Below are 69,093 nucleotides of genomic sequence, written 5' to 3'. Positions count from 1 at the left end.
CCCCCCCCGCCCCCCCAGTGAGGCTCCTGCTGGGCGGGTCCCGGAGCCGCTCAGGTTTCTGGAAGCGAAGGTCTGGACCCTCCTGCGCCCAGGTTCACCCCATCTCCACCTCGGTTACACTGCGCGTCCGCGGGGTCGGGGAGAGGGGGGGCAGAGAGAGGGAAGGAGGGGTCACGGAGCTTTTTCAGGTCCGGGTCCCCTGAGGTGTATACCAGGCCTACTATGCGCCCCGAGCTGCTCCGGGAGGAGGCGCAGGAGGAGGCGGCCAGGAGAACCTGCCCATGTGGCCCACAGCCCCCTGGGCCCCGGCACACCCCGAGGGGCCAGCCCAGGGGAGCAGGGTGACCGCCTGCCCAGCCCCTACCAGCTGCCCGGCCTCCTGACTGGTTCCCTCCCTCCACCCTCCTCTCGGGAGAGATCCGCCCAAACAGCCCCACACAGCCGGTCCCGCCGCTGGGTCTCTCCTTGGAGCCCCGTGACGCCCCCACGTTCACACAGCGTCACTCACAGCAGCCACACATGTCGCAGATGAGCACAGGGACTCTGTGTGAGTGTGAGTGTGAGTGTGTGTGTGTGTGTGTGTGAATGAGTATGTATATGTGTGAGTGTATGTGAGTGTGTGTATGTGTGTGTGTGTGCAAGCATGTGCAAGTGAGTGTGAATGAGTGTGTATGTGTGTATGTATGTGTGAGCGTGTATATGCGTGTGTATGTGTGTGTGTATGTGCATGTACAAGTGTGCATATGGCACTGCAGAATGCTGCAAAGGCAATTTGGTTTCCAAGGAAACAGTGTGAGGTGCGTGGCAGCTGCCCCCTGAGCGGGTGAGAAATGCCCGTCATGGAGCCCAGCCCCCGGGAGCCCAGCCTGTCACCGCCCACTTGCCCGAGGGCAACGCCAGTGCCGCCTGCACCTGGCTGGGAGCGCCCCCTGAGGCCCAGGGCCGCAGGACAGCGACACCCCCACCCTCTCCCCCTCCCCCCTGCTCCCGGGAAAGCCAGAAGCTCACCCTCTGAGCCCACCCTCTCCCGCCCTCCCCGCAGGGAGCCGCCGCCCCAGGCCCACTCCACCGCTAATTACTTTCCACGCGAACATGTTATTACGTCTCCCACTCGAAATAATCAATTTGGAATCACCGCTCTGATGAGCTAATGGGCACTTGGTGGGAGCCATTTGAGACTCTGTAAGGACGGGTCTATTTTTAACAGCGGCTGCTACATCGGGTACACAAAGGACAGCTCTCCCCTCCTCTCCCCTCCTCTCCCCTCCTCTCCCCCTCCCCCCACCACCAGCTCTGCTCCTCGGCGCTGTGGCCCATGGACTGTGCTAGCCAGTGAACCAGCCAATGCTTTTCCAGAACCTTCCCTAACGTCCTCAGCCTGGCTGCCATCAGATCAACTGCAGATCTTGGAAAAGGCAGGGCCTAGACCCCACCCCTAGAACAGCCGGGGGTGGGGGTGGGGGTGCAGCGCCCAAGGCAGATTCTCAGCGAGCGGAGCCCTGGTCAGCCCACCTACGCCTGACACTGGCCGCGTCTCATTCCCGCAGGGGCTCCAGGCCCCACACGCCGAGGAGAGGGCAGGGAGGGAGGGGCCGACGGAGGAGGCGCTGGGGTGACAGGTCCGGGAAAGCTCGGGGTGCGTTCCCGGTGGCGGTGAGCGGGGGATGAGCACGCTGACGGAGACCTGAGGGCGGACAGGTGCGCAGCCTGGGGCTCCCAGGTGCAGGGGCAGCCAGGAGGGAGGAGAGGCTGCAGGGGAACCTGCCAGGTAGGCAGGGCCGGGAGACCCTGATAGCTCCGCCTGGGCTCCCGGCCCCCAGCGTCAGGCACTGGGTCAGCCTTGCAGGCCAGGCCGGGAGGTACCAGCCACCAGGTTCTGCTGGCGGGCGGGGGGGTGTGGGGGCAGGCACGGACCCCGCATTGTGTCTGGTGCAGCATCACAGCGAAACGCTCACCAGGAAACTCACCTGGACCAGGTGCAGGGGGCACCCTCTAGCACAGCCCCCCACAGTGCCCTCCGTGCCCTGGCCTCCAGGCGAGCCGGCTCCGCCCCCACCCCCCTCCAGCACATGCGCCCCTAACCCTGAAACTAGTTGTGGGAAAACTGACAGAAACAGAGACAGGACTAGGAGGAAGTGTCCTCTGAAAACCCAGGTTTCAGGTGCCAAGTCCTCACAGCCGTGGGGGGCGGGGGCTCATAGGGACACCTGTGGAGGGTCAGGGCCAGGGCCACTCAACCGCACATCTTTGAAAAAGGCAGGGCTTGGACCCCACCCACAGAACCACCCTGAGGGGGTGGGTGCGGGACCGTTCCGAGCCCTTGATTGGCTGACGCAGTTGTCCATCACCAACCCAGGAGCCAAGGGAACGGCCTGTGGCCTGGTGTGGCTGCCTGGGCTGATGGCTACCCCAGAAAGTGCCCAGGACTCCGTCGCAGACGGTGCCCACACACCTAGATGGTCATCGTGACCATGCTTCCTGGGAGGGGCGAGCGCAGGAAGTCCCCTGGCCCAGCTCCCAGAGGTCCTCAGAGTTGCTGGGGGGATGCACGGGCGTCTCAGTGACATCTACACTTTCCCGGCCAAGGCCGGGGAGGCAGGTGGGGACCGCAGGCCGCCCTTGGGTGTGGCCACCTCGGCTCCGTTGGCACGGGCGGGGGGGGGGGGTAGCCCCTGGGACAGACAGCAGGCCCCACGCGGCCTATCACAGCAGCTTCTGCCGTGGGACGGAGTTTCCATTTCAGAACTCGGGGAGGCCTGTCCTGGAAACTTCACTGACCGGACCTGGGTCAGGCGGGACATGCCTCTGCCTGGGAGGCCTGTGACCTGGGCAGATCCCGGGCCTGGGGTTAGGCGAGGCGGTTGGCATGGTCTCTCCCGGCCCCGAGCTCCAAGCTCCGTCACTCACTCTCTGTACCTTCTCCCTGAGTCCCACCTGCACGAGATCAAGCCACTGCCCATCAAATGCCCGTGCTTCCGAAGGGCATCCTGTAGTCTATCATTTCTATCTGAATCTCACGGCTCCCGGGAAAGAACTGTTTAGCTCAGCCAGTGGCTCGGTGGCTGAGCGTCGACCTATGAACCAGGAGGTCAGGGTTCGATTCCCGGTCAGGGCACAGGCCCGGGTTGTGGGCTCCATCCCCAGTGTGGGGCGTGCAGGAGGCAGCCGGTCCATGATTCTCTCTCATCATTGATGCTTCTATCTCATGCTCCCTCTTCCTTCCTCTCTGAAATCAATAAAAATACCTTTAAATAAATTATTGTTTAACCTCATTGTACAGCAGGTGATTATTGGCTGTGCTTGGCTGTGGAAGAAATTCCAGCTGTAAGTAATAAGGTGGATTATCCTATATAATAAAGAGCTAACGTGCTACTTAGACCAAACAGCAGAGCGGCCGTCCGGACGAAGCCGGGGCTGCGAGGGCTGAGCCCCTTGCACTGGGGCCTCTAGTAAAAATTATAACAGGCACCGGCCCTCCCGTGGCATAGCACTGGTCGCGGCCTCTTCGTGTTTTTTTAAATGCCACTCTGTGCCAAAAGCCTTCAGAGAAGGAGTTAATTAATATCCCTTGCTGTGGACTAATTCTCGTTTCAACATGTGGCTGTCATTTCCCTGTCATCAGAGCTGATTTACAACAGGGTTTAATTAAATTCTCCGCACATGATTCCGCACTCTCCAAAGACACCAAATGTCACCTGCTGAGACGTATCACCTCTTCTTAAACAAATATGACAGTGATCAAACTTTGACTAATTACAGTGACTTAGTCATTTGTTTGTATGTTTTAATATTTAATTGCTTTCGTGTTCATCCAATTAGCGAGCAACAGCAACTAGAAATTAACTTTTTATCAGCGTGTTCCCAGCCCAGCGAATAGGCGCCCGGAAGACTCCGTGCACCGGGAGCTGCCCAGCCCGAGACCAACGCAGACACGTGCGCGGCTGGTGCTGACAGGTGGATTCAATTAAGGGGGGACCCTCCTGGCTCCCGCCCCAGCTCCCAGCCTGCACCGGGCCTCAGGGGCATCTAACGTAGGGATGTGGGGTCCACACTGCCACCCCGTGGCCACTCGGCGCAACTGCCCCAGTTCCTTTGGGGCTTTGGATTCCCTGGGAGGAGGTGAGAGTTTGGGGACAGGTAAGCTGTGACTTCAGGTTCCCAGGCGGGCCGGCTGCGTTCTCCTCCTCCCTGGAGGCTCTGTCTACATGCTCCTCCAGCTTGGGGGGGGGGGGGGGAGCCTCTGCTCCTCGTTCGACATTCACAGCCGTGGGCAAACTACGGCCCGCGGGCGGATCCGGCCCATTTGAAATGAATAAAACTAAAAAAAAAAAAAAAAAAAAAAAAAAGACCGTACCCTTTTATGTAATGATGTTTACTTTGAATTTATATTAGTTCACACAAACACTCCATCCATGCTTTTGTTCCGGCCCTCCGGTCCAGTTTAAGAACCCATTGTGGCCCTCGAGTCAAAAAGTGTGCCCGGCCCTGTAGCACCTTCTGTCAAGCTCCCTGGAACACAGGTAGCACCTGAGACCCTGTCACCTGTGTGCCACTTACGTCACGAATTCCGGCAGCTGGTCGCACCATCAGCCATGGAACGGGAGACAGACGGGCACGCGGCCTATCATGAACGTGTTCTGAGCAAACGCATTGCCCAGGCCCGGAGACACCCCGCCAGGGCCCCGAAAGCCAGCCCCTCTGGCGTGACCCGGAAAGGTCCCACCAACATGTCATCCGACATTTCAGCACGTGCTTTCCTCCAAACCCTAACCTCGGCGCCTCAGAACCTCTGCAGAATATTAACATACAAAAGGGGTGCCGAGCTAAGCCTTTCCTGGAACCCTTCAGCGACTCCGCAGGGAGGAGGCATGCTCCGCCCCCTGCCTAGCCCGCAGCCTCCTGGGATGCTGCTTGCCACGCTCAGCTTTCCAAAAATAAAAATAATCTTTCCTGTCTTGCATCCTCTCTCCCCAGCTCAGCTGTAAGCTCCTCAGGGGCGGGCCCAGACCCCAGCAGAGGGACGTAACCGGGGCAGAGCCACAGAAGCGGCCCTGGCCAGCCTTCTCCGGCATGGCCCCGAGCGCCCTCATCCACGGTCTGGCTCCCGGGGGGCAGCCTGGCGTCGTAAGGAAACGCCTTGGCCCCCTGAGCCAGCAGCGCCCACTGTGCACCAGGCACTGGCTGGACGACGGTGACAACACAATGCGGAGCCCCTGTCCTTGGTGCTGGAGCTGGGGAGGAAGCCATGAGGGGTGGGGGTGCCAGGTGGTGCGGGGAGGGCAGCGCCCCAGGAGGGCGGCCACGCGGGGCCTGGCTGGGCCCGGCAGCAGCTTGCCCGGCCGCCGCAGGAGCTGACCTGACCGCTCGGGCGAGAACGGGGACCGTTTCATCCAGCAGAGAACAGGCGGCCTTTGGGACCGATTTCCTGGGGACCGAGTTTATGCAAATGCGCCCGGCCCCCAGCACGGGCGGCTAATGGGTCCCGCGGGTGCTTCCCGGGTCAGGGGTCAGCGCGCAGCTCAGCGCCCCGTTCAGGGCTCCACCGGGGTCCCCGAGGCCTCACGGGCTGTCACACACGCTCTCCAGACCCGAGATTTTTACCTTAAAGTCACATGAGTCCTCAGCCCCGTCCTCGCAAACCAGTTCCCCTTGGCAGGCGCGGCCGCAGAGAAAGCGGCAGCTTTACCGCCCGAGGCTGAAAGCTGCCGGAGACCAGGAGGGGGAGGCGGGGCTCCCACCTCCTCCAGCCCCCGACCCACCCAGGTGACCCGCCCACCCTCCACGCGACCCAGCCCCCTCCACGTGACCCAGCCCCCTCCACGTGACCCACCCTCCCTCCATGTGACCCAGCCCCCTCCACGTGACCCACCCTCCCTCCACGTGACCCAGCCCCCTCCACGTGACCCATCCAGCCTCCACGTGACCAGCCACCTCCACGTGACCCAACCCCCTCCACGTGACCCACCCACCCTCCACGTGACCCACCCACCCTCCACGTGACCCAGCCCCCTCCACGTGACCCACCCAGCCTCCACGTGACCAGCCCCCTCCACGTGACCAGCCACCTCCACGTGACACACCCAGCCTCCACGTGACTTAGCCCCTCCACGTGACCCGCCCACCTTCCACGTGACCCACCCTCCACGTGACCCACCCCCCTCCAGGAGGCCCAGCCTTCCTGCGACCCAAAGACCCAGTGCCCCTGGGCTCTGTTCCACCCTCAGGAGGAAGCAGCTCGTCCCCCACGCGGACCCCCACAGCTGCACTGCATCGCGGGGAATTGCTGGTTGGAGCTCAAGGTCACATAAGGGTTCCGGGAGCCTAGAGATCGGGAACGGGCCTTCCGAGGCTGCCCCGCTTTTTTCTGGAAGCCAGTAGAGTGTGGCCTACCGGGTCAGTGGCTCCATAGCCTGGGCTTTGTGAGCTCGGGCACTTGAAAGGAACCTCAGTTTCCCTATCTGCAAAATGGGAACAATCCTGGGACTCTACAGGGTTGCGGGGGGATCGGCTGAGGTAAGCAGGCGGTGCCCGCTGCCGCATGGAAGTCGCCCCGTATCAGCTCCCTGAGTCACCCCCACAGCCAGGGTGGCCTCCGCCGCTTCTCAGTTCACGCCGGCTGCTCTGGCTCGGGGCTGGCGTCCTTCCGAACGTCTGCGGGGCTTCCTCGGAGGAAAACAGATGTCCACCCACGGGGGGCGGGGACACCGCGTCTTCCAGACCAGTGCGGGTGGCCCCGGACCCGCCTCCTCCCGAGACATGTCGGAGTCCTCGGCCCCCGGTGTTCTCTCCAGAGAACTGTCCCCACGCGTACCCGGCACTTAGGAAGGAAAAGGCAACGCCGGGAGCAAAATGGCCGCTCAGGAAGAGGGCAAGTGCCCTGGCCGACTGGCTCAGTGGTTAGAGCGCCGGCCAGCGGAACCACGGGGGTCGGTGGGTCCTCACCCTTTCCCGCTCCGCAGCTGGCTGGGGCTGGGGGTGGGGGTGGGGTAAGTGCCAGCCTTCGAGCATTCAGACAAAGCTCGTGACGCTGCGTCGCTTTTAAGAGAGAGAGAGAGAGAGCGAAGAACTCCGAGAACCTCCCTAAATTACAAGTGTGGGTTACAGTAATTGCTAAATTGCAGAGCTCCGACTTTATCAGACGCACGCCCCCTCCGCTCCCCCGTTCTCAGAGGCTGTGCTGAGCTGACAAGAGCCCGCAAGCTCCGTGGAAAGCCTGGCCCGGAGCTGAGTGGGGCCAAGGGAGCCCTCCCCTCCTTGCAGGTGAGGCTGGGAGCCGAGATCTGGCGAATTCCTTCCCCTCCCTCCCCGAGAACCAAAGCGCAGGTGATTGGGGAGCCGGGATGGTAGCATTTCCCGAACGTGCGGAAGCGCAGTGGGCTGTGCCAGTCACTGGACTCGTGGAGAGGGCCTTCGCCAGGCTACCGTTCCTCCTTATTTGCACCTGCAGCTCCGAGAGCACGTGCCTCGTCCGTGAGAATTACCTCCCACCTCTGCACACCGGTGGTCCCTGTCCGGTAGCTCCCGCCCTCCACACACACGCCCCGGTTCACACCTCCGTGCCTCCGACAGGCCAGCTACGCGCAGGCGTGTGCCACCTGCCTTTTGCGTAGACACACACATCACGTTTCTCACGCTGGCCTCTGCTCGCCGAGCACCTGACCCCGGGACCCCGCCGGCTGTGGTGAAGTGAATCAAAGCCTGACCCAGCTCACCTGCATTTTAGAGCGACAGCCCCTCCCGTGAATGGCCCAAAGGAAGAGGGAGCATGTTGTTTTTCCAAGAGAAATGTATTTATTTTACACACCAGTTTTTCTATACACATTTGAGGTAAATAAAATCATTGTAAGACAGGCAAAGAAGCAGGAAAATGGGACCCTCAGTCAAGAGAAAAATCATCAATAGAAATAGACCCACAGACAGCTGAGACATTAAAGGCATTAAAGGACCTAGTGGGAAAGGCAGGCAGCGCGTGTGAACAGGCCCGGACAGCAGAGTGCAGCAGAAGGGGCTGCACAACGCTCAGCTGCTGCTTTATGTCAGCTCTGCCCGCAACCTTCTGGTTAGTGTTTGTTCCTTTTGGCTCCAGGGCCAAGGAGCAAGATGAGGCTAAAGCAGAATCTTTTTCTTTCTTTTAGCTTCAGGATGTTGGTGATGACGGTGGTGATGGGGATGAAGATGATGGTGATGGTGATGATGGTGGTGATGGGGATGGTGATGGTGATGATGGTCGTGATGGTGATGGTGATGGTGGTGATGGTGGTGATGGTGATGATGATGATGATGATGATGATGGTGGTGATGGTGATGACGGTGGTGATGGGGATGAAGATGATGGTGGTGATGGGGATAATGGTAGTGGTGATGATGGTGGTGATGGGGATGAAGATGATGGTGATGATGGTGCTGCTGCTGATGGTGGTGATGATGGTGATGATGACAGTGGTGGTGGTGATGATGGCTAACATCCGTGGAACTGTCTTACTCACCAGATGTGACTATATGTGCTTCACAGGAACCCAGTCATTTAATCACAACAGTCCCAGGTGTTAGGTAGTTTACCATCACTTTACATATGGAGAAACTGAGGCAGGGAACTACACACATCACCCAGTCACCCACCTGGTAAGTGGAAGGACCAGGACTCACTGCCCTTTGATGATCTTTGCAAATGAACCTGGTCCACGGACCTGCAAAACACTAAGGGCGAGGTGGTGGGAGGGGGGAAGCATGCACCTCCCAGAGCCTCAGCCTTTAGGAAAATCAAGGTCAGAGGGGAAGACTCAGGGAGCCTGGAGCTGAGTTCCTCTGCCCTCCTCGTGCCTCCTCAGGGCTGACTCGCCGAGCGGAGCGTAAGCAGAGTTTGCAGACGGTCCCGGGCTCTCCTCTGGCCATGCTGACGTGTTGGAAGGGCAGCTGTGCTTTTCATTACTGGGTTTTGCAATGCTGGGTGTCACAACACTGGCTGTGATCCTGCCAGCGTGGCAGCAGAGGGCACAGCTCACGGCCTGTCTCGGTACAGTTGCAATGTTGGCATCCTCTGCCCTCCTCCCCCAGGGCCCGTCCCCAAACCCAAGGCCCGCCCATGGCTGTGAGGGCCCTGTGCACCCCCACATCGTGTGCCTTGGGGTGATGCATGTGTATCGGAGTCTCACATGTGCACTTCCTGGGACAGACTCTGATGAAGCTACTTATGGGGAGGTGGAGAGGCTGGGGGGGGAGCAGGGGGGAGGCTGGGGGGAGGGGGGGAGATGGAGAGGCTGGGGGGAGGGGGGAGGCAATGTGCAGCAGCTCCCTCGCACGACAACTCTCCAGTATTTAGTTTTTGAATCCAGATGGTTGAGGCCCGCGTGCTGGGCAGCTGTAATTATTTATAGTCTTGATCCTCAGTCATTACAGCGTCTTCTCCAGCCAAGAGGGAAGACTCCTTTTCCGAGGGGCTCTGTTCCACGGCAGTTTCTCTGAGGCCCCGAGGGAGTCGCTGCTGGGCAGCTGGACAAGGCTCCCGACCCCAGGAGGGCAGCCCAGGGCCGGAGGCCTGGTGTCCCCTGAAACCAGCCTGACTGCTAACAAACAAGCCTGGCAGAGGGAAGGGAGACAGGCGTGGGCTGGCCGAGGGACCAGTGGAGGGAATGGGGCGCGGAGCCTGTGCTTCTATTTCTCTTGCTGTTTGGACCCTGCAGCCCAGCGGGGAGCCCCAGGCACAGGACCAGGTGTGCCCAGCGCAGGTGCAGAGAAAGGCAGTGGGGCGGCCCCTGGCCCCATCTCCGGGAGCCCAGTTCTCCCAGAACACGACATGGGCACCAAGTCACTGCAAACGCCGGCCAGTTCCTGGGCGTCAAATTTCAAGATCTTCTTTCCGAGGGCGAACACCCCCAGCTCCTCCCCACGGAGACCTCGCAAAGGCTCCTTTACCTTAAATAGGTTTGCTGTTCGCTTTTTTTTTTTAAATGTATTTTTTGTGATTTCAGAGAGGAAGAGAGGGAGAGAGAAACATCAATGGTGAGAGGATCATTGATCGGCTGCCCCACACGGACTGAGCCTGCAGGCTGGGCAGGCCCTGACCGAGTGAACCATGGCCTCCGGGCTCACGGGTGGACCCTGAACCGCTGGGCCCCCCGCCCGGCTGCTGTTCGCTCCTCAGTCATCCCCGCAAACGAGCGCTTCCAAGGCCCCGAAGGAGCAAAGAGCTCCCCGCACGCGCACTGCTCACCCTGCTCACCCTTCCGGGCCCGCGCCCCGCACCCCAGCCGTCCGGGAAGGACCCACCCGGAGCCTCCCAGGTTTGCATTTGGAACATTTATTTCAGGAAATACATTTCCAACACTTTGTTATTTATACAAAAAGAGGCGGATTCTCAGGAGGCACCTAGCGAAAGGCCACTGCGGACGCACCCCCGTGAGGGAGGGTTTCGGGCTGGGGCGGAGGCGGCGGCGGGCGCCCGGGAGGTGCCCCACCTCGCGCTGACGCTGGAAGCGGACATGTCCTTCAACATCGCGGTTTTGGCAAAAACACGGCAAGTCGGTAAGTAAACTGTTTCACCGAGGGGTCCTCCTCTGGTGACCGGGGAGCCAACGCCGGGTCTGTCTGCACCCCACATCTCCTGCTGCTCCCCTGGGGTCTGCAGGCGCCCCGCACCCATCCCAAGGCAGGAGGAAGCCCGCTGCGCACGCAAACGTGGTCCCTGCTGGTCCCCTTGTGGAGAGGGGCTGCGGGAGCATGGGGGTCCCTGGGCCGTGCTCGTGGGAAATCCTGGCCTGCCCCTCTTGGGGGTCCTGGGGTGCAGGCCCCAGGCACACTCAGGCCACAGAGTCAAGGTCTCCCACCTCCCAGCCAGCAAGGGCGTGGCCAGGGGGGCTGAGCGGGCACCTGGGGTGGCCTGGGCCTTCATTTAACCAGAGCACCAGGGCCAAATGGGTGTCCAGACAGACAGACCCGCACACTTGCTCGGCCCACAGACGGGGGGCGCAGGGACCAAAGCCCCTTGGGCCACTGAGCAGCCCAGCCATGGTCCAGAGGCCCCTTCCTGGGCACTGGCCATCACTTCCTCACTCAGCTCCCCACCAGGCTCACTTGCTTGACCTTCCTAAAATTTGGGGGGCGGGGGGTGCATCTTTTCCTCCTTTGAATCCTCAATCAAATCCCAGCCAGTGGGGACGACAGGGGCACCACAGGGCAACGAGGACACACCTTCCTCTCCAACCTGTCTCCACTCCCGTCCGAGGGGACCGCGGGAGTGTGGGCTCGAGGGGGCGGCTGGGTAAAGGCACTTCCTGCTCCAGGGCGGGTTCGCAGGTGGGTGGGCAGGCGGCAGCCGACGGGCTCGCCACGTCTAAGCAATTGGCAACTTGCGTCTCGTGGAATTAACTAGTCTCCCTGCGGGGGTACAGGGGTCAGGGGCTCTCTGAGTTATGTGGTCTGAGTTATGGCCACGCCATGTCAGGGGGTGGAGGCAGCAAGGGGCTCCAGGTCCCACAGCGGGCGCCACCCCTCCTGGGCACACCCCAGGCTCCCGGGGCTGAGACAGTGGGGGCACGGGGGTGGGGGGACCAAGAGCAAGAGCAGGAGGCCTGGGGTCCAGCGTCCCCGGACCTGAGGGGCAGCCAGAGTGCCGGCCTCCACGCCCGGCCCCCGTGGGTGGGCCAGTAACAATCATACTCGGGGGCACTCGGTGTCGGTCCTGGCATCGTGGGCAGGGGCGGAGAGCGATGCCGAATGGGGGGGAGGACATAAAATGAACGGGGCGAGGGGCGGGCTGGGGCTGGGAGAGGGGGTGGGGGGCTGGGGGCTGGGTCTAGGGGCGGCGTCTACATCTCCTGGGCCCCCGGCTCCTGGTCCTCCACGCCGTTGGCCATGTTGCTCTCGTGCAGGCGCTTCACGCGGTAGGCCTCGAAGTGGATGCTGCTGGTGATGTCCTTGATGTTCTGCATGTGCGTCCTGGCGCGGGGAGAGGCCAGTGGCAGGGCCGCCGGGCGCAGGGCGCAGACCCTTCCACGCTCCGCCCTCCCCGCGCCCCCCCCCACCGCCTGGGCCTGGCCTCCCGCTGCCGCCCTCCCCACCCCCACCCCACTGCTCGGCTGCCCGGCGGGGGATTAGCGCCCTCGCCCACCACCCACACCCCGATTTGGGTCCCCGCCCCCAGGTCTCACCTGATGAGGAGGTCCCGCAGGTAAGCGAACTCACAGTGCATGATGTTCTCAACTGAGGAGGGAAGAGGGGCTTTAGCGCCGCCCGAAGCCCCGCCCCCAGCCCTGCCCGCCCCGCCCCCAGCAGCTCGGGTGCCCAGAGGAACCCCGGGCAGGTGGGGGCAGGTGGGCGGGGAGAGGGAGTCGCTGCTCCACAGGTGAGCACTGGCACCTCACAGGCACCTGGCGCTGCGGATACCGGGTGACGGGCCTGGCTCGGCTCCTGCTCCCCAGAAGGTTCTGGAAGAGCAAGGAGATGGCACAGGAACCAGGCTAGGAAACAGCAAGAAAGAGCCTCTCTGACCCTCAGTTTCCGCCTCTGGAAAATGGGCATAAGGACGCCGCCCAGCTCTCGGGACGTGAGGATGGAGTGAGCTACCTGTGAGCCGTCACACCCGCCTGCCTCTGGACCACACGTGGGCGCTTTTCAAGGGTAAATGCCCGGATGGGGGGGGGAGGGGACAAAGGACAGTACGGGGGGCGCACCCGCTGGCCCAGGGCGAGCACAGCGGGCGGCTCTAAGCTGGGTCCTCCCAGAAGCTGTGGGGTGCAGGCGCTGCCACCTCACCACCACCCCATAGTCCCACGGACGGGGCTGCTTCCTGAGGACCCTCAGCGCGAGCTGGTGGCACCACCAACGCACAGCGGCTGGAACAGGGACATGGGAGCCCGGCAGGGAACCAGCCTCGCTCTCCACCCCAGCTGCCTGCAGGGCCGAGCCGGCCACCAGGGGGCAGCAGAGGATGTCAATCACCGCGCCGCCCTCCCGGCCCCTCCCATGTCCCCACTGCCCTGGTCTTATTTCAAAGGTCCCCCCCCCCCAGCCCCCAAACACGCCTCCATAAAAAGGTCCCTAAACAGCAAGATCTCAGGAAGAGAGGAGATGAAAGAGGAGGGGCCAGGACAGGGCAGGCCCAGGGCAAAGTCTGCCTGAGAGGGACAGGGAGGTGAGCGGCCCTCAGGACACCTCCAGGGTCAAGACCCCTGGACCAGGGAGGAGCTGAAGGCGAAGCAGCCTGCAGGGCAGACGTGGCAAACACCCAGCCTGCACCCACCGCCAGCACCTGCGTGGGCACCCAGAAAGGTCACGTGCCCCTGCACCCTTCTCCCAGCTCTCCCGGCAGCTGCCAGGGCGGGTGGCCCCGTGCATTCCAGGGCCGGGCAGGCTGTCGGCCTCTGTGAGGAGGGGCAGCCACGGCCACAGGGCGGGCGCTGTAGGGCTGAGTGATGACCCCGTACAGTGACCCCTGCACGCCTGGCCTTCCCTCCCCGTCTGGGGGGGGGGGTCCAGGAGGCCCGGCTCTATCAGCTCATGGCTGCTTGCCCCCCACTGCCCCCCGTTTCCCCAGTGAGCCCCTCCTGGTGGCCGGCTGGGGGGCAACGCAAGGGACGAGGTTCCGAGCGCCCAGCTCAGGCCTGGCTGGCAGCTGGGGGTGGGGGGCGGGGTGGGGGGCAGATGCGGCGTTGCCTTGCTGATCTGTCCGGTGCCCCGCACGCCAGCGGGCAGCTACCTTCGATGGTGCCCCATTTGGTTTTCCTGCCGAGGATCCTCTTCCCGTTCACTTGGTACTCGTGGTCACTGCCCACCACGGCGAACGGGATCATCTCCTGGGGGAGGGCAGGGCGTGGTCACACGTGGGCCTGGGAGGAGCCGCCTGAGCTGGGGCCACTGTGGACACTCGGGCTCCGACCCCCACCAGCCAGAGAGGGTGTTCTCGGGGCTCAAGGCCACCCCGCCCCTGTCTTCCTTAGACCTGGATGGGCAGGAGCCCGCCCACACCCCCCGCGGGCACAGCGTCCGGGGCCACCACTCACTCGGAACTTCTCGTTCACCAGCCGGTCCTCCGCGTCCTCGTCAAACTCCTTCTGGGGGTACACGTCGATGCCATTGGACAGCAGGTCGGCGGTGATCTGGGGGTTCAGGGGAGAGAGATGTGGGCACCATCCCCGTGGCAAGCGGGCCCTGCCCCAGTATCTGCCTTTGCCATGACGTCTGGGGGCTGGTGACCTCGATATTTTCCAGTTCTTTTGCCTCTGGAGTGGGGGGGGGGGCGGCTGCAGACCTGCCCGCCAGGAGACCTGTGGCTGCCGGGAGGGGGGGTGGGGGGCGGGGAGTGGAGCCCTACCCGCTGTTTGAAGTAGACCCTCTCCTCCAGGGTCAGCGTGTCGGCCTTGGCGATGACCGGCACGATGTTGACCACCTTGCTCAGGCGCTTCATGAACTCGATGTCCAGGGGCCTGAGGCTGGAACGGAACATGTGGGTGAGAGTGTGGTTGGTGGACCCGGGACGGGAGTGAGGGGGGGGTCACCCGCCTCCGGCTGCATGGAGCTCGGGGGGCATCCCAGGCCTGGCCCCCGCCCCAGGGCGCCACACGTACGAGTGGCCGGTGGCCGGGATGAAGTACAGGCAGCAGTGCACGCGCGTGTCGGGGATGCGCTTCTTCCGGTTGATGTTCACCTCCTCCTGCAGGTACTTCTCGTACTGGTCGTTGATGAACTTCATGATGGGCTGCCAGCTAAGCGGGGGGAGGGGGGGGGTCAGCCTCAGGCTCCTCCCGCCCCAGCTCAGGGCAGCGCCCCGGTCCCCACGGCAGGCCACCCATTCCCAGGGCCCAGCCTGGTCCCCGGCGCACGTGACTCTCTGAGCAGGGACCACAGCCTCAGCTTAGACGTGACCTCAGGGCGGGTGGGGGGGAAGGGCAGACCTGGGACCCCCGGGGCTGGCAGCAGCCTGGAGGAGCCCCACCCCGCAGGCCCTGCCCTCGCCCTCGCCCTCACCAGTTCTCGTTGTTGATGTGGTCCCCGAAGCCCGGCGTGTCGATGACCGTCAGCTTCATGCGGACGCCCTTCTCCTCGATGTCTGCGAGGACCACGGAGCTGAGCTCAGCGGGCGCCGGGACCTCACACCTGGTGCCCCCCTCTCGCCGCCCGCCTGGCCAGCCCCGGCCCAACATGGCCCACGTGGGGCGCCCCAGGGTGACCTGCGATGACACCCCAGCTACACCAGCGACACGGAGTCTGCACCAGCGGATGCCCAGCGGGGCCTGGCCTTCCCCTGGAGGCCCCGCCCAGGGTCTCTGGTAGGAACTGGACCTCTGAGCTGGGCCTGACTGGACCACGGGGTCCCGAGAGCCGACCCTCACCCCAACCCAGAGTGAACGAGATGGAGGAGCTGCCGCTGGTCCCCAGTGCAGGATCCGGGTCCTGGCCCCGCACCCCGCACCCCGCTTCAGGGGGGCGGGAGGCAGGACCGGCCCCGTCCCTCACCGTGCGTGATGGACTTGATCTCGATGGTCTTGGGGATGCGCTCCTCTGAGCTGGGCGGCTGCACTGACTTCCGGCTGATCTTGGATTTGAAGAGGGTGTTGATCAAGGTCGACTTCCCCAAGCCGCTCTGCCCTGGGGGGAGAAGGGGCCGTCGGCCGGCATCCGGTCAGGGGGTTCACAGACCAGCGACTCCGCAATGTCTGGGCATCACCCCCAGCACCCCTCTGTGGAGGGTCAGGGGGAGCCAGGCAGCGGTCACGCTCCCCCAGCGCATGGTTGGACCCCCACCTCTGAGCATAGGGGTCCAACCACCCCCTGCGGGTCCCATGGCTCCCTCCCGAGAAGGGCTGGACGCAGAGCACGTGAGGGTCAGAGGAAAAGCTCCCAGAGCCCCCACCCAGGACCCCAGAGAGAGGGCCCGCCTCCCCCACGGAGGGAGGTCTGTGAACCGGCCACAGGCCAGCCACGGCCGGCCGCCCATGCTGCTGGGCTCCGGTCCAACCGGGGGCCGGGCTCCCAGCCTCCGGGTTATCTAGGGAAAGGCTGCCAGGCCCAGCATGCAGCCCTGACCGCCAGCCTCGGCGAAAGGTCGCTGGGTCACTTCTTCCTGGTGCCAAAGGCCTGGGCCTGCTGGGCATGGAGGGCAGCCCCGTGGGACTGAAGGCCAGGGTTCGAGTGGGAGCCGGGGGACGCTGCGGCAGAAGCTAGACGGGGAGGCCGCGGGTCAGAGTCCCACTTTCCCGAGAGCCCGCCTGGCCAGCCCTCCCGGGGGCTCCAATGGGGGGCAGTGGCCGCTCTGAGGAGCTGGAACCCTCAGGCTGGCACACGGGTGCACATTACAGGGCCACCCGCACCCCATCCCCCAGGCCAGGCCGTGGCCCCGCGTTACAGAGAGAGGCCGGGCAGGCTGGCGTGAGAGCCGCCCCCGGAGCCGCCGGCCGGGGCTGAGCGGCGCCCTGCGGGCGGGACTCACCGACCACCATGATGTTGAACTCGAAGCCCTGCTTCATGGCCTTCCTGCGCATCTGCTCCAGGATGGAGTCGATGCCCACGTAGCCAAAGTCCACGGGGGCCTTCTCGTTCCGCGGCGCAGGCGCCGGCTTGAGCCCGGGGTCCCTGGGGGTGTCAGCCATGTCGCCAGCGCAGCCGGGAGCTGCCTCGGTGGCTGCGGAAAGAAGGGCAGAGGCGTTAGGGGTGACGGGCACCCGCAGGTGCCCCCAGGCCCCTACATCCTCCGGCAGCAACAACCATCGGCTCCATTTCTCAGACGGGGAGACTGAGGCTCACCTGCCCTGCGACCTCCGAGGAAAACCTGGCCCCGAAGCCCTCGCCACGGTGCCACGTAAAAGGCACCCACTGTTGGCAGCCACGCAGGTGGCCGGGCCCGCAGGGCGCCACCCGGGCCCTCAGACCTGTCTCCACGCCCGTCTCCTCTCCGCCCGCCGGCCCCGCCCACCTGCTCACCACCTGGGCTCACCCCGGAGGAACGGAACCGGAACCGGAGGAAGGAGAGGGCAGGCAGAGCCCAGCTGGGCTCCATCCCCTCCACCGGCCAGGAGCGGGCGGCCTCATGAACATGGAGGGAGGGACCACCATCCCCCTGCCACTCCTGGGGAGTCCTGCTCAGCCCCCAGGTGCCCCCCGACAGCCCGGGCGGGCTGAGTGCCCTTTGGAGGTAGAGCCACGGTCCCCCTGCCCCTGCCGCCTCTGGACCGGACCCCAGCGGCCACCTTCTCTCTGAGCCCAGCCCTGAGTGCCCCTGGCCTGCGGCCAGGAGGAGGTTCTGCTTCCGGGGCAGCGGCCAGGCGGGCAGGTGGGGCTGAGCTTCTCAAAATAACTCCGCTCTGCGGCCCGCCGGTCAGACCTCCTCCTTCCCACAGCCCCTCCCCTGCTGCCCCGCCACCTGCCCGGGTCAGAGGCTGGGGGAGGGTGCCCGGAAGGTGCCCAATGGGGACGTGAGGTACACCGTCTAGTTCCGGTTCCCACCACGGTCTGTGTCTCAGTGCCCCCCCCCCACTTCCCCTCAGCCAGCCACTGCCCCTGTGGCCGCTGCCCCCAGCCCTGCCCTCCGGCCACCCACTCCTCACCAGCCCCAGGAGCCCAGGACCGGTGCCAGGCCAGTGCCCAGTTTTCCGTAAACTGCGTTCCCACTTCCTGATGCAATAACCAACCCTACCCCCACGCTGTGCGCCCTCAGCGGCCCCCCCGCAGCGGATGCCCACGGCCCCACACGCTGTGACGGGGCACTGGGGAGCTGAGGTCAGGGCCGGGGCCCTCCCCCGCACCCGGGCTGCACGGGGCCACAGAGGCAGGAAGGTGACAGGGGCCACTGGCTGACGGATTCCAGAAACCGGCCGTGGGCGGTTTATCTCAGGAGCCAGGCACTCCCGTCCCTGCTTCACAAGAATCCCCACGTCAGGGGACTGAGGGATGAGAAAGTAACACCATGCAGATGAAAAGCCTGGGGCCCAGGGGTCCCCGCTGCCCACCCCAGCCCAGCCCCGGAAAGGCCACCCGGGCCCCAGGGTGAGGCTGAGGCCCAACCCTCGCCGGGGCCTCCCCCACCACCTGGCCGCCCCGCCCGGCAGGCACCGCTCCCTCTTCAGAAAAGCTCTCCCCGGCCCTGCACCTTTAAATAAACAAAGACAAGAGCAGCATCTGGGCCGCGTGTGGCTTTGGGGCCCTGTCTTATGGGGCGGCTGCCCCGCCCCGCCCACGTGACTGGAAATTGCTTCCATCTGTCTGTGGGTCTGGGAGCCATTCTCCACCCCACCCCCCAAGTCCCTCCGCCCCTCCCCCTCCCTGCAGGACTGGGGGGGTGGGGGCCTGAACCCTCGCTTCCCTGCATGTCCCCAGAAGCGGGGATCCAGCTGGCCCGCCCAAGGCACCGCCATCCAGGACAGAAACCTGAACCCAAGCACACATCCCGCCCCCCGGCCCTGCTGGAGAAATGAGAATACAGCCAGCCTTCTGCGCAGGTGGGGTCCACGCCTGCCTCCTCGGGGAGCCCCTGGCAGGCCCCTCGATTCTGCCCACCCTGATGGCCGGCGGGCACAGTGACAGGAGAGCTCCTCCCCCTGCCCCTCCCCTGCCCGCCATGGGGTCGGACCCCGGCCCGTGGGAAGAAGAGGAGCCCAGCAGGCAGACCCGCCCGGACCCGCTGTGCGGCCTTTCCTTCTACGATGAAAATCCCTCTGCCTCTCTGTCCAACATGGTGGCCACATGGGGCTTTAAAAAAAAGTTGTGTTAAACGACACTTAACAGTAACACGTACCCCCTTAACCGCGGTTACGCGCACTGCCCAGTGGCCTTGGGCACATTCACACTGTGGTGCAGCCGTCTCCACCGCCACCTCCTGAGCTTCTTCATCTTCCCAAACAGACCCTGTCCCCATTGCACACACACCCCGCCCCCCCATGGCAACCTCCCTCCTACTTTCCGGCCCCGTGAATCTGAGAGCTAGGTGCCTTCCACAAGCAGAACCCGGGTGTCCTTCCTGGCTCAGCCGAGTGACGGGCGGGTGGCTCAGCGCTCTGTCCGTCCACCCGCCGACGACGTGGGCTGCCACGCCGCCTCGAAGCCGCTCTCGCGGGGAGTGAGCCCAGAGTGGCCGGCCGGTCACACGGCCGCAGCACCTTCAATGTTTTGAGAAACCGACAACTGTCACCACAGGTGACTCCTGATCCGGGAACGGCCCGGGAATGTTTACCTCGTTCCATGAACATGTACGTCGCTACAGGCCGACGCGGCGACGCACCCAATTCCAGTCCGACTGCAACTCCTTTCGCAAACGGGCAACCGAGGCCCCCAGAGTGGTTTTTCCTGAAACGCCCCTGGAATGGGTCAGGCCGGCACGAGGCCTTCTTTGAGTGTAACCCTGTCATTTCATACTCGCTTCTGTGACATCTGATTAGTATCTGTCGGGGTCCCCTCTACAGACTGTGAGCTCCGGGGGGCGGCGACCCCCAGAGCCCTGTGGTGAGGGGGCACTTGGTCAAGACGCGTGGGATGATGGGGCCCTGAGAGTCTCCCCGGGGGGAGGGGTGGTGATGGGAAGGGGCGAGGGCTCTGCCTCCCCAGCTGGCCTGCAGCCCCCACCAGACCTGTGTTCCCACCCCCCGCCCCCTGTGACCCCTGCCTGGGACTGGGGCCCCCTCTTTCCCAAGGCCCTGCCACCTGACTGTTGTTGGTCACACCCACATTTCATCAAACGTTATTAATAGGAAAGGGAAGTTCTTAACAGAGAAATAAGAGGTTTCACATTCACGTCCGAGATCACTGCACCCTCATCAATAAACAGAGCAAGAAGCAGCCCCACTTTTTCTCAGGGGACACTCGTGCTCAGAGAAGTTAAGTCACTGATCCAAGCTCACACAGCATCTCCTGCCTCTTCTCACTGCTCCTGGCCGCTATGAATCCAGCGTGGGAAAGCCCTGGGGAAGGGGACCTGGAGAGGGCATAAACTGTGCCTGGGGGCCGGGCCCCCGTGGGAGCCTCACGCCTGCTCCCCGGGTCAGCCACCCCCTCCCGGGTGACGTGGACCGAAAGGAGCCCTCAATGCCCGAGTGTCGTGAGCCGCGGGCACAGCGGAGGCCCCGATGCCACACTCAGGGCTGCAGACCGGTGCCCAGGGCGGCCAGGCAGTGCCCAAGGGAACAGACCCTTCAGTGCCCACAGGCGGTTCTGGGGCCGCCAGACCAGCCAGTTTCTCTCCGCAGCTCCCATTCTGAGCCCTAGCCCATTCGCCTCTCCTGGCAGGGGAGCCCTCGCCACCTGCAGGCTGGGGGCAGCTGGTCCGGCTGGGGCTGCTCTAGCTCTGCCTGTCTTGGGGACCTGCCCCCTCCTCACCACAGGCATCTGCGGGGCCTTTTCTCAGGATTCGGGGTGAGGGAGGGGTTTCCAGAGTGAGGCGGGAAGCCGGGCGGGAAAGGACGGGGTGACCTTGCTGTTCTGGGTGCCTCCGCGGGGCTGTCATTCGCAGCCCAGCCAGCACCATCTGAGGGCGTCTGCACGAGGGACCCATTCTCCCCGCCCGGGCTGCCAAGGGTGACGGGATCGATCGCCGCCTGTGGACCGCTGGGCCTGGGGCTGTGGGATGCAGCCCCAGGAAGGAGCCAGCTATGGGGGGACGCCTCTCGGGGAGCTCACACTTCATCACGCAGCCCCGGGCAGCCGTGGGGAGGGCTCGGCGCAGGGCCGGGCTCGGAAGCCCACACCAGGTCACCCTCTCTGCCTGCCCTGGCCCTGCCCGTCTGACCGCAGAAACATCCCTGAAAGCCCATCCCTGCAAACATCGGACACGGCTCTGCCGGACTCGGCTCTAAGCCAGGGATGGGCAGCCAGGCAGGCCCTGCAGCACCAGAGAAAAGGCCGAAGGAAGCGCAGGGCCCCACCGCCAAGACCAGGAGGCACTGGACGCGGGTGCAGGGCTGGCTCCAGGGCCCCTCCTCTCAGGTGCTCTCAGGAGATGCGGCCCAGCCAGCGGGATAGGAACTGCAGGCCTGTGAAGGGACATTCACATTTTACACTCCATGACCTCTGAGGAAAGGCAGCTGAGACCAAGCCTGGCTGCAGCTCTTCCCCACCTCAGCGCGGGGTCCCGGATTCCAGGGCCCTCTCAGGGTCGGCTGCAGTTCTCCCAGGACACTGGTGCTGATGTGGGCAGATCCTGCCACACCCACTGCCCTGGCCAAAGCTCCTGGGCAGACTCAAGCGTAACAGATGATCCACATGCCCCTCCGCATCCTAACACCACCTCCAGGAGGCTGCCCGGTTGCGCTAACAACATCACCGGGGTCTCAAAGATGACACCCCACTTCTGGTATCAGTGGCTGGTGGAGGGAGAAGCTGGTGCTCACCAACTCTGCATGTGCAGGTGAAGGAAAGAGAGTGGAAGGCATTGGAGCTGGAAACCAAATGGGCATAGAGTTGAGAGGGAATTGCCCTGGAAAAAGATGTTAAAGAAATGGCTGCCGAAACCGGTTTGGCTCAGTGGATAGAGCGTCGGCTTGCGGACTGAAAGGTCCCAGGTTCGATTCCGGTCAAGGGCATGTACCTGGGTTGCGGACACATCCCCAGTAGGGGATGTGCAGGAGGCAGCTGATCGATGTTTCTCTCTCATCGATGTTTCTAGCTCTCTATCTCTCTCCCTTCCTCTCTGTAAAAAAATCAATAAAATATATTTAAAAAAAAAAAGAAAAAAAGAAATGGCTATACATAATAGTGATAGAAAAAGATCCTGGGGTCCTAGTGGACCAGGACCACAAGATCGATTCATTACACAAATATTCCTTGAGGGCCTACCACAAAGTAAGAAGAGAGAAGACACTACAGGTTTGAGATGAGTGTGAATGAAAACAGCGGTAGCACAGAGGAATGTGAAGTCCATTGACTCAAATACTCATTACCCAGCACTCCCAGAGTCACGGTAGCACCCATTCTGTAAGGAACTTAGTCGGTAAACAATCCAAGACTCCCGTGTGGGTGTCACAAACCTTTTTTAAAAGCTGTCAAAGGACTCCCTCCCTCAAAACAATATCCATCAAGGGAGACACCCACCAATAAATTTGGACAATTTGGGGGGAGGGGGGTGGCCATCTAAGAACCCCTAGGTCCGTAGATCTCAATGGAAAAAAAATAACTTAGTCTGACGGGACTTAGAGCTTATTTGCGTTGTCTCTTCACTGAACTTTTATCAACAGCATACAAAGAAGTTCAGGGCTCTGCGGCCAGAGAAGGTGAGGAAAAGTTTAAAATGATCAAATGTGGAAAATTCATCAGAGAAGCCGAGGGGAAGAGAAGGAAAGAGCGGAGGCTGTGAACAGTTGGCGTCCCTGAGCACAAGGGCTGAGTCCTGCTGCTGGGGGTGGGCGGGGCCGCTGGGGGCGGAGCTGCGGCGGTGGGCGGAGCTGCAGCAGTGGGCGGGGCCGCGCGGCACTGGTGGGTGGGCGAGGCTGCGGCGGTGGGCGGAGCCACGGAAGGTGGGCGGGGCTGCCGGGGGGCGGGGGAGTGGGCAGCAGAGACCGGCGGCAGGGCTTTGAACAGAGGCTCCTTTCCGGTGTCCCCATGAACCCACCCGAGCCTCTACAAACGCCTCGTAAATGTCACCGGGGAACTTCCTGTTCCTTCTAAAGATGCAAACATTGAGTATAAACGGCCAAATTTTGCAAATGGTGCAGTGGGATCAAGGGCTGAATTTTAAAGGCGCACAGGGCTCGTTTAATTCGATAAGTAATTCCAAATCGAATTACACTTCACACTTTGTCTGGGGCAGGAAACATCTCATCACAGCCTGGTCAGGAACGGGCTGCCAGAAATCTGAGCCCTGGGCCTCGGCCTGCAGCTCTCAGAGACCGGCACACAGGCAGCCTCTGCCCCTCAAAGGCTGCGCCCCTCTCCCCCTCCTCCTGCCCTTTCCGAGAGGAAACCCGACCCCAAACCGCAGTCGCATGGTCTCCGTGTGGGTGGAATGAATCCATCTCCCACGACCCGTGCCCTCTGCAGGACCTGGGAGGGGACAGGGCAGGACCAGCTCCATCCCTCCCCCCCACGCCTTCATTCATTCAGGGGGCGAGGCGCCCCGAAGTCGGAGGCCCCCCTTTGACTGCCCGCCCCCCTCCCCCTCAGCCTTTCTCTCACCAAACCCTTAAAGCGAGCCTCTCCGCCATTGTCCGGGCAGGAATTTCAAGAAGGTCTTCATTGCTGCCAACACGGTCTCAATGGCCCGTCGGGAGAGTCAGGTTTGGAGCCGGGCCAGCCCTCCCCGCCCCCTCTGCTCCTTCATTCGCAGCCGAGATCCTGGGCTCAGGGCCCATGGAGACATCAATCTCTGGGCAGAGCAGGCTCCAACCTGCCAGGTCCTCACTCGCTGCTCAACACGCTGCGCAGAATTCGCGTGGGGAGAAGGCCAGGGAGGGACCGCCGCCGCCTGGCTCCGGACTGACTTCGTATTTCGTGTCCCACGGCCCACTCCCCTCGCAGGATCGGGGACCACGCTCGAGGCTTCTCCCAGCCCAGGGAAGCTTCCAGCAAGACAGGCCCCTCACCCAGAGCCAACCCAGAACCCAGCCCCGGCCCAGCCAGGCCGCCCACGGAGTCCGAGTGGCCCGCCAACCACAGAGATTCCGTTAGTTCTTGGCAAATGCTTGCAAAGTTAAAAAGAGAAAGAAAAGGTCCTCCCCCGCCGATGGGTGGACGCTGGCCATTTGTCACTGGGTGGAAGTTCCTCTTATCGGGGATGTCCCCCTGAGGGGGGGCAGCCTCCGGCCCGGCCCCGGCCCCTCTCCTATCAGCAGGGCTGTCAGCAGATGCTCACCAGAGCTGTCCGAGGCTGGGCACACGGGCTCTGCCTCCCCCGACTGATGAAGTCATCTGAAATGACCAAGGAGACTGGTCCCGGGGAGCTGAGCAGAAAGGAGCTTTAAGCCAAGAATATAGAGCGATTTCCTTCTCTGTTCAGATCTCAGGCAGGGACGCTGCCTAAGGCTGGCTCCCCACTCCCAGAAAGGCGGGGGGGGGGGGCAGGAGCAGAGGGCACCTCCTATCTCAGTTGAGGGATGGGGAGCGGTCAGCACCACATGCAGCCAATGGGTGTCATGCACCCACTGGCCGCTCCACCTCTGGCCTGACGAGGCGGGGGAAGGGCGGGGGGTGGGGGGGGACGGCTCGGTCATCTCCTCTCCCCACCAGCGGTGCTCCCCCCTCAGGAGGGCAGGGGGTCTGGGGACCTGCCAGGCCCCTCACACCAGGCTCAGACCCTGCATGCCCGGAACGCCGTCTTCTCTCCGCTTCGGGGCAGCCTCTGCCCTGCGCTCTGGCTGACGCTCCCCCAGGAACTGCGCCCCTCCCCTGGGCCAGAATGCCAAGCTCCATCCAGGACTGGACACCAGTGCCAGGTGGACAGTCCCGAGGAGTCCACCCTGGCTCAGTCAAGACGCCCCGCTGTGCCAGGTCCTCTGCCCAGTCCTGGGTATCAGGTCCCTGCCTAGTGAGGTCTGGATGTCTCAGTCGGAACACGCCCCAATCTGAGCTCTGGACCCCCCACCGGCCCTCCCACCACACCCACGACCCAGTTCTGCCAGCTAGAAACCCAAGGCCCAGCCTTGCCCCCTCCCTTTCCAGCACCCCAAATCCAACCACCCACCCCAAGCCCTAGCCACTCTAACCCAGCATATCTGCAGGCATCACCCTGCCTCCCGCCTCCGCGGCCACACAGCCAGGCCACCGCCAGGACCTGCCCAGCCCTCACTCCATCCTCCTCGAGGCACCAGGATGGGCTGACAAAATGGGAATCACCCTCCTCATTGCCCGCCTGAGACCCCAAGCGGCTCCCACTGCGGCTGCGATAACAGAGTCCCGAGGCCCCAGAATCCCAGCGGGTCCCGTCCCCTTCCCCTCGCTGTGTGACCCCGGAGCAAGTACCTTCCCCTCTCTGCGCCTCCACTCCCTTATGGACAAGGGGGTGATAGCGGGGCTGAGGCCGAGCGGGGGAGGCAGAGCACACAGAACAGCGCCGGGCAGTCCTGCTGAGTGTTTGTTAATGAAGCGAAGGCCACCCAGGCTCCAGGCCAGTACCTGTCCGTCTGTCCCCCGCCTCCTAAAAGCTTCAAACGGGGCTCCTCACAGGTCTCCGGCCTGGAAGCTCTCTCCCTGCTGTCCCGGGAGCTGCCCAGTCCTCCCAGGTGCTACCCTGAAGCAGGCCCTCGATGCTTGTCCCAAACGGCCCTGATTACAGCTCGTACCTGCGGGGTCCGTCCCCCAAGTGGGAGCTGGGGTCTCTCATTCACGCTCCCAAACCCTGACACAGCAAAGCACCCGGAAGGTGCCGTTGGCTGAATGAATGAATGAATGGTGAGCTCCCTGCCCTTTCCTCCACCCTCCTCTCTTCCCAGAGCATCCGGGGGCGGCCACTGCTCCCCGCTGCCCCGCTAACCCAGGTGGCGCCCGGCCCCCGCGAGGTCCCCGCGTGCAGCGCTGGCTGCATCCTTTCCCACGGGCTGCCCGGTTCAGTGCGTGGCCGCCTGTGAACGAGATAGTAACAATTTCCGGTTTCCATCCTCCTCCTGGAGCCTCAGAGCAGGGAGGAGGAAGGATGGAGGGACTTCCCGGGACAGCTCCTGCCCATTCAGAAAAGTCTGCTCAGGAAATGGCCAGCGGAGGGCTGGGGGCACCCACCAGGGAGGGGATGTGGGCGGAGACTGGCCAGCCTGTGATGGCGCCCTCATCCCAGGCCCATCTCCACCTACCCCGGCTGGGGGCGGGGGCTCAGGGCGCTGGGGCTCTCCCACGGGCACAGCAGAGGGAAGGGTGGGGTAGGCAGGGCTGCTGGGCAGGAGGCTCGATGAGAAGGCCTCCGCCCACCCCGTCCTCTGCCCCTCAGCCAGGCTGCTCCCCAGGCTGCACACACCCCCTCCCGACCCACAGCAAGGAGTGGGTCCCCTTCGCGGAGGGACCAGGTGTCCCCGGGAGAAATTCACTGAGGGCTGGTACCTGGGAGTCAGGCTTTCCCTGGCGCCCCCTCACTTGCAGTTGGACACAACATACCACCCGCCTGGACTCGGCGTGACTCGGGAGCCGGCAAAGAGAACTGATTAACCAAGACACAGCCAGGGGAGGAGCTGCAGCACGTCCAGGACCTGGTCCTGGCTCCCAGGGGCTCGGCTAAGACCTAGCGACACAGGGACCAGGCATCAGTGCGTGGCCGGCGCACAGCCGCTGACCGTTTACTAAGGGCTCCCATCTGCTTTATCTCATCGCGCTGTCTCCGCGCCTTCACCTCCTTCCTTACGGGTCCCCACTTCCCGCCCTGGCCGGGTGGCTCAGTTCGTGAGAGCATCAGCTCCAGGTGCCAAGGTTGAGGGTTCGATCCCGGGCAGGGCACATACAAGCATCAACCGATGAACACATCGATAAGTGGAATGACAGAGCGACGTCTGTCTGTCTCTCTTCCCCTCCATCTAAAATCTTTTTTTTAAAAAAAAAAAAAAGCCTACACAGTTCCTGCCTAATTAGCTGCAACTTTTGAAACCAGACCAAAATGGCTGCAGTCACCATGTGGCCTTCCAGGAAAGTTACACTTGGGAGTCGCGCCACAAGGTCCCCCTCCATTTGCTGGGACCCGGAGTGCCCTCCCCTCCCCACAGAAACACCCCAAGCCGCCCTGGCACCCCCCCCCCGGCTCCCTGGGGCGACCTACTGTGGGTGGAAAACTCCCAGTCTCGTCCGCGGCCCTCGGTCAGCACAGACCCTGCAGCCCGAGTGGGTGGGAGCCGGTCCCTCCCAGGTCCCTCCAGCCGCTGGGAAGGAGGCGCATTCATATGGTAATCTCCGCCTGAGGAGCGGCCGCCCTGAGGTGGGGGGGAGGGGGCCTGGCCTGGCCGGACCGCTGGCCGCCTTCCCAAGACAAGACTGCGCCAAGTGGGCCCTTCCCGGGCGCTCCGGCCGCCACGCTGTGGCGCGGACTCACTCGGCGGCCGGGGCAGCAGGCACCCAGATGTGGTGAGGGCTTCGCTCTCAGTGGATTAAGATGACGACGGACATGCCTTTGTTTTACAGCTCAAGCTGTGTGTGTGTGTGTGTGTGTGTGTGTGTGTGTGATGCACAGAATGGTCTAGAACAGGCAGAGCTTGGCGCTGGGAGACCGTGGGCCGCCCCTGCCCCCTCCCTGGGTCCCTGAGGCAGAACCCCCACAGCCACTGTCCCAGGAAGGAAACAGTATCATCCTCCCCCCAACACCCCCCCATCCCCGTCCAAGACTGCTGGGGGGCTGGAGTGTTCTCTCAGGAAAAGCAGCAGCTCCGGGTATCCCCTTACTTTCCTCCTGGGGAGGGGGAGCCAGCCCCTCCCAACACCCACTTCCTCTCTCTCCGCAGCGGCCCCTGCAGCCCACTCTCCACCTCCCTCCACTTCCCCTTCTGCCTAGCCCTGGGCCTGGTGCAGGGAAGGGAACTGCAAGTGGGGCCAAGGCCCAGCTGCAGACCAAGGGCTCCCGGGCGCCCCCTCCACCCGCCCCGCCCCGCCCCGCCCAGGCGTTGCTTATCCCAGTCCACTGGGCTGGCCCTGGGCTCCCGGTGAGAAAACGGACCCTGGCAAACCGCATGGACGCAGACCCGAGACCCGCTGTCGGGGGAGGTGCCAGGCACCCAGCCACGGGGTCCACAGAGGTGACCATGGCCGTGGGGACGGGGGCGGGGGGTCCCTGTCAGCTCCTCCAGGCAGAGGGGGCGGCCCACTGGACAGCTTTGTTCTCCCACTTTTTAGAAATTGATTTAGGAAGAGAAATACAAACCTTAATGACGAGAATCATGGATTAGCTGCCCCCCACTGGGGATGGAGCCCGCAACCTGGGCATGTGCCCTTGACAGGGAATCAGCCCATGAGCTCTTGGTGCCTGGGACTACGGATCGACCACGGAGCCCCACCCACGGGGTCGGAGGGAGAAAGGGGGCAGCCCTCAAAAACCGTGTTCTTTTCCCATGAGCAAGTCTGCGAGGGTGACTTTTGCCGTGGAAACCTTCTGACCCATCATTCCCTTCTCTGCCTCAGTTTCCACCCCTGTCACATGAGGAGGGAGGCGGCCCCACCGCCAGCTGGTGACGGAGTTTGATTAAATGAAATTCCCCGCGATGCAGACTGCGGGGCCCTGGGCATCGGGCCCAGAGTCAATGGTGGTCAGGCCGGCGCCGGCGCGGGGTTCCAGCCTGGCCCACGGACAGCCAGGCCACCGAGCGAGAACAGCGCTCATCCGTGGAGCGTGCGTGCGGGCTGAGGCCTGGCCAGCCCGGGGCCCTCACCGCTGGGCCGTGCAGGTGAGAGGCCAAGAGGCAGAGCAGTTGCGGGAGGATCCTCCCTGCTCCTCTGGGTGGGTGAGCCCCCTCCACGCCTCTGAGCCCAGATCTGCTGGTCCCTGCCGCCCCCCCCCCATGCCCCAGCTACAATGGGGCCGCTGTCCAACCTGTCATTAGTCTTCGGGGCCCACGACTGTCACCAGGCGATGGGCAGCTTTTCCTCCGGCCTCGGCAGACAAGGGACAAAAGACACAGATGCCGTCCTTGCTCCCCTAGCACCAGGGTGTGTGTGTGGGGGACAGGGGTGCCATCTGGTCGGTCCACCCCCCATCCCCCAGGGAGAATGTATTCAAGTCTCTGAAGAAATGCTGCCCCCGGCCCTTTCCCTTAAAAAGGGCCCCAAAGGACGCAGGCCCTTCCGACGAGGCTCCGGGCTGGGCTCACGGGAACCGCGCTGCGTTGGGACAAAAGACCCGCAGCTGCAGTCGGCACCAAGGATTCGTTCCCACATTAACTGAGCAAACCACCTGGGACGCCCAGGGCCCGGGACAGCGATCGATAACACAGTCCCTGTGGTGTAGCGAAGGACAGACGGACGGACACACACACACACCCCGCCCCGCGCTCCCGGTGACAGACACCTGGACCGGGGCCTGGGAGATAAGAGATAAGGACCCAGGAGTCACATTCCTCTGGAAACACAAGGACACCCTTCCGATGGCCGTGTGGTGACCTCCGGGCGACCGCACCGCTGGGCATCGGGCCTGGCGTCTCAGGGCAGCGCAGGGCTGGCCGGCTCTCAGGGGCACGGCCCCGCGAGGCAGTGCGAGGGACAGAGCAGGGGCGCCCCCGAGGCTGGGGAACCTCTTGCCTGACAGCCATGTGGGGGAGGGGGCACTGTTGGCAACTCAACCCCAACCAGGAGCTGGGGTTCCAAGTGCAGCTCGGGGTGCTGAGGGGCCCACATATCCCAGAGGGTGTCCCCCACCCCCCCTTCGGGAGAGTGACGAGAAACTTGGGGGCACTTGTGCCACGATCCAGCTACTGAACCCCAACTAAAGCGTTTAGCATCGTGTTTAGGCAGAAACAGCAAGGAAGGGGCCTGAGCGGGCGGGCTGCCTCCTCCCTTCCAGGGCCCCCTCGCGCGGAGCTGCCCCCACCCCCAAGCCGAGGCCGCCCCTCCCCCAGGACACTGCTCGGTGGCAGGAGAGGTGAGCCCAGACGAGGGCACATGGCAGCGGGGCCCCTGCAGAGCGTGGGAATCAGACCTCGCAACTCCCTACCTGCAAGGACCAAGCCCCCTCCTGCTGCCCCCGAGCCGGCCAGTGTGGGTCCCAGTGGTGAGAAGAGAAAAAAGAAAGAGGAGAACCCCACCCACCCACCCACACCCCAGGGAGGAGCCGAGGCGGGGAGCAGCTCCACCCCCACCTGCAGCCCCAGAACCAGGCTCAGCACGCCCCTGCCCCCCGCCCCTCCAGGGGAGCAGGCAGAGGGCTCCCAGCTGGGCAGACACCCTCCGGCCTGTCCTTGACCTGCGCCTTCCCGGGCTCCCAGCAGCGCCACACAGGCAGGGCTCACCACAGCGCTGGCTCCTGGGCCGCCACCCTCGCGGCTCCTGGGGAGGCCTCCCAGGCTCCACTGAGCTCGGGGGCAGGCCCCTGCCTGTCCCGGGAGCCAGCCTGGCACCCAGTAAGCAAATCCAAGCGGCGCTGGGGGGCAGGCGTCTGGGAGCGGAGTCCCGCCCAGCCAAGGGCCCAGCCAAGGGCGATGGATTTTGCGGGAAGCATCTTCCCAGGACCCCGCGGTCGGCAGCTGGGCCTCCAGGGTCGCCAGCCCGGCCATCCCCGACCCCCGACCCTACGAAGCCCGGGTGGCATCGATGGCCTAAGCCACGGCTGGGGGAGGCGAGGAGAGGGGTGGACGGAGCCACAGGCTGATGGCCACCCAGCAGGTGACCCCGGCCAGGAACCAGGGCGAGGGGTGGACAGAAGCCTGCATCCTCTCCCTCACGCACAACAGTCATTCTCCCCACGGCTCGCAGCCAATGGCGGAGGGAGGGAGCCGAGAACCCGAAGTGGCGGGAAGGAGCCAGCCCTGGGGGCCTCAGCCCCGGTGCCCGGCTTCCTAAAAAAGCCGGAGCCCTTTGACCCGGCAGGAAGCTCGGCGGCTCCAGGCGGGTGGGGGGCGGCCAAGGCCAGGGTCTCCGGCTGCTGAAAGCCGTGGGCCCTGCACAGCGTCCTATCCGACGGAGCAGCTCAGCGGCGGTGACAACAGGAAGTGGGGAGGACACGGTGGCAGGGGAAGAGGGAGGGGGCGGGGAGGAAGTCGGACCAGAGACTGGGGCTGCCCAGTGGGTCCACGGTTTCTGCGGTGAAGGCCCTGTGAACCCTGACCTGGGGCCGGGCGGCGGGCCTGGGCTTGCCCCCTCCCCTCAGAACAGGCTCTGTCGCCTCCATCTCAGAAGGCTCCTGCCTGGCGCACAGTAGGTCCTCCCCACGTGCCAGCTGAACCGGCCACTGTCCCGGCTGTCACGGTGCCAGCCCCAAGGAGCAGCGGCGGACGGAAACACAGACACAAACCAGCAGACACCACAGTTCTGCCACCACACGGGCATGAGCGGGAAGCCAAGGGGGCCCCCGGAGGGTGGGCGAGGGGTCAGCGACAACCCAGGACCCTATGGCGGCTTGAAAAGGTGAACCCCCTTCCCCAGCCACGTCCTCAACCAGGAGAGACCCCCACCGGGCACAGGCCTCCCATGGATGCTAACCCCCCCAAATGGTTAAACAAATGAGTTCCTCCCATTTCCTGCCCAGGGGCCCCCCCACCCCCCAGGTGCCCCAGAGCAATGACATGTCTGTAAACATCGTGGGGGCCCCTAAGTTCCGAGGCAAAGCAACAATGAACGAAGCGGGGGACCCACAGGAGTCAGAGGGAATGGGAGGGCTCCTCCGGCCTCCCCCCCCAACAGCTCTCCCTGCAGGAGCCCAACTGGATCCCACCCAGGGTGCCGTCCCCACGACCAGGGCGCCGCTGCGGGCGGCACATTTTTCTCCGGCGAAGGAATTTCAAACTTCTCTCTGGCGAGTGGAGATGATCCCCCAAACCTCCGACAAAAATGCCGGCACAATTTGGGGCCGCGAGGGAGGGAGGAGGAGGGTGAGGCCCGCAGCCACACGCCGGGCCCATCCGGAGACATCCGGGGCCAAGTTGCAGGCGTGGGCACTGCCGCAGGGCACCTGGGCCTGGGAGCACGGCTGGCGGGCTGCACTGGCTGTGGGACTGGACGCTGGGGGTTCCCCCAACATTTCAGCTCGGCGGGCATGTCCCCAAGCAGCTGGTCCTTCCCCTGCTCCAGACATGGAGGGGGACACCCTCTCACCAGGTCCTCCAGCAAAGACATGCATTCCAGCTTCCCCCCCCCCACCACCGCCCGCCCTCAGCAACATCACACACCCCAACCCCATGGGGACCCAGACAAGCGGCAGCAGAAGCTGCCCCAGCACAATGCCGGCCGCAGGCATCCGAGTCCCACATCGCATCGCGGGTGTCTGTGGAAGCCGATCCCAGCCGGTCCTCAAGCCCTAAGGGCTGCCTGTAGGAGGCGGCGGTGGCCAGACCAGTTCCCGCCGCCCCCCTGGAGGCCAGGGAAGCCCCTTGCAGAAGGGAAATGGGCTCCTCCAAGAAAGTCCCGCCGGGAGGACCTGGGCCCTCGGCTGCTGGCCAAACATTTACAGAGATAGCTGTGCGCACAAAGCCCTTTTCTTCTCCCGGAGACCGAAAATCTGGGCCCCGCATGGAGGCTGAGCTCCTGCCGCCACTCTCTCCGGGCGGAAACTGTCCCACCGGGCTGGGCCGGGGGTGCGAGGGGGGCAGGCAGACGCGGCTCCCGGCCCCACCACCGGCCACCGGGGCTGCCGGACGGCCAGGGCACCTGAGGGCCCGGCGCCCGGTGCGAGGCTGGGGGAACAAAGGGAGCGGAGGACTCACCCAGCGGCCGCGTCGGGCTGCGCCGGCTGCTGCCTGCGAGTGCGGCCCGCCCACCGGGTCACATGGCTCGGAGCCGAGCAGAGGATCAAAGGGGCTTTGTGGCCTCGGAACAAGGAGCCTCCCAGAGCGCGGGCAGAGGTAGGAGGGACTGCGACTGCCTTCGAGGGAGAACCGGCTCCGAGGGGCAGGGCGAGGGGCGGGGGGAGGGGGCGGCGGGGAGAAGGGGCTGGCGGGTGTGTTATTCCTGCATAAGAAGCGCCAAGGAGCAGGGTTCCCAAGCCAGCCCGTCACCCCAGGAGGAAGGTGCCGTGGCCGCAGGGAGAGCTCCCGGAAGGAGCGAGGGAAGGTGCTCACCTGGAGCCCAGCCGGGCGGCCCTGCCAGGAGCCGGTGCCTGCAGCCATGGGCCCCTCCTCCCGGCCCGGCCCCTGCTAGGAGCAGGGTGCTGCCAAGAATCTGACATGCCCTGGGGCACCCTCCCTCCCTGCCGCCCCGCCCCGTGCCTCCCCTGGGCCAGGTGCACCCCAGATGTGCCCACACCCGGTCCTGACCCCACCAGTCCCTACGACACCCCTCAGCTCTCAGGGCCTCCCGGGGCTGCAGGACTCCCCGGGAATGAAGTCCAGACCCGCGGCCCAAGCTGCTCCAGGCTTCCAGGGGTCAGAGCACAGCCAGCCAGCTGCCCCCCGACTGCTGAGGGGTGCCGTGGGGGAGGGGACCCTGCCAGGGAGAGGAACGGGAACGGGGAAGCAGGGCAGGGCGGGGGTGGGGGGGAGCAGCTCACCCGGAGCTTTCTTCTTCCTGGAGCCTCAGAGCCCGGATCCCAGTCCAGCTCGGCTCCTCCAACCCCTCAGGGCGGGTGGTGAGTCAGCCGCTCCTTCCTCCCTCCCTGCAGGCCCTGCGTGCGGAGTGGGACCCCTGGGAGGAAGGGCTGGGGGTCCCAGAGGAGGGAGCTAGGGAGCAACCCTGCTGGGCTGGGCCTGCACGCTGGGAAGGGCCCGGCCCACCCCCTGCCATGACCATTGACCCCGTGAGTGAGTCACTCCCAGGCCTGGGCGTGGCCAGGCGGCCTCCGCTGACTCTCACACTAGGAGTTCCTGGGGGCTGGTTTGGGGGACTTGCCGGGGCTGGAGCCCAGAGTGGCACCTGGGAAGGCTGTTTCAGGGCCAGCGGCTGGTCCTCCCGCCTCCTGGGGGATTAACGTCGGCCCAGCCCCCACGGCCACGGCCACGCTCAGGTTCCCCATGCCCAGCTCCCCCATGTGGCTGGTGGGTGAGGCCCAGAGCACCCACACAGGCCGGCTGACTGCGTCCAGTGGGTCTGCCTTCGGGTCTTCAGAAGCCGGCTGCTCCCCACAGAGGCCATGGCCCATCCAACGCAGGCACTGCCCACCCTGCTGCCCACCAGCCCCCCGACCCCCAGCCCTCCCGGAGGATCTGCAGGTTTCCCGTACGGGCCTTAGGGGCCCTGCTGTCCCACGTCCCTCCCCCCACGGGGGCGCCCTGAGCCAGGGCAGCTGCTCGCCAACCTCCGGCAGAAGCAAGGCGAGCCCGTCCGTAATTTTAAAGGTTCCAGTAGCCACACCAGAGCGGTCAGGAAAAGCAGGAGAACTCACTTTCCCACAGTTCCCTTAGCCTCAGGGCGCCAACATATTGTCAACCCAACAGCGTAAACACCGTAAACACCGAGAGACCTGCCACTCTTTCCTTTCTGTGCTGGGCAGCGAGACGCTGGCCTGACCGCACCTCTGACTGGGGCCGACGGGAGCCACATGGGGCCGGAGGCCATGGACAGCACAGCTCCGGACAGTCAAGGTGACCCCGGGTTTAGGCCGGATTCTTGGAGAGCCCTCTACATGGGCCACACACCCCTCCAGCAGCAGTGGCAGCCACACGGAGGCGGGGCGGCTGCTGCCAAAGCCGCTGATCCCCACGCACAGCGCCCCCTGCCGGGGACGTCCTGGGGCATTTCTCTCAGATTCCACCACCAGGAAGAACGGAGCTGCCCCCTACGAAACTCCTTTCCTGGAGCAGGCCAACCCAGCCTTGGGGGGGGGGGGGGCGCCCACCTGGCCCGGGGTGCTCGGGCCAGGATGAACCCCCACTCCAAGGCAGCGGCCACGGCTGCCCAGCGACTGGACGCGTGAGGCCTGGGCGAGAGGGATGGCGGGGCGGCTGGACTCCCCAGCAGCACGGCTACGGGAACTTTCTCGGTCCAGGGCCCGGACAGGGCGTGTGGCCGGCACCCGGGCTACTGCCATCGGCCCTTACGGAGCTGAGGTGTCCCGGGCCCCGGCTTCCCCGCATGCACGTCCTTCCAACAACCAGCTCTCCGCGCTCCGGCCCAGTTACTTGCCAGTCACACAGAAACGCACCCATGAAAAGAGAATCTACAGAGACAGCAAGCAGGCAGGTGGCTGCCAAGGGGCAGGAGGAAGCGGGGTGATGCTAAGGGCCACAGAGGGTCCTTTTCGGGGGACGAACATGTTCTGGACTGGACGGCGGTGATGGCTGCGCAACCGTGAGCATGTGCCACCCGCTGCTCACGGCAAAGTCTACGCTGTGCGCTTACCGCCGTGTGTGTACATAGGAAACGAGAACTTCATGTGTCCTTCCCCCCCCCTTGCGCCAGTTGGTTTTGTTTTATAGTTTAAAACGTGCCCGGCCGGTGTAGCTCAGTGGTTGAGCGTTGACCTACGAACCAGGAGGTCATGGTTCGATTCCTGGTCAGGGCACAGGCCCGGGTTGCGGGCTCGATCCCAGTGTGGGGTGTGCAGGAGGCGGCCGATCGATGATTCTCTCTCATCACTGATGTTTCTGTCTCTCTCCCTTCCCCTCTGAAATCAATAAAAATATAAACAAACAACCAGAGGGCCCTGAGACGAGACGTGAGTCCCGGGCCCCGTCCTGGGCCGGGTGTTACCTCCCAGGGCAGGTGTTGCCTCTGTCCGCAGGTGGGACCGGGCCTGGGGACGCGGACGTCACCTGGCTCACCGAGGAGGCCCTGACCGTGTCCTGAGAGCGACCGGAGGGGAACCTGAAGAGTGCAGCGAAGCAGTGACGGAGGAGAGCAATGGCGGAGTGATGTGGCCGCCGGACGCCGCGCAAGGCAAGGACGGGCCAGGCCTGCGACACCTTGCCTTAGCCCGGGACCCTGGTCTCAGACACGGAGCCCCCGAACTGGAAGAGAACAGCTTGTGTGTCAGGCGGCCACAGGAAACTGCGGCCCGCGGGCAGGCCTCAGCCCCGTAAGCAGCGTCTCTGCTGTACAGACGGGCAACCCACGCTCAGAGCAGGAGGACCGGTCTCCGACGGGCCTATGTGGGGTTTCCCAAGGCTGTCAGTCTGGGCTGGACCCTCACCCCCAAACAAAGGAGGCCCCCTCACGGGTCAGAGGCTGACACGAGGTGGGAAGGGGTCCCGGCGTCCTTAACAAGGGTGCTGTAGGCCAGTGACCTGCCCGTGAGCAGCCCACTGGTCAGCGGTCCAGCAGCAGGTCCTGCCCTGGAAGCCGCGGGGGGTGGGGGGCAGTTCGGCTTCCCCCTCCCTGGGACCCACTGGGAGAGGAGCACAGCCTGTGAGGTGTCACCACCCATGCGACGGCCGATGCACTGCGCCTCCTCCCTCCCCCGCACGCACGCGCCCTCGCACTCACATGGCACACACCTGCCCGTCCCGGTCGCCAGGCCGCTCACGCTCCTGCGGAGCCCAAAGCCTGGGTGCGAGCAGAGCCCAGCTCCCCGCCAATCTTCCCGCCACCCACCCGCCCACCTGGCAAACCTCACGGGCTGCAGCCGATGCTTCCCACCAAATACCACCTACCCTCTCACGGGGGCCTGTGGCTGCTCTGCACAGGGCGCAGGGGGAGCCCGGGGGGACACGGGGCGCAGGGGGAGCCCGGGGGGACACAGGGCGCAGGGGGAGGCCGGGGGGACACAGGGCGCAGGGGGAGGCCGGGGGGACACGGGGCGCAGGGGAAGGCCCGGGCGGACACGGGGCGCAGGAGGAGGCCGGGCGGACACGGGGCGCAGGGGGAGGCCCGGGGGGACACGGGGCGCAGGGGGAGGCCCGGGGGGACACGGGGCGCAGGGGGAGCCCGGGGGGACACGGGGCGCAGGGGGAGCCCGGGGGGACACAGGGCGCAGGGGGAGCCCGGGGGGACACAGGGCGCAGGGGGAGGCCTGGGCGGACACGGGGCGCAGGGGGAGGCCTGGCGGGTTGCAGCGTGAACCTGCGGGCTCTGGGCAGAGGTGAGCAGCCACACCCCCAAGGGGAGCCCCAGGCTGGCAGCCTGAGGCGCAGCCCAAACCCTGCAGTGCAAGGGGCGGGGCGGAGGAGGGGGTGCCACATTCGGCTGAAATCTTCCTCTTTCTTCTGGTTCCTTTTCAACTTGACCTAGGAGAGTGGTTGGGCTCCCCCTCATCTCCACAAGCAACGCCCCTGGCCCTGGCCCAGCCGCCGCCCCCCCCCCCCGCCCTCCATCCCCCCCCCCCCCCCCCCCCGCCCCAGCCGCTCACACGCTCACTCTCTCCATCGCTCACTCTCTCCATCACGCAACAACCCAGCCTTGCGGCAGATGGCCTGCATCTCCTTCGGCTCCCACCACCCACTCGCTGCGGGACCTCTGCTGTCTGGCTTCTGCCCATCGCACTGAACCCCAGCTCCTGAAAAAACCCTCCTCGCCAACACCCAGTCCCACCCCCCACCCCCGACCTCAGGGCAGCATGGGGCATGCATTAACCACCCTCCTTCCTCCCCTCTTCCCCCAAGGCAGGGGTGTGGACAGCCTCCTCTCCCCTCATCTCCGCGTCTGCACCTTCGTTGCTGGTCCTGACCCTCTTCCCAGCTCAGTCACATCTGCACAGCATGCCCTTTTCTGAGGACCCTACAGCCTTCATTCAGGGCCTGTTGTCTCCCAACCCCCATCTAAAATCCCCTCTGTTAAGTCACTGCCTCCAGGAAGCCCTCCGGATGTCCTCCATCAGATAGGACCAGTCCCCCCCTCCACCTTTCCTGTTCAACCTGGAGCCCCAGCCAGGCGGACTTACTCACCGCCTCCTGAGTCTCCTAGGCAGCAGCCTCAAGATCAAGATCGATCATCTGTGAGCCTCAGTGGCGAGGAGGCCCCGCTTCCTCCTTTCTCAGAAGGGCTCCTCCCTCCCGCCGCACTGTCAGGCGCTCTTCCCGCCCAGGCACCTTTGATACACATTTCTTTTTTCTCCTGAAAAGCTCCCACTGTATCAACAATGTACCTCAGAAATGAACTGACGGCACCCCAACTCAGCACATTGAGGCACTGCCCTCCCGGTGGCCACCTCCGCTGCTCAGGGCTGAGGGCCACTGTGCTCACAGCAGCCCAGGCCAGTGGTCGGCAAACTCATTAGTCAGCACAGCCACATGTCAGCAGCACAACGATTGAAGTTTCTTTTGAGAGCCAAGTTTTTTAAACTTAAACTATACCGGTAGGCACATAGTTATTAACTGAATCAGGGTGCTCCTAAGCCGGCCTTGGCTAAAAACGTCCCCAATCGGATGGAGGTACGTTCGCTGAGGTCGACCCCTTCCAACTCCCCCATCCACACCCGTCCGGTATACTTGTTTCGTCCATCTCCTTTCCGAAAACCTACTTCTGCGCACGGGCCACGAAGTTTCAATCACACTGTACGTGGTATTTTGTGGAAGAGCCACACTCAAGGCGCCAAAGAGCCGCGTGCGGCTCGCAAGCCGCGGTTTGCTGACCACTGGCCCAGGCACACTTCCCTCCCAACCAGCGCATCCCGGGGCTGCAGACTCCAAGCCAGAATCCTGCTCACCAGGCGACAGAACCGTCAGCCCTCGCACTGATTTCAAGGACGAGTATAAACCCAGGGCGTCCCTCCTGGGCGCTTGCTCGGGCGTGTCAGGAGGGGAGCTGGCCAGGTGGGGGCGCTCCAGGCTGGCATTAGGTGCGATCCTCCAGGCCTCCTCACCCTTCACGGACGGACACCAGGCCCAGAACGGAAAGCTCAGCAGCTAAAATGGTAGGATTTTGAGTCAAACAATCAATGGTTTGGGATTGAGACGGGGACTGCGGTCCTGAGATGAGATGGGGGGTGGGGGGGAGGGAGCAGAAAGGGCGGGGTCGGCGCTCAATCCCTCAGGGTGCCTGGTCCGGCTAAGAAGTGCAGGGGCCGGGGCCCCACCTCGGTGATTCTGAGGAAACTCACCCAGGGGTTGGTGTCTGTAAACAATTCCTCAAGGGGCTCCCATGTGTGGTCAGGGCTGGGGTCTACCACTTAGGACGGACGGACGGACAGACCGACCCGCACTCTGAGATTTACAGGATCGTCATAGAACGAGCCGAATGCGTCCAAGACACACAGGCGGGGGAGCGGGGCTCAGGCCAGCAGTCCTTCCACCGCCCACAGAGGCTGCTGCCCCCAGGGGTTCGCCTGCCTCAGCCAGCGTCACCGTCCCACAGTCAGTCCCTAGCTCTCACACAGTCAGTCCTTAGCTCTCACACAGTCAGTCCCTAGCTCTCACACAGTCAGTCCCTAGCTCTCACACAGTCAGTCCCTAGCTCTCACAGTCAGTCCTTAGCTCTCACACAGTCAGTCCCTAGCTCTCACACAGTCAGTCCTTAGCTCTCACACAGTCAGTCCCTAGTTCTCACACAGTCAGTCCTTAGCTCTCACACAGTCAGTCCCTAGCTCTCACACAGTCAGTCCCTAGCTCTCACACAGTCAGTCCCTAGCTCTCACACAGTCAGTCCCTAGCTCTCACACAGTCAGTCCCTAGCTCTCACACAGTCAGTCCTTAGCTCTCACACAGTCAGTCCCTAGCTCTCACACAGTCAGTCCCTAGCTCTCACACAGTCAGTCCTTAGCTCTCACACAGTCAGTCCCTAGCTCTCACAGTCAGTCCTTAGCTCTCACACAGTCAGTCCCTAGTTCTCACACAGTCAGTCCTTAGCTCTCACACAGTCAGTCCCTAGCTCTCACACAGTCAGTCCCTAGTTCTCACACAGTCAGTCCTTAGCTCTCACACAGTCAGTCCCTAGCTCTCACACAGTCAGTCCCTAGCTTTCACACAGTCAGTCCTTAGCTCTCACACAGTCAGTCCCTAGTTCTCACACAGTCAGTCCCTAGCTCTCACACAGTCAGTCCCTAGTTCTCACACAGTCAGTCCCTAGCTCTCACACAGTCAGTCCCTAGCTCTCACACAGTCAGTCCCTAGTTCTCACACAGTCAGTCCCTAGCTCTCACACCGTCAGTCCCTAGCTCTCACACCGTCAGTCCCTAGCTCTCACACAGTCAGTCCCTAGCTCTCACACAGTCAGTCCGTAGCTCTCACACCGTCAGTCCCTAGCTCTCACACCGTCAGTCCCTAGCTCTCACACAGTCAGTCCCTAGCTCAGACGGGTTGCGATGCAGACGGTGGGGGCAGTTTTTGCTACTGAACAGCGACAGGGGGTCCTGGCCCACTTGCGGGGGCGGGGCTCGGGCTTTGGCTCTGGGTCTCCACGCCGCCGGCTGGCTGCCCGGCTGGGACTGGGAAGAGAACAGGGCGACCCCGAGGAGGGGTCCAGCATGCTCCGCTGTGGCATAAAAATTATCTTGAGCTCAAGGCGTTCGCGTCCCTGCAATCTCTCTGTTTAAAGGCAGAGCTCCCAGGACTCCATTGTGACCAGCCCCCTCCTCCCAGCGGCCAGGGGAGACGGACCCTTCTCACCGCAGTGAGTGTCCACACCCCCAAGGGCACCGTCACAAAGCTACTGACCTCCATCCTTCTCCAAAGGGCCCCTTTATCTTTCCAGAGTCATCTGTCTTCCCACAAGCGGTCCGGTCCTCTCCTCCCTCCCCTCCCCCGACCAGGGTGGCATACAAACCCCAAATCCTAACTGTCCCTTTTTTCTCTTTTTTAAAAATATATTTGTATTGATGTCAGAGAGGAAGGGAGAGGGAGAGAGAGATAAGAACATCAATATGAGAGAGAATCACTGATTGGCTGCCTCCTGGACACACCCTAATGGGGATCCAGCCTGTAACCTGGGCATGTGCCCTTGACCGGAATCAAACCTGGGACCCTTCAGTCCACAGGCCGACACTCCATCCACTGAGCCAAACCAGCCAGGGCCTAACTGCCCCTTGAGCCACACTTTTCTGTGAACGCCCCCACACACACGATTAAACTGTCTATTTTCTTGCTAAGGTAGCTCTTGTCCGATTAACTCGCAGGCCCCCACCTACTGAGCCTCAGATTTTCCTTCCTGGCAGCTCTGCAGCCTGCCCACCGCGGCCGGCAGTCCGGACTCCCGGTTCTCATCCGTGAAAGCAGCTCATCGCCGCAGGTGCCACCCCCAAAGGTTTCCGTGGGCGAACAGATGTGGCCCTGGCTGCCCTGGCAGCCCCTCTCAGAGGGTTTACAAGCAGCTGTCCGTGTGCCGGCTGTATTCACCTCTGCCAAGTCAGTGTGTGTTCATCTTTAAGTTCACACTGTTTCTCAGACTCATTGGACCGTGGAACCCCTTTGCCTCTATAATGCTTATGAATGGTCCCACAGAGAACAGTTTGGGAAACACCGGTTTAAACTTAAAAGGCCATCAGCTCTGCTCCCGCTCTAGGCCAGACATCAGACCACTCCCGCCTCTCGGGACATGGGTCCGAGGGGGCTGGGGGTGGAGAGCCCAGGCCCACAGGTCGGATGCTAACCCGAGACAGCCACGGGGGGGGGGGGGCACCCTGGTTTTAATCCAAGTCCCTAAGTTACCAGGGGCCACAAGAACGACCAGGGCACGTTGTTTACCGCGGCAAAGACCTGCCAACAACCCGAATGCCCACGGAGGAGAAGAGAGAAAGCTATGGTACCACCACCCCAGCCCACACCGCGGGGCAGCGGGGAGGCCCAGACCAGCACCGCAGGCGTCGGACCCAGGACCTCGGCGCGGACGGAACAGAAGCTGCAGGAGCAAGCTCACCACAACGCGCTCCTGCTTCTACAGCTTTGCCACATGCGAGACGGCCCGCGCGGCCGAGAGAAGCGTGGCCCGTGGCAGATGTTCTCAGGTCCGTGGCGACGCCTCACGACAGGAAGGAAACGAACAGCCCGGCGTCTGCCTCTCAGCTTGCCAGGCCCCGGGTGTCCGCCGTCTGAGATGGCACACGCTTTTGTTGTTGTTTGTTTGTTTTTAAAGATATTTTTATTGATTTCAGAGCGGAAGGGAGAGGGCGAGGGAGAAACATCCATGATGAGAGAGAATCATGGATCGGCTGCCTCCTGCACGCCCCCCACTGGGGACCGAGCCTGCAACCCCGCACGTGCCCTGACGGGGAATCGAACCCTGACCTCCTGGTTCATAGGTCAACGCTCAACCATGGAGCCACGCCAGCTGGGCTGGTACACATTTTTTAAAAACAAAAGAAATCTTCAGCCCTAGCCGGTTTGGCTCAGTGGATAAAGCGTCAGCCTGAGGACTGGAAGGTCCCGGGTTTGATTCCGGTCAAGGGCCCCTGCAGCAGGAGTCAGCCGATCAATGATTCTCTTTCATTGTTGATATTTCTATCTTTCTCTCTCTCTCCCTTCCTCTCTGAAATCAATAAAAATATATGAAAAAAAAAATCTTCAGAGGCACTGGGAGCAACAAGCCGAGAGCTTTGCTGCGTCTAACCTGCTGGGTGACCCAGGAGACGGGCCATAACCTCCTGGAGCCTCAGTTTACTCACCTGTAAACCGAAGGCCACCGCCCAGCTGCTGGAGAGGAGGCTGCACACACTTCCCGCTCTCCCCTCGGGCGTGGGGGAGGGTGATGCGAGCTGACAGGTCAGCGACTCCAGGCCGTTCCCATGCCCTGTGCCCCGCAGAGCACGCAGCCTCAGGCAGCTGGGACTCGCGTTGTCCTGCAGGGCGGCGGCCTTGTCCCAGGCCAGAGGGCTGAGGGTTTTCAGGGCTCAGGATATGTGGCAGCCGCCTGTCCGCCCCGGGCCTGCTTTTTTTTTGGGGGGGGGGGGGGCGGGTGCCTGAAACCCCTCATCCCTTCAGCAGAGACACTGGTGCAGGTCACACCCATCCCTGGAAACAAGGAAGCTGGTTTGAATTGGCCCCAAACCCGTACATCAGCCCAGTCTGTTGACTCAGAGAGGAGACCCTGGCCTCCTGCCCTTCACCAGCCTGGCGTCCCCGTGCCAGCACCTCGCTGCCCAGGGGCCCGTGACCCCGTCCTCGAGCCACCGGGGCCTCGGGGTCTCAGGTGCGCCACCAAACTCCCCATTTCATCTCGGGGACGTGGGCTTTGAGTCAGAAGGGAGTTCAAATCCACCTCCACGCAGGAGCTGAGGGCTTTGGGCAAATTTCTTTATATATATAATTTCAGAGAGGAAGGGAGAGAGAGCTAGAGGCATCAACAAGAGAGAGAATCATGGCCGAAACCGGTTTGGCTCAGTGGATAGAGCGTCGGCCTGCGGACTGAAAGGTCCCAGGTTCGATTCCGGTCAAGGGCATGTACCTGGGTTGCGGGCATATCCCCAGTGGGAGATGTGCAGGAGGCAGCTGATCGATGTTTCTTTCTCATCGATGTTTCTAGCTCTCTATCTCTCTCCCTTCCTCTCTGTAAAAAATCAATAAAATATATTTTAAAAAAAAAGAGAGAGAATCATGGACTAGCTGCCTCCTGCACGCCCCCGACTGGGGAGCGAGCCTGCGAGCCCGCCACCCCGGCATGAGCCCTGACCGGGAATCGAACCGCGATCTCCTGGTTCCGAGGCCGATGCTCAGTCCCGGAGCCATGCGGGCCGGGCCGGGCAAAGGTCTGAATCTCTGGGCAGCGGCTTCCCCGTCTGTCAGAGGGGAGCCTGTCGCCGGAATTCGAGAATGAGGAGGAGAGATGGCATGTGGCGGGCTGGCGTGGTGCCCGGCACCCAAGCAGACGCTCCCTCCGTGTGGCTGCTCCCCCTCCCGCACTCTGGGGGTGGGGTGTGTGGGGGAAGACGGTCCAGGGGAAGCGAGCACCTGCCAACTTCCCGGTCGCAGGGCCCAGCTGGAAGTGAAAGGGGAAGCAGCAGAGGCTGCTGACGGACAGGAAGGCTCTGATTACGGATGGTTTCCCCCATCGGCCTGGGGAGCCACGCTGGAGGAGCCCAGGGCCGGCCGGGGAAAGCACGTCTGACAAGCAGGAGAGGAGCCCTGCAAACATGGCATCCACGGGAGGGCACCGCTGAGACGAAGTCCAAACCGGCCAGACCCTCAGGGCCGGGCAGGTCTGCGCCCACGCGGGGGGGCCGGAACCTTCGCACAGGGAGCGTTTCATTGAATCACACGCAAAACACGTGGGGACAACCGGCAACCCCGGGACTGCACCTGCGGGCTCCTGGCTCTGCGCTGGGCCCGGGCTGTCCCGGCCCCGGGGAGGAAGCGGGTGAGGAGCAGGCAGGCTCCCCACGGGCGGCTCTGCACCATCTGGTGAGCCTAACATTTCCTTGGAAACAAAAAGTTTTCTTAAAGTTCATTAAAATGCCAAGATCGTTCGTCACGGTGTACGCGTCAGCAAAGGGAACTGGTGATTCACAGGCGTCTGTTCATCCTTCACGCGGGGCCTCCGTACCACCCCCCCTCCACCCGGTGGACACGGAGGCAGGGACGGCACCCGGGGACGGGGGGGGGGGGGGGGGCGTCACACAGATGTGGGCCCCGTGTCAGGCCTTAGAGTCAGGGACAAAGTTCAAAGAGGTGGCAGTGGCCGGGGGAACCCACTTGATTGGGCAACACTTGGCAAGGGCCTGGGCATCTGACAGCAGTCCCGAGGCCATCCTGAACGAGTCCTGGCGGCCCTGCCCTGGACAAGCAGGCCCTGCAGGCGGAGCCCCGGGCGCAGGCACATGAGCTTCAGGCCCCAGGAAAGTCTATCACGGCGCCGACGGGGCGGGAATCTGCCTTCACTTGTGAAAAGGGGAACCGAACCGTCTCCCTGGTTTCTCTCCTGCCCACTTGGGGGGCCTCCCTGTGCACTGGGGGCGGGGGGGGGGAGCCCAGGATCCCCGAGGCTCAGGACACATCCCCGAAGTCGTCCAGAAGGCACGCCACTTCCCCCTGCACTCACTCCCGCTGCAGCTGCAGATCACCGCAGACAGCGACTTAGACACAGCACATCCGCTTACAGTTTTCGAGGTCAGAAGTCCAACACGGTTCACTGAGCTGAAGTTGGGGTGTCGGTCGGCAGGGCTGGTGCCCCCAGAGGCTCTAGGAACAAGCCTTCCGCAGCCCCTGGAGGCCGCCTCGCTCCCTGCTCCTGGCGCCTCTTCCCTCCCAAGTCAGCGGTGCCGCGGGGTCGCTCACCATCGCGTCCCTGACTCGCCACGACCTCCCGCCACCTTGCCCAGGGGTCAGGGTGGATTTTCCCGGGTGATCGCCCCCAAGGCCAGCTGATCAGCCACCTGTTTCCATTCGCCGCTCGAATCCACGACCCAGCACAAACGCCCAGGTTCTGGGGACGAGGGTGTGGACGTCCCTGGGTCATCACTCCGACGACCCCTAACCCAGGTCCTGAGGGGGTGAAGGGGCGGGTCACAAGCCCAGGAGGCGGCCTGCTTGGGCTCACACCCCAGCACTCAGCGGAGGGACCCGTTACCCCGTCTGTGAAATGGGACAATGTAACTGAAGGGGCTGGGGGAGCAGAAGGTCCTCCCCAGAAACGCCGCCCTCGGCTCACTGGCCGGCGATTCCCCGGGACAATCCCGGGCTCACGGGGCTCTCCTGCCGCCGCACAGGCCAAGGCCAGAGCCACGGGCGGCCCACAACCCCTCACCTGCCCCTTACTGTCCAGGGGAGCCCAGGTCATTCCAGCTCCCCTGGGGTCACAGGGTCGTGGGGTGCAGGGGTCAGTGATGTGCTCCCAGACTCAGGCCAAACCTCAGGCCTCGCTTCTGCCCCAGGCGTCCTGCCGGCCTCGTGGGGGCCCTGCGGGCACCGAGCCACCTGGAGAGGCCCCTGCCCTGCATCACAGGGTCCCAGCAGCCGGCGGGCCGTGTGGCCTGGGGGACGCACTCAGCCTCCCGGCCGCTCTCTTCCTCTGCAAACCCTGAGCGGGGCCGGGGGTCCAAGAATCCACACCGGGGCGCGCCTCCTGCCGCACAGAACACCAATGGGGAGCTCCGATCCCACTTGGCAGAGCCGGCAGCACCCTAACCTTCTCCCTGGTGTCCCCCCAAAACCAGCACAGCCAGCCCACCCCTCAGGGCAGTGGGAGCTGTCAGTCACTCGCAGGAGGGGCCGGCTGCTGGGAGGTGGCCTGAGCCCACGCCCGCCCCAGCCTCCATGAGAGAGGCCAGCACAGCAACAAGGAGGCGGGAGGGGGCAGGGCCGCGCAGCCATTGGGCCCCTCTCCCCAGGGCCGAGGGCAGAGGAGGAGAGAGGAAGGCCAGGGATTCCAGCTCAGGGCGGAGGAAGCAGGGGCCCCTGGCTCAGTGGTGGGGGAGGGGAGGGGCTGAGCCTGCACCCCCACCCACAGCTCCCACCCTGGGCCTCCAGGAGGACCCGCCCCCATCGCATCTCAGGGGAGCAGCGAGGCTCTCTGGTTGCCAGATTCCAGTAATGAATCCCACATTCATTCCGCGGCTTATGGCAGGCCCCGCCCCCGCTGCGCTGCACAGCTGGCCCCCAGAAGTGAGGGCTCGAGGTGCCTGCAGAGCTGGGCTGCACCCCCACCCCTTCCTCTGAGAGCAGGCCTCTCACCCCCCTTCCCTGGGAGAGCTGGGGAAGGCGGCCTGGCCGAGGCACCATCATCCCTTCCTGCCCAGCAGCCTGCGGCGCACTGTGGGGGGGCGGGGGACCCCCCCAGGCTGCGGAGAAGCGAGGTGGACCGGTGGACGGCGGCACAGACACAGGGTCAGGCTGTGTGAACACGGACGCCGGTGACCGCTTTCCTGCAGCCACGGTGCCGAGCTCGGGCCGGGCGAGCACACGGCGCCCAGATGTGGCAGCACGAAGGCCCCTCGGGGCCCCGTCTCACCGACACACACGGCAGGGCCCAGGGCACACGTGTTCCATACCCACGCCGCCGCCCTGACACGCGTGTGTTGCTCAATCACACACATAGCACACCTGCAGTGAAGGCGACACGCTGCCTCAGACGCAGGCTGACCACATGCAAGACGGGGCGGGGGGGGGGGGGAGAACTGAGAGCAAAGGCTCCGGGAGTCTCGCTGGCCAGGCGCATGGCACCTCCGCCCACCCAAGGACCAGCCCTCGGCCTGCCGCCCCGGGCACAGCAGGCGGCTCCTCCGGCCTCACCACGAGCCACCACCCCTCGAAATGCCACAGAACCCGGGCGTGGGGGTCACGGCTCCCACGCTGCCCCTGGCCAGCTGCGTGACCCTGGCCAAGGGACTGCCCCTCTCTGGGCCGCAGAGACGAGAGAGCTACATCGGGGCCCAAGGGGTGTAGGAACGGGTGCTGGAGTCCGCTTCCCGAATTCAAACCCTCCCTCTGCCGCGCCCACCAGCGGAGTGGCCGAGCAGGTTCCTGAGCCTGCTGTCACCGCCCCGGCCGGCCGCCAGGCCCAGCCAGCAGAGGGTGCTGCCTCCTCGCCGGTCCCTCCCGTCCATGGCCCGGCGGGAGAGGGAGCCCAGCCCCGCCTCCAGGAACCCACCGCCCTGTGAGTGAGCAGAGGCCAGGGCCACCCCCCCAGTCCACACGCAGGAGGGGCGCGTCTCCCCTGGGCGTCATCAAACCCCCGCCCTGCGCTCCCCCCCACCCCGCCCCCGCTGCTCCATTTGCGAGGGCACATACCTCTTCCCAGCCTGTGGCTGTGGGAAGGGGCGGTGCATGGGGAACCTCAGACTCCAGGGTGGACGGAATGAGGGAGTCATGTTTCAGGGGCCCGCTGGGGCACCCCGGGACGCCAGGGGGCTCCCCGCAGCCCATGAAGAGTCCCCATGCAGGTGGACGGGGCCCACCACCCCTGCGGTGGGTGTCCCTTGATCACCCCCCCTTGCCCCTCCCTCCAGCAGCCGGGAGGTCAGGGTGCCTGTGGCCTGGGTGGGTGAAGTGCGGGGCTGCCAGACAGCGACCTGCTCATGGGGACCGCCTGTAGGAAGCAGGCCAAGGGCAGCTGCCTGGGTGGGTGCAGGGGCCCTGCCTCCCCCCGCAACCGTCAGGGGCACGGCCTGCAGACGCCAAGCCAAGGGACCCTCAGCAGGTGGGAAGGCGAGACACTTACACAGGCAGCCGGCCGCAGCCACGTCCCCGCACACACCCCAGCACACACCACGTCTGCTTTGGGGAGGCCCGAGGCGAGGGCTCTGTGCTGGGAGCCCCCACCCCCGGTCGGGGAGGCCCCACACGAGCTCCCCTCTGGGCCGAGCGCTGAGCGGCGGGCGGAAGGCCTTAATGAGGACCAGACGGTGCCGAAGGGAGGGAGGGACGGGAAAGGAAACAGCACAGAACACGAGGGCCTGGGAGGGGGTGGGAGCCGAGGAGGAGCGGGACGCGCCGGGGGCCAGGCCTGCAGGGGAGGGGTGCAGCGGGCCTCGTCCCTTCTCGGTAGCTTCATCCCGGCTTCCTTAGCCACAGGTCAGAGGTCAGGCTCCAGCTCCCACCAACCCTCTCTGCGCCCCCAGAAAGCCAGGGACACAACTGCGGTTCCAGGCATGGAGGGTCCTGTCACAGCCTCGCAGTGGCCGGCCGCCGGCAGGAAGGACTGGCCCCTTCTCCACTCGAACGCCAGCCTGCCCCCCGCCGGGGGGGCCTCACCCTGTCCCTGCCGCCTCTGCGGGAGGAGGTCGCCGTAGCAGACGTGGTGGCCTGCCTCACGCAGTCCCTCTGCCCAGCCACCCGAGCAGGTTCAGGGGTCACCCTGCGCCCTGCCCTGCAAGGGGCCACCTCGTGCTTCGGCCAATGACCAGGCCCGGGAGGCAAAGCTTCGGGGTGACGGTACACGAGGGGGGCTTCTGAGAACTGTGGCTGCTCTGGGCAGCAGCTGACGAGTCAGCCGCTGTCCCTGCAGCCGCTGCAGGCCCCTGGATGGCTTCCAGAGAAGCATGCATTCCATCTGTGGTCCCTGAGATCCCAGGAGACCCTCATGCAAGCTACGACGGAGGAAGTGCTGACTGAGTGCGGGCGCTGCGCCCAGAGCTCCACGCGCACCCTCCTGGGCCCTCACACAGCCCGTGGGAGCCTGCCCACCGGCCCTCTCCTCTGGTAACAGGTCAGGAAACGGACACAGAGAGGTTAAGCAACTCGCCCCAGGCCGCACCGCAGGAAGGGGTAGGAGCTGGCCCCTTTCCCACGCGCCTTCCCGCGCCCCCCTCTGTGGAAGGGCAGCCCGGGAGTTCCGTGTCCGAGAATCTCACGTTCCAATCAGACACCCGGGTGGAGAGCCGGCGTCGTCCCCGCGCTGTCCTCGGCTCCAGCTCCAGCTCGGCAAGGGGCGGCCTCAGCAGGCGGGCGAGTGTGTGAGCCAACGCACGAGCGACAGGGACCAGGACAAAACACAGTGACAGTGTCATTTCCCACTCACACGGCGGCGCAGGCAATGCCACGGAATGAAGCGCACGGCCAGGGGCCCCGCCGCCCCCGCCCCGGCCCAGGCCCCCCTCTGCGGCGCTGCCCAGCCTGTGCCCCGGCCCCTGGGCCACCAGGGCGTTCACCGCTCATAGATGTGGCCCCACGTGGCCCGGCCCTTCTCCAGGCGAGACCCCGACAAAGCGCGAGGGGAGACCATCCCAGCGACGGGCGCCGTGAGCGAGGCAGGAGAAGGGCCCCGAGAGCGAGGCAGGAGAAGGGCCCCGCGAGCGAGGCAGGAGAAGGGCCCCGAGAGCGAGGCAGGAGAAGGGCCCGGCCGCGCGTCTTTGTTTGTTTTTCTTAAATCGTTGGGATCAGGCGCACGTGTGCGAAAAGCCCCGGGCAGGAAACCCCAACACGTGACCGTGGCTCATTTCTGTGGGGCTCGAGGGCGATTATGATCGATCACCTTCTCTATCGTTTTCTCATTTAAAACACTTTCTGTCACGAGTAGGCGTGGTTTTCTAAATCATAAAAAGTAAAGGTTGCCTTTTGATTCAGGAAGGCGCACGCTTCTTCGCCTCCGCAGGCCTAGCGTTGCAGCCGGCATCGCCGGGCACTGGGCTGGGTCCTCCCCTGGCAGGGGGGGAGGGGCCCTTCTCCTCCGAGCGCAGAGCCGGGCCCGGGCCCACCAAGGCGGCTGCCGTGAGGCCACTTCCCGTTGGGCTGCGGGAGGATGTGGGGTCAGCCTGAGTTTGTGTCAACACAGCTCTGCTCCGTTCCCAGCCTGGTGGGGGCCTGCACCCCTGCTCCCCCCACCCCCGCCCCCCGCCCCGGCCCAGCACCACACTCCAGGGAAGATGTCAGCAGGGAGGGAAGCTGCTGGGGGGGAGGGGGCGTCGGGGGGAGGGGGGCGGTGACAGGAGACACGTTCCAGGGACAGAAGCGTGAAAACGTCCACCCAGCCCTCTCCAAGGACTTGAGCCCTCCACTGCCCCCTGCTGAGTGGCCGCTCGGAGAGGCAGAGGGACAGTGTCCAGCGAGGCCGAGGCGGGAGGGCGGCGGGCACGCCCAGGCGGGGAGTGGCGTTGGGGGCACACGGGACCGGGAGGGCACCCTCTTACCCAGGCCGGCTCCTGTCTCTAAAACGTCCCTGTGCCCCTACCTCTGGCCACGAAATGAGGCGGCCCAGGACCACACACCTGCTTCCAGGTGAGCAAGCTGGGCTGGGCTGGCAGGGCGTCCCTCGGCCCCTCCCACCAGGGCCAGCCCCCAGGGGCTGCTGTGGCCGTGGGAAGAGAACGTGGGTGCCCGTGCGTTTATGTTCGGGGCTGGGCCCCGCCACCAGCGACTGGCACTGCGCCAGGACCGCCAACAGCTCCTGGGCGAACCCCGACCCGGCAGCGCAGAGCGGGCGCCAGGAGCCCAGCACGCCCTCCCTCCCTGGACCGGGCCCCCTCGGCGTTCAAGGTCTCTGCGACCGCTGCTCCCAGGGGCCTAGGCTGCCAACTCGCAAACCAGAGCCTGCCCGCACCTTCCCGGCTCCTGTCGCCTCCTTCACACCCAGCATCCTCGAACCCTCCTCCCCCAGAAGGACACTGTCCCTAAACACGCCCCCTGAGCGGCCACCTCTTGGATCACACGAAACTAAGACACAGCTTCCGGCCCTCCCCTCACAGGCCTCTCCTTAAAGACAGATGCCACTGGGTGCCTGACACCCAGGGCAGCCCATCCGCACCCAGGTGTCCCCTGTGATTCTGTCATCGCCCCCATGAGGCCTCAGAGCCCAGACCCTCCATCAGTCGCAGCCCGGGCGACCAGTAACTTCCACATCACGGCTGCTGGTGGCCAGCAGGGGAGGCCTGTGAGAGCGGATGGCATCCCCAGGCAGCCGCCTCGCCTCCTGCACACGCACCGACTCGCCCTGCCCGGCTGGCCCGGGGGCTCCCGGCCACACGCAAGCTGAAGGACACAGGTGACGCCACAGCCCGCATGCTGGTCCTCAGCCCCCGTGGGATCGGGGGGAGGGGGGGGGGGGCGCTGCCGAAATGCTGATGCTCTCCTCGGTGGCAGCGTTGCTTATTATACACTCACTATGCCCAGGGCGGTGCCACCTCCATTTCTCACATTATCCCATCGAATCCCCACATTTGTCCCAACATACCGACAAGACAGAGTCAGAGTAGTTGAGTAAGTGGCAGGATCAGAATTTGAACCCAGGACCAGTTCCAACCTCCTCCCTCCATCTTCCTTGAGCCCACCAGGTGCCAGCAGCCGCAATTCATCCATCAGCAGTATCTTCACTGCCCATGGCTGTCTACGGAGGTGTGGTGATGCCACTTTGCTCTCTATCCTCAACACCAGACAAACCTCCTGCTTTCAAAGGTCCACCAGACGCCACTTCCTCCAGGAAGCCTTCCCTGATTGCTCCAGTTAGATGGCGCTTCCCCTCCTGCTGCCCTGGTACTCAGTCAGTGCTCCTGAGGAAGGTGTGGGAGCCTTGCAGGCCACAGGAGGGTCAGACTGCAGGGACCAGCACAGAACAGGCCATTGGTTCTGGAGGGAGATGGCCTGGGGCCAGAGCAAGGCTAGGAGAGTGCTCGGACTTGGGAATCTGCTGGAAGCAGCTGCGTGCCGCGGGTGCTTCTCACATTTCTTAGGGCCTGGCCACTCTGGGTGGATGGGGTGCTGGTTCCTAAGCAGGAGGCCTGGAGCGTGGACACGGGAGGAAACGGCTGGCTGCATAGCTGGGCCTATGAAGCCCACTCCCCACCCCCCGCCCCCACCCCCCTCCTCCCACCCTACCAGACCCCTCGGCTCATCCTGATTCCCTGCTCTGGGTCACACACCCCCTCCCCGCCCCGTGTGACCAGACGACCTTCTCCCAGGTGAACCCGTCCCCAGCAGGTCACACAGCCTCACGTGGCTCTCACGTCACACCACCTCCCGCAGGTCAGGACCGGCAGGCGGTGGGCCTGCGTCTGTGCAGAATCACATGGCTGGTGGGGCACAGTGGGCTGACCCTGCGACTTCCGGCTCCAAGCCACACACACACACACACACCCTGCGCACACGTGTACATGCCAGGTGGGTGGTGGGTGGATGAGCGAATTCCTCTTTTCAGCCTCCAACATGGACGCACTGGGTCCCTGGGGTCCCTCAGTCACTGAACGCAGACTCGGCCCCAGGTCCCAGGCGGCCTCAGGAGTGAAGGGCAGTATGGGCGGCCCCAGGAGGGCGGCCCCACATCCCACGGCTAAGGCAGCGCCAGGAGAGGCAGGGATTGCGGCCAGAGCTGCATCCGGTGGGCAGCCACCGAGGACACGGCCACGGCCCCCTCCTGGGCCCCTGGAGCGGGGGGGGGGGGGGGTGGGCAAGGGCTCTGGGCCGCAGGCAGGAGGGCCCACCGCGCTCGCTGGGAGTCCAGCCGCTGAGCCCAGAGGCCTCCAGGGCCACAGCCTGGCTTCCTGTGCAGCTGGCCCTGCACACAGTCCCCGGCAGCAGGACCTCCCACCGCTGGTCCATCTTCCCAGGCCCAGCACATGGCGGAGGTCAGAGCTGTGCTGGGGGAGGGGAGGGGCAGGGACCAGGAACAGCTGGGGGGATGGAGGGGGAGGCCTGGGGGAGGGGCTCACACTCCAGGAGGAAGATTGCTCACTGGGGCCAAGCCCCTCCGCCCAGGCCCTGCCTGCTGCTACCCTACTCTCCTCTCCCCCAGCTCCCTCCTCCTGACACCCAGGCTGCGACTGATGAGAGTGCCCCTTAGGGGCTGGGCTCAGAAGGCCCCGGGGCCCATTCATTCAGGGGTACAGCCAAGTGCTGGCCTATCACAATACGAAGGGCTTCCATGCCACGCTTCTCCTTGATTTTCCAAAAACCCTCTGAGGGAGGAGGATGCCCTTCAACCCATTTTACAGACAAAGAAACTGAGTCCTAAAGTGACCTGCCAAGGGCAGAGAGGCGAGGGCTTCCTTTCATTCACATGACAAAGCCAACAAGAGGCACCCAGCAGCTCACAGGCTTCTCTGTGGCCCAGCAGCTGAGGGACCGCCTCAGGGCCCCCTTGAGGGGCATCTGGACGGTCAGGCAGGCTGGACGCTGCTTGCTGGGCCTCCTCCACTCCTGATGCCCCCTCCCTACGACCCAGATGGGCCACGGGGGGGCCACGACACAGGGGGGTCAGGGGGTGTCCCTATCACCTGATGGAACCCCAGGGCGCCCAACCAGAGGCTGGCACAGCGGCACAGAGACCCTGTGCCCAGGGACCCGCCAGCTGGGACTCTGGAGTCCAAGAACCTTGCGTTCAAACACGACGCCGGGGCGGCCACTTCTCGCTGTGCCACCTGGGGCAGGTTCCTCAACCTCTCTGGGCCCCGTCCCCGCCTCCCCACAACAGGAACTAACTATTTCCTGAGTGGGCTGTGGGAATACATCCCAGGAAGCCGTGAAGCCTGGAGCCCAGCGCTCGGAGCGCGGAGCCCGGGCAAGCGGCCCCTGTGATTAATGAAATATTAATGAAGTCGGGGAGGGGATGACAGCCGCCCTGCGGTGTCCCCAAAATGGAAACAAATCGCTCTCCACTCTCTCAGCAGCCGGCGAGCCAAGGGCAGGCTCCCAGCCGGCTCCCCGCGCACACACCAGCCCCGAGAACATTCCCTCAGCTGCAGGCAGGGCGCGGCCAGGCCGCCCTGGGACCATCTCAGGCCTGGCACCTGCCTCGAAAGCACATGCTGGACTTTTCCAGATCCTTCCTCCCCGCCCCCTGACCTTCCTCCACTCAGTCCCCCCCACCCCCTTCTTACTCACTCTCTCCTTTCATTCCTGCCCCAAAACAAAGAGCCCAGCCAGTGTGTCAGAGGCCCCCGGGACCTGGCCTGCGGAGGCTGCACTTCGGGGAGGGCGGCCTGGGGAGGATTGCTCACGGAGAGCAGAGGGGGCTGCGGGGTGAGACGGGGTCACCGGCGCTACTTCCCAATCAGGACCTAGCCCGGGGCCACATCTCTAACGTCTCCTGGACGAGAGACTTTCCACCCGGTCACCGGGTCACACGCTGCATCGAGTCTGCCCGTCGGAGGTGGGGAGCCTGCGGGCATTGAGCCGCAGCGGCGTCTCACCCTCACCCACAGCCCGAGGTGTAGGCACAACCTCAGCACCCACAGGCCTCACCCGGTGACACGGCACCGAGTCCTGGCCCAGCTCCCAGGGGAGGGGCATCTGAGCGGGTGTCGTAGCCTCCCTTTTGCAGCACTGGCCTCTGAAGAGACCCTGGTTCCGAAGGGCGGTTCGGGCCCAGGAAGCTGCATTTCAGGGTCAGAACCCTCCAGAGCTGTGCCCTGGAAACGGGAGCCTGGCTGGCAGAAGCAGGGTCCCAGAGGGTCTGCCCGGGAGCGCCCTCTGCCACGGGTTCCTGCCCACGGGGGTCGGGGACTCAAGGAAGCTCCTCTCGCCGGCCCCCAGGCCACGCGGACGGGCTGGCCTCCCAGAAAGCCACGTGGTGGCCGCTACTGTCCTGGCCGCCCCGCTGGCCGAGGCAGAGCGTTGACGAGAGTGGAGATGCTGCTTGTCCACTGGCCTCGCACCTGACCTTCTCTCTGACGTCCCGGACGCATGGACAGGCCCCTGTGCTGGTCAAGGTACCCCCATCAAGAGCTGAGCCCGGCGCCCCAGGGGGCAGGACAGGACCTCTGGCCAGGGCCTCCTGGTGGGGGATAGAGAGGAAGCTGCCAGCCTGGAGGGCAAGGCTTGCCCACTTCCGACCCCACCCTGGTGGGCTCCGCACCCAAGCCGGCGGGTGGGGGAGCTGCCCGAGCTCCAGGCAGAAAGACCAAAAACCTCCGGCGAGCCTGCAGGAGCCGTCCCTGCACCCAGGGACATAGTGTGGGGGGACCTGCAGGGACCTGCTCTGGGGCCAGGGAGCAGGCCTGGGAGGCAGGAATGCTGGTATGACAGCCCCGGGCCAGCCTGGAAGCCACAGGGCAGTCTAATCCAGCCCCCTCCCCAGTGCAGAAGGCCCGCCCCCACCGCCAGCCCAAATATCTCCTGCTGGTTCTTCCAGCAGAAGTCAGGCTCCTCTGTGAGGAGAGGCTGGAGAAAGACAGCTGGCAGGGCGGGGCGGCCGGGGTGACAGTGAGCAGCCCCAGCGGGCTCTCTGCCTGGTGGTCAGGGGAGAGACATGGGGCTTCCGATCTGTTCCCACTCACCCCCTGACAAGCTGTATCTAATTTCAAAATCCGGGGCCGCGGGGGGTCGGGGGCAGCAGGGGAATACCGGTGTCTCCTTGCTAACTGGGGTTTTCTTTCATTGCATCACGCGCGGCGCCTTGAGAAAGCAGGAGGGCGCTGGCCGCGGCTACGCAGCATCCCAGCCAGAGCTCGGCGGGGACCCGGCCTCGTGCATTGGCCGGTCCCCAGCCCTGGGCGGCCGTGGAGAGCTCCACGCCCTGCTGCTGCGGCCGCCCAGGTCAGCAGCGGCCAGGCCTCCCCAGGGTTCACATCCAGGCTGTCCAGAGCTGTGGAGCTGTCAGCCACTGGCTGCAGCTCTCTGTGCCTTGATTTCCTAATCTGGGAAATGGGATCATGAGAGTAGCTACTGTGCTGGAAGCTGGCCTTACCCGGCCAGAGCGGCCCGGGTTGCTCAGACCTGGCCACCCAGCTGAGATAAAGATCTCACTCATTGTGGCCGCAGGAATCTGGAACTGGAAGAACCAGTAAGCCCTCCCAATATGAGGGGGAGGTACCCGTGCCAGCTGTGAGCCGCAGGGGAGAGGGACAAAGGCAGGGACAGCAGGGACGTGCAGGAAGAAGAAGGAACCAGGAAGAAGAAGGAACCGTGGTCCCGAGGGCCATTCAACAGGACATGGCTCCCGGTCCCAGGCGCCCGGGCCTTCCAGGCCCAGACAGAGCCCCCCCATCCCACCTCCGCCACTGCAGGCACAGGAGGGGCTGTGCAGGTGATCAAGGTAGCCAGGGTGGCCAGGGCCCCACCTCACTCAGAGACCGGGGCGCAAATGCCCGCCAAGAACGCGCACGCACAGTAAACAAGCGAGGAGCTGGGCACAGCAAGCCTCCTCCTGAATTAAACATCGGGGACTTGGGTTCTAACGTGCTGAGCTGGCTCTCCCGTCTGCACAGAATAGCTATTTATACGAACTGCCGGCAAACTGGGGTTTGGATTCGGGGTCCGACCCTGTTTGTGCACCTGCCGGTCCCCCTGCATCTGGACCGGCGGCCCATCACCCTCCCAGAGACGCAGGCGTGGCCAAGCGCCCACGACCTGGGCGGCTGCAGCAAGAAGTGAGGCCCCGATGGACCAGGCCCGGGTACTGGGGTGGGCACGGAGGGTCCGCCCTCCTGAACCAGGGGCTGGCCTCCCAGCCACGCCCACACCGGAAACCCACCGCGGGGCCTGAACTCACCTGCTTGCGGGTGGGGGCTGGCAGGCGGGCAGCGGACGGTGGCTTCAGGCCTTGCTCGGGGAGGTGCCCAGCCCTCTGTAACCCGAGCCTGAGTGACAGGCCCGCTTCCCATCGGCACAGATGCATTAGTCAGCGGGCAGGCGGGGAGCCGCCACCTCGGGGAGGCCTGACCTTAGACCAGAGTCTGGGGGGATCCTGAGCATGAAACAGGGCCCCCTGTCCCACCCCCACCCACCCCACCCCGCTGGACTGCTGGGTGTGCAGGAGGCAGACGCCGCCCAGGGAGTGGGCAGGGCTCAGGCCACCATCCAGGCCTGCTCTGGGCTCGCCACCCCTCTAGCTCGGTTCCCCGTCTGTAACGTGCTCCCCATCCCTGGGCACAGGAGGGAGCCGACACCCCAAGTTGGAGGGCGGCCTGCAGAGCAAGCGGCTCAGGAGGTGCGGGCAGGGCTGCTGTCCGCTGTCAACAGGAGGGGCGGCCGGACCGAGCTCTGGACCCAGGAGACAACGACCTACAGCAGGACTCCCAGAGGCCACGGCTGCCGGGTCACCGCCCAGGGCCAGGCCACCCTCCCCAGGAACTCTCAGGCACTGGTCTGTCCGGCCAACTGAGAGGCCACCGAGGTGCCATGGGCACCCCAACGTGTGAGTCGGGGGGCTCCCAGATGTGTGATCTCAGGGCACCTCGCCACCCACAGGAAACAGGAGTGAAGAAAGCGGCCGCCCCCACCTCCCAGTCCGACGGGCGGGAGGTCACGGCTGGAATGTGTGCCCGGGGGGTCCCCGCCTCTGAGCATCCCTCTCGGGGTTCTTGACCCAGGACAGGCCCATCGGCTAACCCCCAGCGCCAGGCTCCGTGACCTGCACTCGCTGACATTCCTCCTTCACCTCTGAGGCCAACCCCTGAACACCTGCGCCCCAGGTGTGCTTGGGGGCCAGCCCCACCGGACGGCTGGGCTCCTGGGGCCCAGGAGGGGGGTCTGGGACCAGACAGGTGGAGGCAGGAAGCCAAGCATGGGGCATCCCTAAAGAGCCCCAGCGACCGAGAACGAATAGACGCATATCTGTGTTTCAGACGGTAAACATCTGTGAGTAAAAGGAACGGCTCTGTGTCAACCACTCCCTGTCTGGTCAGAAGTCCTCAGGCCCCGAAGCTTCGACTGGAAACATGCACGTTTGTGGAAAATTCCCCGCACGCCGAGCTGTACTGCCGTTTCTGGTCGCCACACCGGCGGCCGATGCCTTCCCGCATCAGGACCTGGAATCCGCAGGTCCCTGCCTCCGCTGGCCCCGGGGAACCTGGAGGAGACGGACTGTCGGGGGCCCGCTGGCCCCCATTCCACGGACAGGCTCTGAGAGCCGACCTAGCCTTCCTGCTTCTCCGGCCTCTCGCCATCCCGAAGCACCGCCCACTGTCCCCCGCACCCTACTGTCCCCCGCACCCTCCCGTCCCCTCGAACCCCGTCCGGGAATCATCGAGGGCTTTCCCCCTGGCGGAGCCTGGCTGCTGGGCTGCCCCAGACGCCCGGGAGTCGGTCCCACCGAGCCCAGAACGGAGCCAGCGCCTGCGGCTCGAGGCTTAGGAATGCTCCAGGCGCCATTCTGTGCCCTTCCTCACCGTCAGCCTCCCAGCGCCTCGAAGGGACAGCTCTATAAATGGGGAAACTGAGGCACAGAGCACCGAGGCAGGGCCAGAGCTGGAGTCCAGGCGGCCTGCCTCCAAATCCCAGCCTTTAACAGGACGGTCATCCTGCAACACCTTGAGAAGGGGGGGCTGTTGTCACCCTCCTTTCACAGATGGGGAAACTGAGGCCGGTCAGCCCCGGGGCCAGGAGGCAAACCCAGTGGATCTTGGAGCGCATGGACCGTAGCCCCTGGGGGCTCCACGTCGGGGTCCCCCAGCTTCTCCTGGCCTCACCGATGATGCGACGGGCGGTGTCAGAGGGACCGAGCGGCTTCTGGACTCAGACCTGAAACCTCGATTCCTGAAACCCAACCGCCTGGACCACTCTGTCCCCTGCAAGCCCCGCCCACCACCGCCCCCAAGGGGGCGCCACCTGCGGGGCTGGGGCTCTGGACTCAAGCCCCCCATAACTACTCATCACGCGGCACTGCACGTGTGTCGCAGAGGGAGATCGCCTCGCCCAGCCCACCTCTGCAGACAGAGCGGGGCGCAGGGCAGCTGTGGGGCCGGCCCCTCCCCACCCCCTCCACACGCCACCGCCCCCGAACCATCGGAGGGACTTTAAATAGCTTTCCGGATGCTTCTCTAGAAAAAGGATATAAAATATGAGGAAAAAACCTCACACGGAACATTTTTTCCGTTTTTAACATATGAGGCTCCCACAAAAGTATCAGACTCAGATGGTTTCACTCGTGAGTTCTTGAAACGTTTTAACCCAGAGATGGCTGTGTGGCTGCGAACCGTGTTCCAGAACAGAGGGAACGAGAAACGCAGCCAACGATTCCTGCTCAGCCAGCACCGCCCCGGCGCCCACCTGATGAACACGGCGCCCGCCACACGCCCGCCCCGCCGCTGCAGACCCAGCCGGCTGCGTGCATTCGGGCAGACGACCTCAGCCCCCCTCTCGCTGTGCAACCCAAATGCATTCCAGCGGGCTGCTTTCAGTGCACAGAAATGAAACTGTAAATGCCCTAGATCAGTGGTCCTCAACCTTCTGGCCCTTTAAATACAGTTCCTCATGTGGTGACCCAACCATAAAATTATTTTCGTTGCTACTTCATAACTGTGATGTTGCCACTGTTATGAATCATCATGTAAATATCTGATATGCAGGATGGTCTTAGGCGAACCCTGTGAAAGGGTCATTCGACCGCCAAAGGGGTTGCAACCCACAGGTTGAGAACCGCTGCACTAGATGAAAACAGGGGCGGAATGCCTTTTCTGTGATTTCAGAATGCGGAGGCCTCTACGCAGAACGTAATCCCAAAAGCCAAGAGGAAAGAATCCCCTGGACGGCCTGAGGGTTGAAAATCCCTGTTTGGGCCCTGGACGGTGTTGCTCAGTGGATAGAGCGTCGGCCTGTGAACCAAAGGGTCCCAGGTTCGATTCTGGTCAAGGGCACATGCCCGGGTTGTGGGCTCGATCCCGGGTGGGGGGTGTGCAGGAGGCAGCCGGTCAATGATTCTCTCTCATCACTGATGTTTCTCTCTCGGATTTTAAAACAACAACCACAACAAGAAAAGGATTAGCCACCCAACTGGGGACAAGATGAGCGGTTACAGGGAGCCGAGGGCCCTCCCCGGAAAAGGCACTTCCCTCCCTGAGAGAGGCCCAGAGTCAGCACCGCCGACGTCTCCCTGCCGTCTCAGCCTCGGCTGTTTGGGCTGATGCTGGTGTATCGCCTTGGAGGCCCAACACGGCTTCACACTGTGCTTGTTTTTTTAAGTTTGTACTGAATGATTTTAGAGAGAGAAGCAGGGACAGAAAGAGAGAGAGAAACATCAATTTGTTGTCCCACGTTCACTGACTGCTTCTCGTATGTGCCCTGACCGGGGATCGAACCCACAACCTTGGATGATGGGGATGATGCTCTAACCAACGGAGCTACCCGGCCAGGGTCAGGGCTCAACGTTTTAAACCAGGGCTGGGCAAACTTTTTGACTCGAGGGCCACAATGGGTTCTTAAACTGGACCGGAGGGCTGGAACAAAAGCATGGATGGAGTGTTTGTGTGAACTAATATAAATTCAAAGTAAACATCATTACATAAAAGGGTATGGTCTTTTTTTTTTTTTTAGTTTTATTCATTTCAAACGGGACGGATCCGACCCGCGGGCCGTAGTTTGCCCACGGCTGTTTTAAACGCACACACCCTCGGTGCAGAAAGTCCACTCTGAGGTCTAGCCGACACTCGCACGTGCACAGATGGAAATGAGGTGTCGTGGGAGCCCCAATCGTCACTGTGAAAAGCAGGCGATGGGTGGGACCGCGTGGCGGCCGGGACGCGACTGCTAGAGGAACGAGAGGAGAGCAGAGACGCCGCAGTGATGGGAAATGGGAAGGCACGGCCAGTGCAGAGGTCCGAGTCCATCTGTGTTCGCCAAAAGCCTCTGTATTTACACAGACCTCCTGGCACGTGACTTCGGGACTGTCCACACTTGCACAACCCGGGACGCAGGCCCGGCCGGGAGCGCGGCCCTGGGGAAAGGGCCGGCCGGGAGGGGCAGGTTTCCTGTCGAATTCCCTGGGACCTTTGCCTTTTCTCCCGGACAATGGCCATGCGTTGCTTTTGAGAGCTGAAGGCCGTGGGGAAGCGGGAGCTGGGGACACAGAGGGGGCCCTGGAGCGCGAGCCAGGCGGCCATGACGCCGGGGCTGCGGGTGGTTCCTTTGTGGGCGCGGTTCCCAGGCCTCCGGCGCCGGCCCGCCCTGGAAGCCTCACCTGGCGTCACTATCGTTCCGAGGCGGCCGAGCCGGAGGGAGGACGCCGCCCAGTGACGAGAAAGTGGACCCGGCACGGGGACCAGGCCTGGGCAGGGCAGGAGGGGGTCTGGGACCATTTCCCCCACAAACAAGGGGGCAGGGCGTTCCTGGTGGGCCCCGGCTCTCACACCGTCCACTTCCAAGTCGGAACCTCTGTGGGTCATTTTGGAAGGACGCAGAGGACCGGGTGACCTCCAGGGCCACTTCCAGTCCCGAGTCCTCCTGTTCTCACTGAACTACATTGGACTCCCAGGCCAGGGGTTCCCAAAGCGGGTTCCCTAGAACCCTGGGGTGCCACAGAAGTTGCCCCATAACAGCAGTGGGAAAGGGGAGGGGAGGCCCCTTCCTCAGACCATGTCCGCCTTTCTCCCCTCGCCCGCTCAGAGAACAGACGCTCGGACCTACAGCCCAGCTGGGACGCCAGGGGGCAACGGTGACACCCACAGGCAGCCCAGGTCAGGGACAGCCCAACCGGAGACCACACAGGAGAGGGAGGCCACACACGGCCACAGGCAGCCACGTCAGGCCCGCGTGCACCACGCAGCTCCTCCAGGCGGACGGTCGGATCCCAGGGTCTGAGCAGGGCTGCCCACACTCCAGGGCACAGGGGGGTCTGGGCGCGCCCCCTGGGGCTGAATGTGCCCTCTGTCCACAGGGCACAGAGCGGGGCTGTCTGGCCCGGCACCCCCGGACAGCGGCCCCATTGTGCCGACCCGCTCCCCGGCAGCTGCCCTGGGCCTGGCCGGCTGCGGGCGCAGACACAGCAGCTCTTGTGGCAGCTGCTCGGCTTCCGGGGATGAGCACCGCGGGCGGCCTCGCCCTGTGCCATGTGTCGGGGCCCGGCTCCGTCCTGGGGCCGGGCTGGGTGGTCAGCCGCAGAGCAAAGACCCGCCTCCGGGCCCGCCCGCCTGCCCAGCCTCTCCCGCAGCTGTGCCCGCTCTATTTAAGGCATCCGGCAGCTGCCGGGGCTGCATTCCCGGATGGTCCCCCGTCCTCACCCCTGCGCAGGGCTTGGCAGGCGGCGGGGCGGGGTGGCGGCGGGAGGTGGTTCTTTCTACTTGCTGTCCCTACTCTGCCCTCTGGAAGGCCGCACCTGGGCCTGGCCACTCCTCCCGCAGGTCCTCCTGTCCTGTCCCCCCAGAGGGGGGCCTTCCTGCTTCCAACCAGGTGTGAGGGGGCCTCGGGGACACTCAGAGGAGGGTCCGCCTTCCCCACAACAAAGAATGTTTCCAGGTGGTTTTATTATTATTTTTTACATCTATTTTTATTGATTTCAGAGAGGAAGGGAGAGGGAGAGAGAGAAACATCAATGATAAAAGAGAATCATCCATCCGCTGCCTCCTGCACGCCCCACACTGGGGATGGAGCCCGCAACCCGGGCGTGTGCCCTGACCAGGAATCGAGCCCTGACCTCCTGGCTCAAGGTTGACGCTCAACCACTGAGCCACACCAGCCAGGCATTTCTGGTAGTTTTAGTCGGAGAGAAACCCTATGGAGACACTCGCTCAGTTTGCCGCACCCCAATCTCATGCTCACTGTCACGCGTGGCCCCTGGCACACCATGGGACGGACACCTGGAAAGCTCAGGCCACCTGGGGCCAGCAGACCCAACCCCTCGCCCATTTGACAGACAGAGAAACTGAGTCGGGTGTGGGGGGGAGCAAAGCAAAGTCCCACAGGGTAAAGCCAGGACACGCCCAGGAACTCAGCTGGGTTCCAGGTGGGACGCCCCACTCACCACCCGGCCCTGTCGCCATGGCCTCCCCCAGGGCCGCCTGTGAGCACCCAGCAGCAGCAGCGAGCCAGGCCCTGGGTGAGTGGCAGTGCCGCCTTATAAGGCAGCCTCGGGAAACTTGGCTGCTGTCAGCGCGGAGCCGAGGGGGGGTGGGGGGGTGACGGATTCCCAAGTGAGGCAGAGTCGGCAGCCGCCCCACAGGCGGGATTCTGGGTTCTGCAGCCCGGCCCCACCCAGAGCCACCCCAGCAGAGGCAGGGGGAGAGGAGGACCTGGAGAGGAGGCGAGGCCACTCCCACCCGGAGGCCGAGAGAGGGGCAGCGATGACCGAGGGATGACGCAGAAGGTGCCAGGTGCAGAGACGGGCAGCAGCCTCAGAACCCAGGTGCCAGAGGGGAGCGGGGCAGGTCTGTGGATTCCTATTTGACCAGAAAGTATCTGCTTGCGAGGGTGACAAAACAGCTTCTCACCTCGCTCCTCCAACGTGACTTTACTGAGCACCTGCTGTGCCCACATCCCTGACTCAGTATCTTACAGGATTCTTACAAACAAAACAAACCAGAAACAAAGATAACACCCCCACCCTCTAGTAACATAGAATCCTGGGGGGCATGGAAGGAATTCTGAAGAATATAGAGCAAACGTTAAGAGTTTAGCTACTGGTAAATTTCCGTTTCTAATTTCTGTATTTTCTGAATTTTAAAGGAAAGGTACCATGCGAAACTACTTTCTACGTTAAAAATCCTGGCAGAGGAAAAAAGGCTCACGTACAAATAATTCACATCCCAAGCCAAACATGAGATATGACACACAAGAAAGATGCAAAAAGGCCTGGGAGTCAGAGGAAGTGAGGCTACTTCCAGCTCATGGGAGGGCTTCATGGAAGAGGTGCCACTTGAGCTGGGCTTTGGAGGATGCATAGGAGTTCAAAGAGCAGTGATGTGAGGAGGAGCCAAGTTGGGGGTCAGAAGATCAGAGCAGATCAGCTGTGAGGAAAGGAGGCCCATGGGAGGCCAGGAAAGGACGGGGCAGGAGGAGCTGTGGAGCAGGGAGGCGGCAGCTGGACAAGAGGGAGACGGGGTTGTGGAGGCCCCGGGATGAGTGTGCCGGAGGAGGCTCTGAGTGTGCAAAGATTTCATCGGTGCCCGTTTAGGGAGGTCAATCTGGGCGCAACTCAGCTGGGGTCCCAGGAGACTGTCCAGCACCAAAGCCAGCTGGGAGGCTTCCTGGAGGCAGAGGCAGAGGGCGAGAGTCTGAACAGAGAGTGCAGAACTCACTCCCTCCCTGATCCTTGCCCCTGCGGTGCCAGCTGGGCCTCAGGTGCAAGGGGCAGGGTGCCACGAAGGGTGGGAGGCTTCCTGCCGCGCTCCGCCCGGCCCCCAACGGAAGGGCGGAAGGGACGGGAGTGCCCGGCCGCAGGAGAGATGGACAGGACGTGGGGCCGATGCACAGGCAGGATGTGCATCTGGGAGAACTGGGAGGACCAGGACCAGAGGAGGGGAGAGGAAGAGGCGGGCGGGGCAGGGGCTGGGTGGGAACGCAGACCTGGGCCCCCAGAAGCCACAGCAACGCATTCCGGGAACGCCCTCACCAGGAAAGCCCTGCCCTCCCGGCAGATGCCCAGGACCTCTGGCCTCACGTCCAGGGCCGAGCAGGTCGAGGCCACATTCCCCGGCCCTCAGTGGGCCTCGCCCCCTCCTGGCCCGGGCTCCTTCCAGAACCTGCTGGAAGAGGAAAGATCCTCCCAAAGTGAGTCATCCCAGCCCCTCCCCCACAGAGCCTCTTCCTCTCCCAGCGGCCGTCCAGCCCCGCCCCACGCTCAGCCTAAAGGGCTCCGCAGGTGAGCCCTGGCTCAGAGAGCCCGCCCCCAGCCGCTAAGACCCGGGGTCGGGGCGCGGGCACACATGTGAGTTCACACGCGTGTACACACACAACTGGCACAGTTGCGCCAGGTGGTGGCCCCTGCAAGGGGGGCTGGACACCCCTCTGGGGGCCGCTCCGGGGACAGCCGGGTCTGGGGGGCTGCTGAATGCGTTCACTCCCACCCGGATGTCCACATTCGTTTCCACGGAGAAATGCCGCGGGTCCCTCACTTCAGGCCTCTGCTGGAAATGCTAGGCTCGCCCCTCCTTTGCCGGATTAACCCCACAGGGTCCAAGCCTTAGGGGGCGGGGCCACGCTCCTGGGAAGCCGCCCCTACTGCTCCTGGTCCCCCTACCCCGTCCTCCCCTGGGGGGTCCCACTGCTCAGCCACAGCCCGCCTGACCGTCCCTGCACACCCGGAGGCTGTGCCCCGCCCGCCCGCTGACCCAGGGCCCTGCCACTTGAGCAGGCACCTCCTTGCCTGTCCCCCCAGAGCCGGGACCATCTCCGTGCGCATCCAACGCCAGCTGTCACCAAGACCTGGCCGGCCTGGCACGGCCATCTCCCGGCCACATCCTGTTGGACTGGGCCGCGTGTGAACACCTCACCCCCCTGGAGGGGGACGTATCCGGTGCCAGAGGCCCTGGACCAACCGAAGATCAGCCGAGGATTACGAGGAAATGGCCTCCCGGACACGCCCCAAACACTGGCCGGCTGTCCTCACAGCACTCCAGGAAGTGGCTCTGCAGGGTCAGGTTTCGGGACATGGACGTGGCAGCGAGAACAGACCCACACAGGCGGCTGCTCAGAGTGGCCGGCGCTGCAGGACGTACCCTCAGCCCCGGCCCACCTGCTCAAACGTTCGCTTGCAGAGAACACAGCTGCTCACCCCACACCCCCCTCCATCGCCAGCCCAGGGCCCTCGGTCCCCAAGTCCGCTGACCACTGGAAAGTCTCACTCAACAAGGAAAAGCAAGAGGAAGTGCAGGCCGGGGGGGAGAGAGGCGTGCGCCCACGGTCACAGCGCACAAGCCCCACGGGCAGAAGCAGCTGCTGTCCGTCAAAGACGACGGACACACCCCGGAACCCCGGCTCAAACAGGAAGGAGCCCGACACCTGCTCCAGCACAGGCAGACCGGGAGGACGTGACGCTCCGTAACAGCCAGACGCAGGACAAGCACTGTGTGACCCCACTTACATTCAGGGGCGGGGAGGGCGGGGCCAGGGCTGGGGGTGGGAGTGACTGTGCGATGGGGGCAAAGAGCAAGCCCTGGAGATGGCGGTAGGGACGGCTGCACAGCGATGTGAATGCCACTAATGCCACTGAGCTGTGCACTTGAACGCGGTTAAAAGGGTTTTACGTTATGTGTATTATAACCACAATTAAAAACAGTCACTTCGAAAAGGTAAATCAAAGCCCCAGAAGGTTCTGTCCGTCCAACGCACACAACACCTACTGAACGTTCACGGGTCCGAGTCCGGCGATCAGAACGGACCTGGCGGCCACGCGGCTCACAGTGCCGCTGGCACCCGCACAGCCCTGGGGCCCGGGGTCGCACGGGGATCCCCACTGCCTCCCCTGGAAGCTCCCCGAGCGAGCCAGAGTCTGGGTTTGGGTCCTCTGAGGACAGTGCCCAAGTCCCTTGCTTCCCTCCCCTTCCCCTCATCAGAAGAGCACCCCCAAACGTAGCTGTGGGCAGGTATCGTGGGGACGCCTGGCCCGGGGCCCCTCCCCAGCAGCTCAAAGAGTCTGAGGGTCCAGAGATGAGGTTCTTATGTTCTCCTGGCCTCTGCTCACAACCTCCCTCCTGGGGGAGCCGGTAGAAAACCTCCAATGCAAAACCTCAGGGGGGACAGGACCCCCAAAACCCCCCAGCCCCTACCCCGGGACCTCGGCCTCTGCCGGGCACTCTTAGGACCGCCTGCTAGTCCTGCCTGGGGCCCCGCGACCACAGAACGTGAAAGCCTGTCCTCAAGGTGCAAACGCCCCTGCCTTGCATTTCCAGGCTCCAAGCTCCAGCCCCGCTGTCCGGCTCACACAGCAGCGGTTCGACGGCACGGTCCACGCTGGCCATAGAGGGTTCGTCCCAAAGCCCAGCTCAGTGCCACCTGCCGCATCCGGCCCATCCTCCCTGGACAGCCTGCTCCCTGAGCCCGCGGCTGCTGGCCGCTGTGTGTTCTAGGTTCCCACGGAAGCACAACCCCTACCCCCCCATTCAGCTTCTTTCTCCAAGACTCCGTGGCAAAGCGAGTTCCCGCCCCCAATCACCACCACCCCTGGCCACACCGGGCACTTGGCTGCTCACCTTCCTGGCTCCTGGGTGGGGCCTCGGCCGAGGGAGGCAGGGGCTTGGGCTCCAGCCTGCTCTGCAGCTGAGACAGCGGGGTGGGCTCTGAATTCTCCAGGGACGGGACGGGGGCGGCGGCGGGCACCTCGGCCGACTTGGGCACCTGGATCTCCACCCTCCTGGGGGCGGGGTCGGCCGTGGGGGCGGTGGACACCTCGGAGACCTTGGCAGCGGGGGTCTCCATTCTCCGGTGGGCTGGCTCCTGGGGTTTGACGATGGTGATCTCCGTCCTCCGCGGCGTGGGCTCCGGCGTCTTGTGGCCCAGCGCCTCGGCCCGCTTCAGCCCGAACCGCGAGGGCCCGGGGGTGCCGGCGGGCTCCACCTGCTTGGACGAGATGTCGATGGAGATCTCGGTGCGCCGGGACATGGGCTCGGACTTGGGCCCCGACAGCTCGACCCTTCGCAGGGCGGCCTTGGGGGACCGCTGGCTGAGGGCGTCTACATGGCGGGCGGGCGGCTCCGAGTTCTTCGCCCCCAGGTCCTGGAACTTCTGGGTGGAGCTGGCCACGGTGGCCCGGAGCAGGGGCGTCTGGACCCTCCGGGGTGGGGTGGAGTTGGGCGTGTCGACCTCCTCGACCTCGAAAGATCTTTTCAAGGCTGAAAGACAGAGAGTGGGGCGGGATGAGTGGGGGCTCGGAACCCCGGAACATCCCACGCGCGGCTTCACCTCTCAGAAGGGGGAGGGGACAGCCCCCCTCTACCAGGAGCCTCCGAGGCACAGCAATCATGGGGGGGAGAGAAAAGGCTGGAGCCTGAAAGACGCCAGCCTCGCTGTCCCGCCACGACCACGCGTGGACCAGCCACGTTTCCCGTCGGGATGCCTGGCTCCGGGGAGCCTTTGACTCCTTCCTCACCGTGGCCTTCCTTCCTCCTCCTCGCATGCGCCCAACACGTCACCATCAGCAAACACGCCATCGCCACCACCCCCGCAGCAGCCAGGGACACGTCCCAGGAACGGCAGCACCGCGACCCATCAGAGGCGCGTGAAGATGACACCATCGCCAACAGCAGTGCGAGGAGCCGGCGCTGAACACCTCACGGAGGCGAGGACTGGCTCGCGTGCACCTCTCCCCGAGCGCTCGAGACAAATACGCCGCAAACGAAGCCACTATCCCCTGGCACAGACGGGGACACGGAGGCCCGGGCTAGGCCATGTTCCTGTTACAGCGTTGGCAGCTCGCCCCGGCCAGTGTGGCTCAGTGGATAGAGTGCTGGCCTGTGGACTGAAGGGTCCCGGGTTTGATTCCCGGTCGGGGCTCATGCCTGGGTTGCGGGCTCGATCCCCAGTGGGGGTGCGCAGGAGGCAGCCCATCCATGAGTCTCTCTCATCATTAATGTTTCTCTCTCCTTTTCCTTCCCCTCTGAAATCAATAAAAATATATTTAAAAAAGAAAAAGAGTGGACAGCTAGAAAGATCTGAGCTGGCTGAGGCAGTGAGGGCTTGGAGGGAATACGTGTGAGATGTGACACCCCAAAATTAGATGCTGCAGACAACAGACCCCCATGGGACAGGAGCCTTCACCCCCTGGGTGAAGGAGCCTTAGGGCCTGGAGGTAAATATTCTTCTGAGAAACGAGGGGGGAAGAGGCTTATTAGGGACGCTCCGGCCGAGAGGTGTAAGCCCCCCAACGCCCCCGAGCGGGGCACTTGGTTTGGTTGGGGGCCTCGTCGCCCGTTCAGACTGTATCCGAGTGGATCCTTTCCTGCAAATAGTCTCGCCTGCTTTGCTGCTACGTGTTGCCTCTCGTTTGAATGCGTTCCCACAGGGAGACAAGAGCTGAGGACGCAGGGTCCGTCTCCGTCCTGAGGCCACCTGGCCACCCTGACCTCCCCTGCAGCAGGGACAGGGGGCTGACCCAGAGGCGTGTCTGCCTGGCTCCAAGGCCACGGTTCTAGGCTCGCGGCCGTGCAGTTTCTGGTGGAATCCCGTGGAGCCCCAGCGTGGTCTGCCCCCTCTCGGCCCCATGCTCTGTCCCCACCCGCCCCTGCTCCTGCCTCCCCTGCCCTGCTTGTCCCGGCCAGACCCAGCCCCGGGGGGGCACACTGACTCCCCCCGCCCACCCACCCCGCCCCCCCGCCACCCTCCACCTCTCTGCTCCCTCCCCCCAGGCGGTGGGGATGGGGCCTAAGAAGCCGCCACCCCCAAAGTCAGAGGAGACCAGCTGCTCCTGGTTATAAAGACCAGGCAGGCGGGCCACGTCCAGGACACTCACCAGCTCCTTCCCGCCGGCCAGGTCCTCATCCACCCAGGGTCTCCCCAGCCCTCGCCTCACTCGCCTCGCCTCACCCACCAGAGCCCACGATTTCAGGGGCTCCACCACTTGCCCCCTCCCCTCACCTGCTGCTGGTCCCCAGGCCCCGCCCGCTCTCCAGGGCCACTCTTAGCAACTCTCCCTCCCTTTCCTCCACTTCCAGCCACAAGACAGGGCCTGCTGGGGGGCGGGCAGGAGGCCGGGGAGTGTGTGATCCCAACACCAGAGTGGGAGACGCAAAGGAGGCCCCGTCCCTGATGCCTGTCCCCTGAATTCCCGTCCCCCAGCCCTGGCGCTCCCGACAGGCCCTTTCCGAGCCCTGGGCACACCTCCTTGGCGGACACAGGG

At 64.1% G+C, this 69,093-nt stretch overlaps 1 protein-coding gene across 2 annotated transcripts; it reads right to left on the bottom strand.

The window, feature by feature from the left end:
- Positions 1–9,958: 9,958 nt before the first annotated feature.
- SEPTIN9 (septin 9) lies at positions 9,959–67,086 on the bottom strand. Of its 2 annotated transcripts, XM_081109741.1 has the most exons (11): positions 66,657–66,674; positions 66,452–66,507; positions 16,424–16,615; positions 15,451–15,582; positions 14,962–15,043; positions 14,562–14,699; positions 14,309–14,426; positions 13,998–14,093; positions 13,694–13,790; positions 12,147–12,198; positions 9,959–11,934 (listed from the first exon to the last, which is right to left on the bottom strand). In XM_081109741.1, the coding sequence occupies exons 3-11, from the start codon at positions 16,581–16,583 to the stop codon at positions 11,805–11,807; spliced, it is 1,005 nt and encodes a 334-aa protein (XP_080965867.1). In that variant the 5' UTR covers positions 16,584–16,615; positions 66,452–66,507; positions 66,657–66,674; the 3' UTR covers positions 9,959–11,804. The 2 variants fall into 2 exon arrangements, with proteins under 2 accessions (XP_080965867.1, XP_080965866.1); XM_081109740.1 differs by having other exon boundaries at positions 66,452–67,086.
- Positions 67,087–69,093: the final 2,007 nt, after the last annotated feature.

The sequence above is a fragment of the Myotis nattereri genome, assembly GCF_964212035.1.
Source record: "Myotis nattereri genome assembly, chromosome: 16".
Lineage (NCBI taxonomy): Eukaryota > Metazoa > Chordata > Mammalia > Chiroptera > Vespertilionidae > Myotis > Myotis nattereri.
Note: the sequence above shows the minus strand (reverse complement) of the source record. Positions and strands in the feature narration are given on the sequence as shown.

Bases quoted from the DNA above. Each gene is read 5' to 3' on its own strand.
- SEPTIN9 (XM_081109740.1), bottom strand. From the start codon at position 66,860: ATGTCCCGGCGCACCGAGATCTCCATCGACATCTCGTCCAAGCAGGTG. The intron at 12,199-13,693 runs GTAGCTGCCCGC...TTCCCTCCTCAG, and splicing joins CAAATGGGGCACCATCGAAG to TTGAGAACATCATGCACTGT. The intron at 11,935-12,146 runs GTGAGACCTGGG...TCCCCGCGCCAG, and splicing joins CTGCGGGACCTCCTCATCAG to GACGCACATGCAGAACATCA.